This window comes from Manis javanica, chromosome 2 (assembly GCF_040802235.1).
Source record: "Manis javanica isolate MJ-LG chromosome 2, MJ_LKY, whole genome shotgun sequence".
Lineage (NCBI taxonomy): Eukaryota > Metazoa > Chordata > Mammalia > Pholidota > Manidae > Manis > Manis javanica.
This window is the reverse complement of record NC_133157.1, coordinates 46,959,765-47,027,743: the sequence shown is the minus strand read 5'-3', so window position 1 is coordinate 47,027,743 and position 67,979 is coordinate 46,959,765. Positions and strand designations below refer to the sequence as shown.

Below are 67,979 nucleotides of genomic sequence, written 5' to 3'. Positions count from 1 at the left end.
TATGTTGGTATTATTATGAAGTATTTATATAAACTTTTATTTGAATATGTAGTATGGATATTTACTATTTATATAAGTAAATACAGTACATTAAAAGTCCTTCTGCAAATTAGTTGTAAAGTTAAATGAAATGTCAATAGCTTTTAAATTTAACAGTACCTTAAAATTTTTTGTCATTCTTAACCCTGCATTGAAAAAAACGAGTAGTTTTGTACTTTCTTTTTCTATGAATAAAGTACACATTTATGTAGAATCTAAGAAGGTATACCGGTTATCTGTATCATCAAATTTCATGGGGGGTTCAATTAGGAAAAAGAAATATCTAAAAAGGCTCTGTGGGAAGGGGAAAGAGGCAATAATGCAAAAGAAAAACGATTGAGAAATGTGGCTCTACCCCATTTGGAAAATGCAAAATGGAAAGCAAAAACAGAAGTAGAAAGCAAGGGAAACACACAGAAATTGAAAACTTAGCATGTTCCCTATTTAAGACACACACGAAGGAAGGTCCGCAGAGAACCTAGAGCCCAGCTCACAGTCGCCCCCTCAGCCAGGCCAGCAGCATCTGCAAGATCCCCATGGCCCTGCCCTTTCCCTTCCCGCTGGCCCTGCTGGTGCTCAGCTGCAACTCCATCTGCTCCCTGGCGTGTGACCTGCCTGAGACCCACAGCCTGGGTGACAGGAGGGCCTTGGCGCTCCTGGAACAGATGAGGAGAATCTCCCTTTTGTCCTGCCTGCGGGACAGAAAGGACTTCGGATTCCCCCAGGAGGTGTTTGATGGCAACCAGCTGCAGAAGGCTCAAGCCATCTCTGTGGTCCACGAGATGATCCAGCAGACCTTCCGCCTCTTCAGCACGGAGAGCGCCTCTGCTGCCTGGGATAAGACCCTCCTACACAAATTCTGCAATGGACTTTATCAGCAGCTGAGTGACCTGAGAGCCTGTGTGATGCCCGAGGTGGGGGCGGAAGAGGCTCCGCGGACCGATGAGGACGACTCCATCCTGGCTGTGAGGAGATACTTCGAAAGAATCACTCTCTACCTGCAAGAGAAGAAATACAGCCCTTGTGCCTGGGAGGTTGTCAGAGCAGAAATCATGAGATCCTTCCCTTGATCAACTTGCAAGAAAGATTGAGGAGTAGAGGAGGAGACCTGGCTCAACATGGAAATGGTTCTCACTGACCAGTAATACCCCACTTCGCTGCATTCTGCCCTGACAAAGACGCTTATTTCTGCTGTAATCATGACATGATTCGAATCCATTTGTCAAATGTTTTCAGGACTGTTAAGTAACGTGTTCAACTCTGTAGGTGCTAGTAGTTGCTTACAGATGACCATGCTGATCTATTTATTTAAATATTTATTTATCTATTTATAATAATTATCTATTTTTATATTATATGTACCTTTACATTGTGCTTAAGAGAAAATACATCCTTTATAGTAAATCAATTTTATTATTTTCTTTGTTCATTAAATTTGTTCTATGCAAACTCTGGTATTTGTTTATTATTTTTTCAGAAAACCCACCAAGTCTGATGGTAACCTGATATAAGAATGGATTGTACAATTCATTTTTTCATTATTATGTTCTTTTAGTTGTAAGTAAAAATAGACTTTCTCTAGGTCAGGTTGTATGTTACCCTCAGGGGATGTTAATGTATCCAATCCAATCCTGCTTTCTTGTGTCTTTGTTTTTCTGTAGGGAAACGAATCTAAAAACAATAATTACACTTAAGTAATATGAGTTACGTTAAATGATATAATGAGAAGGGGAAAAATGGAATATTCTCAGTGGAAACTGGAGCAAGGCATGTCAGGAAATAAAAACAAAAGCAGTAGATATCCTGTACATTTGACTTGTAGATATCCAAGTGCAAATAACCTTTAGAAAATGGGTATTTGAAACTGAAGTTCATAAGCAATTCCATGAACTGAAAGTCTAAGAACAGAAGTGGTCACATGGGAAGAGAGTGTAGGATATGAAAAGGACTTGAAATTGGTTCCTTAGGACCTTGGACTGGTAGAGGGCGGAAAGAGCCACAAAGGAAACAGAGGTGGTATGGCCCTAAGTTAACAGGATAAGAGAGAATTACAATAAGAGCCTATTTAAGAAACTAAAATTGCTTTGAAGAGTTGCATCATTGCAAAGTGTGGATTGAAACTGTCCATTCCATGGGCGAAGTGAGCCCTGGTGACTTGGTGGGAGCTGGTTTGGTAGAACAAATCATCTGAAACCATATTAGAGTAGCAGGAAGGGTGAATAAGAGACGTTCAGTGACTTAATATATAGAAAACAGTTTTGAGAAGTTTGCCTTTCAACACGCAGTAGAGAAATAGCATAGGAATTGGAAAAGAACATGAATTTTTTTTCTTCAGAGTGTTTCAGATTTAGAAATACACTTTACTTGGATAGATCCATGCATTTGATGTATTGGCAAATGATGTTAATATGTTTAATAGTTTCTTTTACATCATGACATAGTAGCTTATTCATTTTACATCATGACATATTTAATTATAATGATAATTCATCTTTATTTTGATGGATACTATGTTGAGTCTCAGAAAGCAGCTCTGTGGATGGAAACCATCCACTACATGGGGAAATAGGTGGAACTGACCTTAGTGAGAGCTGGTTTGATGGACTTAATAAGCAGAAACCATACTGGAATAGGTGGAAGGTGATCAGAGAGGAGAACTCCCATTGTTATTTTTCCACCTGGGAAAAATTTCACTTTGCTTCTTTCATTTTCATCACAGTTAGATTTGTATTTGTTTTCCTTTTGCCTCAGTGCATCTATGTGCAATGACAGTGTTCTAAGAAAGTTGAATGGAGAAATTAAAAAATGATGCATTGAAAATTATGGAATATAATGGTACAGGCCCATTACTTTTCCATTTTTACTTCCCTATTTTAGTAGTAACCTCAAGATGACATAAAACATAATTCAGAAGCAGCAAGACAACACTTGCCCAGAAAAATATTAAAGTAAAACAAATACATAACATTTTAAAGACTCGGAAACTAGTAAAGCAAAGAAAACTAGTCTCTTGCATCATATGCTGATCTCACTGCCCTACATTTCCATTGTGACACAGAGAGTGATGAGCCAGGGGGCTTCCCAGAAGGGTGCTGACTGAGTTATCGCAGGACGGTTACTGATTACTTGAATAAAGCTTCTAATGGGAGTTAAGTCTTCACTGAAATTATTGAAAGTATTTTTGTATTTCCCTTGGATTTCTATGTCACCCCATGAGTTATTTTAAAGTGTTATTTAATTTCTAAATGGGGAATTTTCAGATATCTTTCTGGTATTGATCTCTAATTTTTTTCCATTAAAAATATTCTACTATTTCGGTTCTTTTAATGATATATAGCACGTGATCTATATTCATGGCTGTCCCAAAGATACCTGAAAATAGTATATATGTGAGCTTTAGATAGAGTGTTGTAAAAATGTCAGTTGGTTTAAGCTGGCTTTTATTGTTTCTCAATTATTTTATATCTTTATTGATTTTGATTCTGCTCATTCAATCATTTACTGAAAGGGAATGCTGATATCTCCAGCTGTAATTGTGAATTTGTGTATTTATTCTTTCAGTCTTGTTAGTTTTTGTCCATGTATTTTGATTCTCTGTTACTGGATACATATAAATTAGAATTATCTTTATAATAAACCAATCATTTCATAGATATTATAGCTCTGTCTTTATGCCCAGTAATATTTCTTTTTCTCAAGTATGAGATGTCTAATATCAATAAAGTCATCATCAGCTTTCTAATAAGTAGTGTGTCTGTGGTATAATTTTTTCCATCTTTTAATTTTAATAATTGCTTAAAAATTTTTTTATATATAAAGTATATATATATATAGTTTTTATATTTAAAGTAGGTTTCTTACAGATTGCAGAAAGATGGGTCTTGTTTTTGTTTATTGGTGGTTTTTGTTTTTATTTATTTTTTGTCTACGCTTCTTTTTGTCTCTCTTCTTAGCTGGAAAGTTTAGACCATCTGCACTTAGTCTAATTATGGATATGTGTATGTGAAAGTTTCCATGTTGCTATTTTGTTGTTTGTTCCTGTGGCTCTTTGTTCCCTTTCTTAATTTCCTACTTTGTCTTGGATGAGTTGTCATTTTTTAGATTCCGTTTTATCTCCATTATTGGCTTATTAGCTATTCCTTTTTGTTTATATTTTAACTGTTTTACCATACACTGTTTCAAATCATCACTGCCTTTTGTATAGCTTTCCATATATTGTAAGAATCTTAAACTAGTATGCTTCATTTGTCACCCTCCCATCCTTGGCTATGTATGTTGGGTGATTGTGTCACACCTATTATTACTACACGTGCTTTAAACTGCTAGGTACATTTTTATTGTTTTTGTGCTAAACAGTCCAGTAGTTTTTATTATTCATGTAGCTCTAAGTTTCCATCTGGTATTATTTTCTCCTTTGCTTGAAGAATGTCTTTTCACAATTCTTATAGTACAAATCTAATCAGGATGATGCACTCAGCTTCTGTTTCCCTGAAAAAGCATTTTGCCTATAATTTGAAGAATATAGCTGTTGGATACAAAATTCCAGGTTAATTTTTTCCCCTCAGTTTTTAAACATGCCATTTAATTAACACTTAGTTTGTGCAATTTCTGATGAGATGTTCAAAAGTATTCTATCTTTCTTTGTATATCATCTGCTTTTGGCATATCACTACCTTAATGGTTTTATCACTTGTTCGTAGCAATTTTATACTGATGTGCTTTACTCTGATTTTGTGTGTGTGTATGCTATTTGGGGTTCACTGAGCTTCTTGTATCCATAGGTTTATTGTTTTAACCTAACTGGGAAAATCAGCTGCCACTATGTCTTCAAATATCTTGGTTGACGCTTCTCACTCCTCTCCTTTGGCACTTCAAGGATCTGCGAGACATTCCATTCCACGCCACCTCTTAGAGTCTGCTGATGTGCCTCTAAGGTTACTGATCTTTACAGCCATACTTGAACTTTCATTTCCGTTATTATATTTTTCATCTCTAGAAGTTCATATTGGTTTTATTTATGTCTTCCATTTCTTTCCTTCACTATACCTCCAGGAAGAAAGTCATATTAATTGTTGAGCTCAAGGAGATGTTTTGTCTCAGCATCACAACCTGTTTTTAGTTGTTTATGGTAATAGGACATGTTCAAGCTGTCTTAATACATCAAGACTGAAACCTGTACTGTACTAACCCTTTCCAAAATCTAATCTATATTAGTTGTTATTCTTTCAGGATTTTATTTTCATCTATCATGTGATATGAGAGCTTACACTGGTTTCTGCTTCATTTCCCAGGTAATCATAGTAGAATCATTTTATTGAAAGTTAATACCACCATTGGGACATCAGATACATCTTTTATCCTAAATCTGTTCCTGACAATACACTTTTAAGAATTAAGTGTTTTCGTAATCTGGTTACCTAATTTTCTCCTTGTTACATTGCATTTCTGTTATTATAAAACACATCTTATTTTTGTGTAGAGATTGACACGCCAAGACTTCTCTGTTACTTCCTTTTTATATGACTAAATTAATATTTTATCTACTGTAGGGCAATGATTTCAGAAGAATCAAAAGCTCTTAGGGCTTGATAAATACTCAATTTGCAATGAATATAATAGCCAGGGATACTGCATTCATAAGATGAAAAAAATGAAACTGAATCAGAAAATTTCTCTTTCCCAGTGTTTAAAGTAAAGAACACAATTAGGTGAAAACCAATAAAAGACATAAAATCATCAATAGAAGACAAAGAGCAAAAAAGTTGGTAATTCTGGGATTAAGATGTATAAGAACTTCAGAAGATGAAGCTTAAATAATTATTAATAATGTGGTATCATTGATATGCATTGTATGCAGATTCTGCCAGGATGTAGATGTTTGATCCTGAGTAATTCACTTAACTTCTCTGCACCTCAATTTTCCCAAATGTCAAGTAAGGTTAGAAATATTCCTAGAATTGTTGTGAGTATTAAACAAACTAGAACATTTAAAAGGACTTGGCAGAGTATATACTCCATTGAGGACTAAACAGATGGTAACTATTTTTATGGACCTATAGAAGAATAGTGAACACTCCTGTCCCTCTGCATAACTGAGAGAAAAATGCTGACAGTCTAAAAAACATATCTAGAAAGTGTCCTGAAGACTCAAAATTATACACACTTGATATCAAGGAAAAGTAGTCTGACTTTTATATTCAATTAGAAATTGAAGGCTTGCAAATTATCTGATGCAGAGATTAGTTTCCTAAACTGAAGTTGAAAAAAATAAACATATTTTAGTAATATGTAGTATATAATGTATGATAGTATGTATTATAGTATACAACATCTTAAATATACACACATACACATGACATTCATTTTCTGATTCTGATACCTGGTACATTTCCCGCTTCCTCCCTGTTGCCTGAATCCCTTTCTCTCACTCCCATCCCACAGTTATTTTCTTCTTGCCCACTGCAGAAATCACCAGCGTGCTTTCCTCATTAACCTGTAACTGCCCATTCATACAGCTGTTTCCTTTTCCATTATAGTTTCTGGCTGTCAGTTTCCCCTTTAGAGTACAAAGCCACTACTCGAAAGCAGAAGTTGAGTGAAAGTTCTAGGTTTTGAAAAACTCTCATAGGAGAGGCCTTTTTTCCCCTTCCCTGTGAATATTTATGGAAACGAAAGAATGTCCCTGTTGCAATGATGTAACAATAGCTGTATCTAAAAGAGAATAGGAAGCAGGATCCATTTTGCTCTGTGGACTATTAAAATAGTAATAAAGGAGAAGTGCCACCTACTGGCCAAGATGGACAAAGACAAGGACCAAGTGTGGATGGAGACCTGGCTTCTCCAGCAGGTCTGTCGCCTAACAGAAGATTTTCCTCCAGAGCTAAAAAAAAGGGCTCTTCCTTGGAAAGAACTGACTCTAATAGTGTAAGAAACCCATTTCCTTAGCTTCTATATGTTTTTTAAAAATATACTTTTTAAAAAGAGCAGTTAGATTTACAACAACGTTGAGCAGAAGGTAAAGAGACTTCCCATATATGCCCAGCTTCTATACATGCAATTATCCCTATTATCAACATTCCCCACCACATTGAACATTTGCTACAATTGCTTCCAAGGGTGTGAAAATTAGTTCTTAATGTTGTGAACACGTCTTAACTGTTACAATGGTTTGAGGTGCTCAATCCTTGTCTAACAAAACCTTATTCCTTAGTATTAATTTTCTCTCATTGGGTTTTCTGGTGTATCACACAAGAAACACTGACATTAAATTCATAGAAGATAGACACAAAATGGATGCAGGACCAGTGCTACACACCTAATGATTGGAAGACTGCCTCTCCACGGTTTCCTGGATCTCAGAGTCTTGCTGTGAGAGGTCACTTCTGCATTCTTACAGCTGCCATTGGTTGTCTTGTGGATGCTGCTTATGTTTGAGCCTCAGTGCGATGTGGGCTTTGGGAATAAAACACAAATAGATTATATTTTATGATTTAATTCCACTGAAATTATGCATCACATCAGTAATTATGTCTAATGCTAAGCAGAAAAAAAATGTTGACTGTTATCTTGGTGAATATCTAGCAGCTAGTGAAGTTAAAAATTCCTCTCTCATCTGAGGCAAACTAAAATTCAGTCCACTAAAAATAAGTGTTAAAATAATGTTTTCAATTGCCTTTAGCAGTTTTAATTCTTTTAAGTACTTCATTACATTGAAATTATTGCTATGTATTTTTAGAAATTTAAAATTTATATATGTAAATTTATGTGCTAAAATTTAAATAAGTAGATATTATAAAGCGGTCATCAAATTTAGGTATGAGTGTCAAAAACTTTAAAATTTAAGTTTTAGCTTAAGATTTTAGTCATTCTTAACCCTATCAAATAAAGAGAGTAACTTTACATTGTCTTCTTTATGTATAAAGCACAGGTATAAATACAGTACCTAAACACACACACACATACACACACACACACACACACACACACACACACACACAGTATATATGTGTATTAAGTTTTCTCAGGGGTTCAATTAGGAAAACATCTAAAAAGACTCTCGAGGCAGGGGGCAATAATGAAAAAATATGGTTGGGACACACTGCATGTAGAAAGTACATAAAGGAAAGCAAAAACAGAAGTAGAAAGCAAGGGACACATACAGAAATTGAAAACTTAGCATGTTCCCTATTTAAGACACACACGAAGGAAGGTCCGCAGAGAACCTAGAGCCCAGCTCACAGTCGCCCCCTCAGCCAGGCCAGCAGCATCTGCAAGATCCCCATGGCCCTGCCCTTTCCCTTCCCGCTGGCCCTGCTGGTGCTCAGCTGCAACTCCATCTGCTCCCTGGCGTGTGACCTGCCTGAGACCCACAGCCTGGGTGACAGGAGGGCCTTGGCGCTCCTGGAACAGATGAGGAGAATCTCCCTTTTGTCCTGCCTGCGGGACAGAAAGGACTTCGGATTCCCCCAGGAGGTGTTTGATGGCAACCAGCTGCAGAAGGCTCAAGCCATCTCTGTGGTCCACGAGATGATCCAGCAGACCTTCCGCCTCTTCAGCACGGAGAGCGCCTCTGCTGCCTGGGATAAGACCCTCCTACACAAATTCTGCAATGGACTTTATCAGCAGCTGAGTGACCTGAGAGCCTGTGTGATGCCCGAGGTGGGGGCGGAAGAGGCTCCGCGGACCGATGAGGACGACTCCATCCTGGCTGTGAGGAGATACTTCGAAAGAATCACTCTCTACCTGCAAGAGAAGAAATACAGCCCTTGTGCCTGGGAGGTTGTCAGAGCAGAAATCATGAGATCCTTCCCTTGATCAAGGAACTTGCAAGAAAGATTGAGGAGTAACTGGCTCAACATGGAAATGGTTCTCACTAATAATACCCCACTTTGCCACGTTCTGCCCTGACAAAGACGCTCAATTGTGATTTACTCATGACACAACTCGAATCAATTTGTCAAATGTTTTCAAGACTATTAAGTAACATGATGTTCAACTCCATTGGCACTACTGCAGGGCTTACAGATGACCATGCTGATGCCTATTTATCTATTTAAATATTTATTTCACTATTTATGTTTTAAGTTATTTTTGTTCATTTAATATCATGTACAACTTTACATTGTGGTAATATAATAAAATAGTTTCTTTATACTTAATCAATTTATTGGATTTTTTTGTTAACTTGACTTTTACTATAGAAAGAGTCTTGTACTTGTTCATTCTTTAAAAAGATACACCAAGTCTGGTTGTGTAAATGATTAAAAATGAATGGCACAATTCAGTCACCCATTATGTTATATTCAAATTATAAGTAACAATTGACTTCTTCAGAGCCAGTTTTGTGTTGTCTCAGGATATAGAGGAAATGTAATACAGTTCCTGCTCTCTTGTATCATTGACTTTTGTAAGGAAACAAATCTAAAAACAATAATCTTAATACTTAATGTTATTATGAAGATGGAAAAATAAATGAATTCTCTTACCAGAAACTAGAAAGAAAAATGTTAGGAAATAAAATTTAAAGCAGTAGATATCCTCTACAGTTGACTGGCAGAAACCTAAGCACAATGGCCATTGTCAGTTGGATATTTGAGTTTTTAATTTACAAGAAATGCCAGTGCTAGAGGTCCATATCTGGCAACTGAAAGCCAGAAATGGAGGTGGTCATGTGCAGAGACGGTGTAGAGTAAGAAACAGTCTTTAACTTGATTCTGAGGATCTTCAACCTTGAAAGGGATGGGAGAGAAGAACCATAGAGAAAAGAGGTGGAATGGCCATCTATTAGAAGGACCGCAACAGAGAATGGTGGTAAGAGTATACTTACTTAAAAAAGTAAATGTGCTTAGAAGAACATCAGTGGATTAATGGAAGATGTGTGTTGAAACTGTCCACTACATCAGGAAAACACATGGCATTGGTGACCTTAATGAGAATTGGTTTGGTGGAATTAATCTAGGAAATAATGTGGGTTAGTTTTTCTGTGTTTTCCCATGTATGGTGTATATTTTTTTCTGGATGATCTCATGGGATTGATGTACTGGCAAATCATATTAATGTATTTAATGCTGTATTTATTTTTTAAGTATATTTTTGTTATTGAAGTATAGTTTATATACAGTATTATATTGGTTTCAAGTACACAACACAGTGATTCAACAATTATACACATTATTAAACCCTTATCCCATTAGTGCAGTTGCTGTCAACACAGAAAGATGTTACAGAATCATTGACTATGTTCTCCATGCTGTACTTCTTTCCCTGTAACCACCTTTTGTGATTGAGTCTTTTGTGCCTCTTTACACCCCTCATCCTTCCCACCCATCCATCCCAACCCCTACCCTATGGTAACCACCAGTCACTTCTCAGTGTCTGTGAGTCTATTGCTATTTTGTTCATTTTGTTTCTAGATTCCACATGTAAATCAAATCATATGGTATTTGTCTTTCTCCATCTGGCTTATTTCACTTAGCATAATACCCCCTAGGGCCATCCATGTTGTCACAAATGGCAGGATTTCTTTACTTTTACAGCTGAATAATATTCCACTGTGTATCTCTATCACATCTTCTTTATCCATTCATTTACTGATGGAGACTTTGGTTGCTTCCATATCTTGGATATTGTAAATAATGCAGCAATAAACAAAGGGGTGCATATATCTTTTTCTGCATGGACATGTGTGAAATATTGAGCAACTCAGTTAATATTTCCAATCCTCAGTTTTCCCATAAATAAGACAGGAAATATTTATTCAAATATTGTTTTCAAAAACATTTATAAAGTGACTATTAAATGAATTCAGGCACTTTAAGGCACTTAGCATTGCATCATCTATAGAGTAAGAACTTAAAATATGGTAGGCATTTCCCTATTTTTCTTCAGATAGTTATATATGAGAGTATTATTTGTTTCTCTATAAAATTCTTAGTAACTGTGTCCCATGTCCCACCTTTCAGTAACTGACCTCTGCAGCCTAAAAAAGCAGAGTTCTGCCATGGATTCTAGAGAAGGCTGAAAAATTGTCATTCCTCCTTTCAAATAAGTGTTTTATTTATATTTAGTGATGAGTAGTAGCTTGTATTGATATCTGGAAGAAGGCAATAGATACCTAGATGGCAGTGCAGAAGAACAGGATATTTATTTAATATTCTGGTACCTGGCCCATTCCCTTCCTCCCTTTCAGCATTCCAGGATACATTCCCATATCATAACAGTTTCCCACCTCTCTGAGATAGAAATCCCCACAGCATCCTTGTCATTCACTCTTTTTTATCTCAGCTCATTCACCAGCTGCTTTCTGTTCTGTTGTGGTTTCTGCCTAAAGGTTTCCCTAAAGAGCAGAACATTGTAAGTAGAAAGCAAAATTAAATAAGTGTCCGGGTTTTGCAGAAATGTCTGCAAGACAGGCTTTCCTTGATTTCTGTGGAATGTGATGTAACAGTATCTGTAGCTAAGAGGAAAGGGAAAGCCAGATCCCATCTATGGGCTGGAAGCTTCTCTCAGGGAAAACAACCCCCAGGTGGCTAAATACAACAAGCACAGCCACCAAGACAGGGCAGGCTTCTGATGTATGCGGAAACCCTACCACTTCCTGGGGATGTCCTTTTATGCTACAAAGGCTATTTGGCAACAAGAGATTCTAATGCTGCATAAGCCTGTTGGCTTGCCCTTTGTCTATTAGGAAGATAAAAAGTCTCCACTTCTCCCTTGCTGTAGGGAGGGCATGGATTCTCTGGGATCGGGCAGTTAAAGGAACAGAGAAAGATGTGCTTCCTGCCTAGCACCTACTATGCAGACCAGAGCCGCTCTATGAATCATCCCTTCTGCATAACACAGGACAGGCAGAGATGCCAATGAGATTATACAACTCAGTGATAGTCAGGAGAATGTCACGTTTAAGAATACAAGAAACAACTCTCAATGGTACAATTTTAGTTTCACAGATTTACTCCTAATATCAAAATTCAGCTATTATTAAATAGAAAAATAAATCACACTGTCACTTTGAATAACAATCTTGACCTCTCTTTTACTCATAAACTCTGCCTAAGTAGCAAAACAGGAAAGTCTGATATAAGCTAGGGAATGGGAATGAATAATATCATCATTACCTGGGAGCTAGTGATGTTGGGAATAATTTGAGAGGAAGTTTGGTAACTAGCACAATATTTTCAGTGAGGTAGTTCATCAGGAAGTGTATGTGAATTGCTAAGGCAGCAGGGAGGGCCTGCAACTGCAGAGGGGTCCCAATCTTTTCCTTAGTTTATATGCTAAGCATTTAGATTTGCTGCTCTCTGACTAGGGGTGGGCCAGGGCCTTAGTTAAATTTCAACAGAATCTTGTCCTTTGCTGTCTTGCTTGATGGAAAAACTGAGCAGACGGACAATGCATGGAAGCATTTGGTTTTTCTCAGTTTAAGGCATTGGTTTAGGAGATGGTGGAGGCCTGGGAAGTCCAAAATCTGCAGAGTAGGCCTGCAGACAAGAAACCTTAGGAAGGTTTCAGTTCCAGTACAAAAGCAGTCTGCAGATGGCATTCCTTCTTACTCCTGAAAGTTCAGTCTTTTCCTAGAAAGGCCTTCAACTGATTGGATGAGGCCCACCCACATTATGGAGGATACTCTACTCTGTCTACTGATTTAAATGTTAGATGCCTATAATCTCATGTAAAACTTACCTTTACAGAAACATGGAGGATAATGTTTGACCAAATATCTGGATACTGGGGCCTAGCCAAGTTGACACATAAAATTAACTGTCACACTGCTCTTCCCTAGTTGAATATCCTAACATTTTTTCAAATAATATTCCTCTTCCATTGTTTGATAGCTGCTTATCTATTTTACTGAATTTTCCTTGTTTCATTTGTTTTTGGGTGAGGATATCCTGAGATGAGGATTCATTCGGTCACCTTGCCAGGAAAATCTCTGTAGCTATGTCCTGTTTTATATGAAGAAGTTAGAAATGTGTATGTATTAAAAGATAACCAACATTCCTTTTGTAAGTTAGCTATTATTTATGAGCTTGCAATATGACCCTGGGCCACCTCTCGCTCTCTTTCTGTTTTAAACATCTAAACTTACTATCAATTCTCCATTCCATCAAAATTTTATTATCGTTTATGGTATGAGATGAGATTTTACAGTGTTTTCTTCCTAGATTGTTAACTAATCATCCTAGAACCACTTAATGAAAACCTTTTTCCCACCACATTAATATTAGATATATCTTTTATTTTAAATCCAATTACTACAGCTAATAAAATTTCAGAGATTATGTGCTCTAATAACCTGGTTGCCTAATTTCCCCCTTCATCACACTGTTTTTAGTATTGCTCTTATAATCTAACTGCATTTGCTAGAAGGGACGGATGTGCCAAGAATTCTATTCATTAACATTATTTGCATTCTTTCTGATTAAATTTTTATTTCATCTCCAATGTACAACATCAATGTCATGAAAATCACAGGCTCTTGCGGATGCATAAATAACTACATTGCAATGAATCAAATCGTCTGGGACAATTCCTTCATAAAATGGAAGAGTGAAACGAGATCAAGGAATTTCTCTTCCACAACATTTAAGGGTAAGAACAGGTGAAAACCAGCCAAAAAGTACAATAGCATGCACCAATAAAAAGAAGATAAGGAAGCAAGACATGTGTTTCATTTTGGGATAAAAGTATGTTTTTAAACTTTAGAGTTCTAAAACAGGAAAGTTTGTCAACAGCCTCCAGTATGATTCTGGAGGATTCACTAACTTCCCTGAACCTCGATTTTCTCAAATGTAAAATAAGGTGGGAATATTCCTAGAGTTGTGAGGGTTAAACTAACCATTTTTAAACACTTGGGGTATTTTCCGCAGAGTCAGGGCTTAAGTATGGGAACTATTCCCTTACCTTTTCAGATAGATCTATAGAACTCTCCCACCTCTCTCTCAGTAATCAATTGCAAAAACGTGCCAGTCTACAAAATGGGATTCTGGGAAGTGTCTGGAGAAGACTGAATATAGTCACTCTTCACATGGAAGATACGTTTGATTTGAATATTCAATTAGGAAATGGAGGCTTGAATAAATATCTGGAAGAGAAGTTAGTCATATAAAGAACATACATCTGTCCTATTAATTTGCTCATTTGAATACCTGGCACACTTTGCCCTTCCCTCCTCCTTTTTCTGAATCACATCTTTTTATTCATATATTGCAATCCTTTCTTTACTCGTCCGGGTGTAAGTTCTCCTCATTCAGTCCTCATGCACCAGCACCACGCAGCCATAAAGCTGTTTCCTGTTCCTTTGCGGTTTCTGGCCGCCAATTTCCCTCTAAGAGTACTGAGCCACCAAGTAAAAGCAAAAATGAATGTAAACCTTAGGTTTTCTGAAACTCCTATGTAAGCGACTTTTCTTCTTAAGAGTATTTTTGGATTGAGGGAATGCCCTTGCTACAATGACGTACTTGTAGCTCAAAGGAGTTAGAAAGCAGAACCCATTTTATCCTGAGGACTATGAAAATATCTACCGAGGTAGAGTGACACCTACTGGCCAAGAAGGACAAAGGCTGGAGAGCAGGCTTCCTTCTGTTCTATGCGGAAGTCTGTCTCCTTCCATTGGCTTGTCGTTCAGAGGTAAAAACAGGTTCTTTCCTGGAAAGAACTGACCCCAATACTTACCTAAACCCACTTCCTTGGTAAGCATTTGTATCTTAGAGAGGGAAAATAAGCTTCAGGAAGAACGTGCCCTCCTTGGAACATGGGCAAACTATGCGGAGAGAGAGTCAGAATGTGCTTCTTGCCTCCAGCTTGCTCAGCTAGCCAGAGCCTCCTGAATCATCACGCCCTCTACATACTGTAGGACACTTGGAGGCTTAGAGCCTGCCGTTCTGGGGATGGAGATGCACGGGAAATCGGAGAAAATAGCTCCCATTTGGAGGTGCTCTTAAAAGTATGTTGTCAGGTTTTCAAATTCATTCCCACTGTCAAACATGTTGCTTGACGTCATAATTAGGAGAAAATTCTCAGTTACTTTGAATAATCAAATGACTCCACTAGAATCTCTTCCACTTGGACTCAAGTTTAAGGAAGAGCACACACATAAATAAAGGAATTTCAGAGAATACAAACGTAGCCAACTGACAGCCTGAGAAGTACCTATGTAGGTAGGAAGGAGAGCTATTAAAGTAATCCCATATTGTAACGGAAGAAGTTACCTAGTAAGTGTGAGTGAATTGCTTGGGTAGCACGGATGGGCTTCAGTTTACCCCGGATCTGTCAAATCTTAGGTTACAAACTCCATCTTTACACTGCTTCTGTCCAAATGCTGGGTTGGGCTGTTTTAATTTGAATAATGTGAAACAATTTCATTCGTTTCTTCCTCCATCACTTTTGGGGGACCACAAGGACATTTTCTAGATTCACCTGGTCGGGTCATTGAGATTTCCTGATGCCTTTCAAATATTATGACTCTCTCCATTCTTCGGTGGCTGTCTTGTTTAAGTTTTTATTTTTGCTTTGGTTTTTCTTTTTAACTGTAACTTTACCTATTTCTGTTGTTCTTTATATTTCGGAGTATAAAAGTTCTCTGTTTCGGTTCCGTATCACCTTGAACTGGAAATCCCTAGAGCCATACCCTGTTTCAATCCCAGAGGTGCTAACTAGTTAAACAGTCGATAGTTTGGGGACCATAGGGCTGAGGGCCTGGTGAGGTGGGTGGGCGCTGCGCCGCCTGCAGACTCTACACCGCGAAGCGCCTCGGGTCCACCTGAGACGCGGTGAGGGAGAGGCGCTGCGGGTGCTCCGGGAAGGGCTGCGGTGATCACGGGGCGGCACCCGCGGGAGGCAGCCGGAAGCATTCCAGGGTCAGGAGCCAGAGCGTGAACGTGGCCACGTCTTGACCCTCTCCGTCAACTGTTTCCTGCGCTGCAGCGGTCAAGGCTCCCCTGAAGTCCCGCCCCGCAGAGAAACAGAAAATACAGGGAAGCCTCCCGCACGCCTACACCCAGCGAGCTCATCTGTGCCTGCTCAGGCCTTTCACGTTCTGACTCCTTTAGGAGGAGGCGCACCAGGCGCAAGATCCTCAGTTGCTCAAAAAACTCAGTGCACATCTGGAAACATGAAGTTGAAGGGCAGCAGCCGCCTGAGAACCCTGAGATCTCTGTTGCAAGAACGGAGATGTTTAAAGCGTTCGCTGGAACTGCGGCAGGAACTCAGATCAACAATAGGAATGGGCACCCTTGAGCCAATTGTTTCTCCAGATCAGAGGGTGAGAAGATATGAGGATTGAAGAGGATACTGGGAGCACAGAGTTCTCCCACAGAGACGTGGTCAACAGCAGCATCCCCAGTGTGGGCAACACGGATACCACAGCAGCCTGCAGAGTTCTGGAAGGGCGGAGGGTGACCCCAGTGCCAGCTATGAGCTTTTGTTTCAACTGGCACAAAAAAGTCTACTTCCTTATAGCTATTTAAAAGAGATTTTGTCTACCTTTTCTTCCAACTTAAAGTCTGTTCAGTTGATTCATATCACACCCCTGCTGCCCTAAACAATAGACCACCTTTGGCATTAGTAGTGGAACTCAAGAGTCTTTTATCACCTCACCCTCCCTGCTCCACTGATTTCATGTCTTGCCTCTCCGTGGTTCATACATCCCATGCCCATTTCTGTCCTTCATTTCTTTTAACAGGCCCTTTCAGACAAGGGCCTTTCACTCTTTCAAATCTCCTTAAAGTTTTGACCTTGGATCTTTGGTAATCTTTGGAATAATTAATCTCTCCGGGTTTATGTCTCTCTCCACACGGTCGTATAAATGAGAATAATCCAAATAAGGTAACTGAGAAAACTGAGTTAATACTTTCAGATTGTAGACAAATAGCTGGTCCATAGTTAACATACAATAAATTTTGCTGTTATCATTTCAAAATATCATCATTATCCAGATTGAGAAGAATCTTTTAGAAAATAATCCAATTCCCTTTCTCTTAATTTTAGATTTCACAAGGCAATCTTTTCATTGCCTGGGTGGGCTTACTAACTAGATAGAATGTTCGGCAAGGCTAACATCCACTATCCTACCAGAGCACATTAATGTTTCAGCAACTGGGGCTCTGGTTGCCAGTGTCTTGTGAGCTGGTCTGTGTGAATCCTCCCATCCTCCTTGGAGCTCATCACATGTGGGTTAAATGAAAGAGAGTGGAGTGCTGGTTTTGCACAGCTGAAGGCAGTCCCTTGACGCAAGAGTTGGTCTTCTTTCAGTCTTTGGCAGAAGCAGCCATGTTACTGATTTTGTGTGATTTAATATTGACCTTCATTCTTCCCTTCTGTCATAACCATAGACCCCAATTTTGCTGTAATAATTTTTGCTAACTTACACTTTGTCATTTTGTCAGCAGAAAAATCACTTCTCTTCTTTTACTTTCATGACATTCAGAACTACACTTGTTTCCCTTTTGCCCACAAACAATTGTCAAGTTTTGCTTTCTAGGAAAGTTGAAATGAGAAACAAAAAAATCTGAAGTCTCAAAATGATAGAGAAAAATGTAATGGCCTCTTTGCATTTCTCTGACTTCTGTTGGTATTAACCTCAGGATGAAATAGAAAGTAAGCTGGAGGAGGGAGACAGACTATGCCCACTAAACCACTAGGTAAAAAATGTTATTAAATTTTCTTGTTGTTATTTAAATTTAAAATGAAATATCATGATTAAGTAAAGGAAAGAAAGCTGTTTCTCCCTGACATAATAACCTGGCCTCACTGCCTGGTATTCTGAGCCTGAGACAGAGATGACACACTAAGAAGCCCAATAGAAATATGCAGACTGAATGAAGAACTGATGGCCACTATTTCTGTAATAGAAGTTTCTACTGAAAGACATTATTATTGAATCCCTTGTGCCCAGCTCAGAAATTCTGAGCAGCAAGTTTTCAATAGTTTAAAAGAGTTGAACAATAAAAGCTGTACTGGCAAAGTAAAAATTATTTTCCTAATAAGGGTTAAGTGATTACAATTGGATAAGTCCTTCACCTGTGTGGACAAAACTAACTTGCTATCAGCATCTGTGGGCTATTGGCACTTTTGATATCTGTGGACATGGGTCAGGAAAGGAGGAGGTCATCCCTGAGAACCAGAGTCCTTCACACAAAAATCAGGGGCAAGGGTAACAGTAAGGCGGGGAGGTAATTGCTTTGCAAACAAAGGAACAAGCCTCTCAACAGTAGGAGAGTCTCAAGTCCTCAGGATGTGGTGAGCCTGCTCTCAGGAAGTGAGTCCAGGAGAGTCTGGGTTGAGGATCCTCTCATGCCAAAGGAAAATATTACTAGATGTGATGCAGTGAGATGGTGCTGGGAAATAAAATTATCTTGGAATTAGAATCTCCACACTTACACGTACCAGAAAAGAACCAGGATTCCTGCTGCAGGTACTGGCACAGACCGAGGAGCACTACAGGCCAGTTACAACATGGTAGAAAGAAGAGGTAACATCGGTATTAGTCCTGACCTTGTGGCCCCAGTGAAGTATAACCACATGGACCTGCAAGAATATAGTCTAGAAGGGAGAGAAACATGGGAGAAACTCGCTCACTAATAATCATGAGCCACTGCTGGGTAAATACAACACAGTTCGTGGTTCTAAAGAGCATATTTATCACACATGGTCTGGTAAGTACCTAAGAAAATATGAAACTCATAGGGCTGAAGGAACCTGTCTCCTTATGTGAAGTAATGAGGGTAAAAACTTAGTTTGGAATCCAGGCCAAATTTTGTTCCTAACAGAGAAGAACAATGTTTACATATTAAAAAATGTACGTGAGTACATGTATGTATATGGGTATTTACATATCTACATTCCCTTCAGTCTTTTGGACAAAGATGTTCCTCATTTGTTAAGTATCCATCTTGACTGGCCCATCTGAAGTTTCCTGGGAAAATTAAACTAATATTGCAAAATTAAGAGTTTAGACTGATGACATCTTCTTAGACTATAAGGAGAATACATAAATGAAAACAAAAAAAAGGAAGTACAAGTGTAGAGAAATGTTTGGAAAATGAAAATTGTTGTGTTCCCTATTTAAAAGCCATGCTTGACAGAATGTCCTCAGAAAACCTAGGGTCCCAGGCTCACCCAGACGCCCAGCTGAGGCAGGCCAGCAGCACCCTCGCCTCCCCCATGGCCCTCCTGCTCCCTCTACTGACGGCTCTGGTGGTATCCAGCTATGGCCCCGGCGGATCTCTGGGCTGTGACCTGCCTCAGGACCACGTGCTGGTTAGCAGGAAAAACTTCGTGCTTCTGGGCCGGATGAGGAGAATCTCCCCTTTCCTCTGTCTGAGGGACAGAAAAGACTTCAGGTTCCCCCAGGAGATGGTGGGTGGCAGCCAGTTCCAGGAGGCCCAGGCCATCTCTGTCCTCCACGAGATGCTCCAGCAGATCTTCAGCCTCTTCCACACAGAGCGCTCCTCTGCTGCCTGGAACACCACCCTCCTGGACCGACTCTGCACTGGACTCCATCAGCAGCTGGAAGACCTGGACACCTGTTTGGTGCAGGCGATGGGAGAGGAGAAATCTGCCCTGGGAACTGAGGGCCCTGCACTGGCTGTGAAGAGGTATTTCCGGGAAATCCACCTCTACCTGAAAGAGAAGAAATACAGTGACTGTGCCTGGGAAATTGTCAGAGGGGAAATCATGAGATCCTTCTCTTCATCCAGAAAGTTGCAAGTAAGGATGGGACTTAAGGATGGAGACGTGGGATCTGCTTAAAATGATTCTGACTAATATGCCTATCAACCTTCCATGGATGTCATTGGGCATTTCAAAAGACTCTTATTTCTTCTTTACTAACCAAATTTATTGAATGTAATTCAGTAAATATTTTGTCAGTAGTATTAAGCATGCATATTCAGCTTCAGAGTCAGTACCTAAGAGATGACTGATGATTGCCGTGGTGCTCGCTTATTTATGTTTTATTTATTTAATCTTCCCATTCCTTCTTCCATCATATTTATAATAATTAGAAATTCTATGTATAGTGTTCATCTTTACAATGCAAAATTTATAAAACATGTTCATCTTCCCGTTATTAACTTTGCATTTTATTTATTAAATACTTATCAAAGAAAATGTCTTGAATTTGTTTATTCTAAAATCAAAATCCAAACCATTGTTTTGTAAATGATATTGAAGAATGTTTAGTAAACTTTATTCACTCATTTATTCCATCAGATTATATGTATACCTTGAGTATTTAAAAGACAAATGTGTAGTTGTGGCCAAGAAACAGAGATAAAGAAAGAAAATACAGTTCCTGCCATGTTGAAACTCAGTCTTACAAGGAAGGAGAGAAAAAAACTACTAATGTTTATCTTATTTCCACTATATTAAACACTACAAAAAGAAGTAAAGGCAAGTGATGTTCTCATACAAGAAGCTTTAGATATAAATGATGTTGGAAAGGAAAAATAATATTAGATATCCCTTCTAAAGTGTCTGGGAGACATGAAAGTGAAGGAAATCCTATTGGCAGTTGAGAACATGGGTTGAGAATTTATAATAATGCCATTGGGGAGGTAATAATTTGGTATTCCTTATCCCAAAAGGATCTCATGCACATCCAGGGAAGAGGCAAGAGAACTGATGTAGTCACTACAAACAGAGTGGACAATGAGCAGAGGACCTACACCTAGTCCCACAGATGCTCAACACTTATTGATGGGGCAGAGGAGAGTCTGCAAAGGCCTTGAGCAGAGTGGCCAGTGCCATTAGATGGCCACCTTGGAATGAATGGGGGAGACACTATTGAAAGGAAGAACATGTTTAAAAGACAGAGTGGTGCTTGCAGGGCAGGTGCGGAACTGTCCCATTGGACCTGAAAACAGACACCATTGATGACCTTAGCAGGATTTGGTTAGTAGAATCAATGAGGCAGAAATCAGATGGCAGTAGGTTGAAGAAGAAACACAAGAACAAGAATTGGTATGCTGGGAATAGAAAATTTTCTTTGTGTAACCTTATTTGTTAAGTGGAGGAGTGAAATAAGGTACTTGGAAGAGAATGTGGGTTAACAGTCCCTGTATGTTAAGAACACATTAACATGTCTTCTTTGGTAAAGTGTCAGTACAAATGTATGCAAAAAATATTTGACAGAAAAAAATTTAAATAACTCCTATTTGTCGGTCCCAATTGTGTCTGAGTTGTGATGTGACTCAGGTCACAGTCCAGACAAGAGGTACATCTTAATGTTTTTACAGCAAAAAATGAGTATTTCCTATCTGGTATTCCTGGAGGATATGACGTCAGCTTCCTTGACATGCTGGGGGATTTGACTAACTCCAGTGAGCCCACACCATGCTGTCTTCCCTGAAATGTCTCTGCAGCATGTGCATGTGGAAAACCAGGATGTTTGGGATGAGACCTTCTTGGAGAGATTCCACACTGGATCTAGTAGCTGGAACAACTGGAGATCTATTTGGGAAGAGATATTTAGAAGCAAACTTGCTAAAAGTGAGGATTCAAGACTGGCTGTGCAGTTACTTTCAAGGAATATGCCTCTTCTTAAAGGAAGGATACAGACCCTGGGTTTAAGAAATTGTCACAGTGGAAATCAGCAGGTGCTTTCTCTTCATTAACAAACTTGTAGAAAAATTAAGAAAAAAAGAACTAGGCTCACACAACAGTGACAAAATAATTCTTATGAAGTCCAGGTATTCGTACATTTTAGAAGTTGCCTTATCAACTGAAAACTGAAGCCTGTAATCGGCAATGGTGATCTTAAAAGCAGAGAAATCTGAGTTATGCTCAGTGATCACCCTGACAGGTTTAAATTTGTTTTTACATGTTCATTTTGTGCATGGAATATATATTTTATAGAACAAGATACTCTCATTACAATATCTAGTAATTTTATATGCAAAAATACATGTAATTTCTCAAAATTATGTGTTCATGTGTTTAATTTTTATCTAAATCAGTGCAAACAAACTGCAGCAGAGGAGATGTTTTTTCATTATCCCACTGGAAACAGACAGATTCTGAGGTTGAATCTCAGTGACTTGCTCTGGTAATAAATTAAGATACCTTTTAATGCATTATTTTAATTTATAAATTTACATTATTAAAAGTTAAAATATAAAGTATAATGTAAAACCTCTTCCAGTCTTTCATCCTTCTTTAGTATCTCCTCCCCAAAGTGCACGTTATTATTGTGATTTATTTCTTATATATGCTTTATTTATTTAGACACAGGTTAGGTCAAATATAAAATTCGTTTCACATTTTCATCTCAAATACAGCATTTTATATCCACTGTTCTGCATCTTGTCTGTTTTTTAACTTCTTTTTTTTTCATTATTGGCAGAGCACCCTCATTTTCTTCTCCAGTGGGATAGCATTCCTTTGTGTGAATATACATTAAGTATCTCTTAATTAGAGGGATTTGAGTGGTTCCCTTTTTTTTGATATTATAAATAATGCTGCAAGGAACAATATTTTAAGTCCTTACACACATGCACAAGTATTCTTAGAGGATACACTTCAGGCCTAGAATAGATGGATCAAAGACTACATGCATCTATAACATTAAAAAATATCACCAGATTGCCTCCTCTGTGATTGTACCAATTTCCAGTGCTCTAGTAAATTACAAAAGCAGTTTCCCCTCAAAAGTCTCCACAACAGTGATTTAAATCAAACTTTGGGGTTTCATCTATCTGATAGGTTATAAATAGCATGCTATTTACTTTTAATTTGTTTTTCATCATTATGAGAAAGGTTGAACACCTTTTCATGTATTTTTTTTCCTCTGAAAAGTGCTTATTCATGCCCTTCAGTTGTGCCACCTATAATGACATTTTCAAATCTTGCAGTGCAAATTATTCCTAGTATTCCTCACTGTTTCTTTCAATTTTTGGCCATTGAAGTAATCATTGGAATGGATATTCTATGTTAACAAAAGTCATTTTACAGGGAAGATATATTTCATTATATCTACCTGGCCAATTTTTATGAAAATATACTCATCTGAAGAACCAGTTATGAAATAATAATGAAACTATTTCAACTCATAAAAATTTAAGATATATATATATACACAAAACCAAAACAACACTACTGTTTTATGGCAAAAAGAAATGATAATATCTGGAGAAGTTCTCTCTCCCATCCACCTACCCTATGCTTTTAAAGCCTGCAGTTGGCTCCTGCTCCACGTGGTTCCAGGATCCACTCCTCGTTTGCTCAGCTTTCCTGTGAGTTGGAACACAAAGGACAGACACTGTCTACTCGGACAATGGTCCAGGCACAGCTGCTGTATTCCTGGTTTTCCAGATAATCATGGATCCATTAGAAGTACATTTTAACCTGTAATCTAAGGTTTTCACTACCCAATGTGCCACCTTTTTGCTCTGCTTCCAGTCCCATGAAAGCTTCTAAGTATACCAGCTGTGGATGAAGTTCGTTGATTAAGTTTTCCACGTGGCTTTCTCCCCAGCTGTCCAAAGGCATACTTGTCCTGAACAGGTTGAGGATCTGCTGAAGCATCTCAAGAAGATGGTTATTGTGTGTCCTTTCTGGTACTAGTGAGGATTCAGGAAAGATACAGGAGGATCCTGGTATTGGTGGGGAAGCAGGAAGATTTTCCTGTGCGATAGGCACTGCTGAATTGATGGGGTTTTCAGTTTATTCAAGAGTTTTAAACTCTCTCTGTTCACTCTTTGTTGGAAGAGAACCAGTTTCAGTTCCAGGGAGAAGACAGTGGTAGAGGCCAGCAGCACCAAGACAATTTCAAAGAAAGGCTTGTTAATCATGGTGAAGGTTAAATATGCCACTTATCTCTGCTCAGTCTCAGTAGAGCTCTAGCTCCAGTGAATGTTCCCCTTTCATGCACTTCAGATTATTCAGATTATTATTTCAGAACAGGAAGGTGTTCTCTTTTTTTGATTTTGTTTTCTAATGCTGTCATTTTCCCAACTTTACACATTAGGTTTTTTTGATTCCCTTTTCCTAGTGTTCATGGGACATTTCCTCCACTTTCCCCATTGTGTTGGCTGTTTGTGGAAGTGACCAAAAGAACTTGTTTCATTGTATGTGTTCCTTGAGATAATTACAGACTAGTCATCCAATATGATTTTCTATTACTCTCATTATTACATATTAAGTACCAACACAATATGCTTTCTAAATATATAGCTAAGCTTCTTAAAAGTTGTCTTGAGTTATTTTTATTATTTTCTTTATTAAGGTATTATTGATATACACTCTTATGAAGGTTTCACATGAAAAAACAATGTGGTTACTACTTTCACCCATATTATCAAGTCCCCCCCATACTCCATTGCAGTCACTGTCCATCAGTGCAGTAAGATGCCACAGTCACTACTTGTCTTCTCTGTGCTACACTGTCTTCCCCATGATCTCCCCAGCACCATGTGTGCCAATCATAATACCCTTCAATCCTCTTCTCCCTTCCTCCCCAACTGCCCTCCCAGACCCCTTCCCTTTGGTAACTGCTTAGTCCCTTCTTGGAGTGTGTGAGTCTGCTGGTGTTTTGATCCTTCAGTTTTGCTTTGCTGTTATACTCTGCAAATGAGGAAAATAATTTGGTACTTGTCTTTCTCCACCTGGCTTATTTCACTGAGCATAATATCTTTCAGCTCTATCTATGTTGTTGCAAATGGTAGGAGTGGTTTCTTTTTTATGGGTGAATAGCATTCCATTGTGTATATGTACCACCTCTTCTTTATCCCCCCGTTACTGATGGGCACTTAGGTTGCTTCCATATCTTGGCTATTGTAAACAGTGCTGCAATAAACATAGGGGTGCACATGTCTTTTTGAATCTGAGAAGTTGTTTTCTTTGGGTAAATTCCTTAGAGTGGAATTCCTGGGTCAAATTGTATTTCTACTTTTAGTTTTTTGAGGAACCTCCATATTCTTTCCACAGTGAGTGAACTAAGTTTACATTCCCACCACCAGTGTAGAAGGATTCCCCTTTCTCAGCATCCTTGCCAGCATTTGTTGTTCTTAGGCTTTTCTATGCTGGCCATCCTAACTGATGTGAGGTGATATATCTCATTGTGGTTTTAATTTGCATTTCCCTGATAGTAATGTGGAGCACCTTTTCATGTGCCTATTGGCCATATGAATTTCTTCTTTGGAGAATTGTCTGTTCCTATCCTCCACCCATTTTTTTAATTGGGTTATTTGCTTTTTGGTTGTTGAGGTGTGTGAGTTCTTTATATATTTTGGATGCTAACCTCTTGTCAGATATGTCATTTACAAATACATTCTCCCATATTGTAGGATGACTTTTTGTTCTGTTGATGGTGTCCTTTGCTGTACAGAAGTTTTTTAATTTGATGTAATCCCATGTGTTCATTTTTGCTTTTGTTTCCCTTGCTTGAGGAGATGTGTTCAAGAAAAAGTTGCTCATATTTATATTCAGGAGATTCTTGCCTATGTTTTTTCTAAGAATTTACATTCAGGTCTTTGATCCATTTCGAGTTTACTTTTGTGTATGGGGTTAGACTATAATCTAGTTTCATTATCTTGCATGTAGCTGTCCAGTTTTGCCAACACCAGTCGTTGAAGAGGTTGTTATTTCCCCATTGTATATCCATGGCTCCTTTATCATATATTAATTGACCATATATGCTTGGGTTTATATCTGGGCTCTCTAGTCTGTTCCATTGGTCTATGGGTCTGTTCTTGTGCCAGTACCAATTTGTCTTGATTACTGTGGCTTTGTAAAGTCAGGGAGTGTAATCCCCGGAGCTTTATTCTTCCTTTTCAGGATTGCTTTGGCTATTCGGGGTCTTTTGTGGTTCCATATGAATTTTAGAACTATTTGCTCTAGTTTGCTCTGTTGGTATTTTGATAGGGATTGCAATGAGTCTGTAGATTGCTTTAGGCAGGATGGTTATTTTGACAATATTAATTCTTCCTATCCATGAGCACAGGATGTGTTTTCATTTATTGGTATCTAATTTCTGTCATGAGTGTCTTGTAGTTTTCAGAGTATAGGTCTTTCACTCCCTTGGTTACATATATTCCTAGCTATTTTATTCTTTTTGATGCAATTTTGAATGGAATTGTTTTCCTGATTTCTCTTTCTGTTAGTTTGTCATTAGTGTATAGGAATGCAACAGATTTCTGGCAACTTTGCTAAATTCAGATATTAGATCTAATAGTTTTGGAGTGGATTCTTTAGGGATTTTTATGTACAATATCATGTCATCTGCAAACAGTGACAGTTTAACTTATTCTTTACAAATCTGGATGACTTTTATTTCTTTGTTTTCTCTGATTGCCATGGCAAGGACTTCCAGAACTATGTTGAATAAAAGTGTAGAGAGTGGGCATCCTTGTCTTGTTCCTAATCTTAAAGGAAAGGCTTTTAGCTTCTCGCTGTTGAGTATCATGTTGGCTGTGGGTTTGTCATATATGGCCTTTATTATGTTGAGGTACTTGCCCTCTATACCCATTTTTTGAGAGTTTTTATCATGAAACGAAGTTGAATTTTGTTGAATGCTTTTTCAGCGTCTATGGAAATGATCATGTGGTTTTTGTCCTTCTTTTTGTTGATGTGGTGGATGATGTTGATGGATTTTCTAATATTGTACCATCCTTGCATCCCTGGAATAAATCCTACTTGATCATGATGAATGATCTTTTTGATGTATTTTTGAATTCGGTTTGCTAATATTTTGTTGAGTATTTTTGTATCTATGTTCATCAGGGATATTGGTCTGTAATTTTCTTTTTTTGTGGTGTCTTTGCCTGGTTTTTGTATTAGAGTGATGCTGGCCTCGTAGAATGAGTTTGGAAGTATTCCCTCTTCTACATTTTGGAAAACTTTAAGGAGGATGGGTATTACATCTTCATTAAATGTTCAGCAGTGAAGCCATCTGGTTCAGGTGTTTTGTTCTTAGGTAGTTTTTTGATTACCAATTCAATTTCATTGCTGGTAATTGGTCTGTTCAGATTTTCTATTTCTTCCTGGGTCAGCCTTGGAAGGTTGTATTTTTCTAGAAAGTTGTCCATTTCTTCTAAGTTATCCAGTTTGTCAGCATATAATTTTTCATAGTATTCTCTCATAATTCTTTGTATTTTTGTGGTGTCAGTAGTGATTTTTCCTTTCTGATTTCTGATTCTGTTTATGTGTGTAGACTCTCTTTTTTTCTTGATAAGTCTAGCTAGGGGTTTATCTATTTTGTTTATTTTCTTGAAGAACCAGCTCCTGCTTTCATTGATTCTTTCTGTTGTTTTATTCTTCTCGGTTTTATTTATCTCTGTGGTAATCTTTATTATGTCCCTTCTTCTACTGACTTTGTGCCATATTTATTATTCTTTTTCTATTTTCATTAATTGTGATTTTTAGACTGTTCATATGGGATTGTTCTTTCCTGAGGTAGGCCTGTATTGCAATATGCTTTCCTCTTAGCATGGCCTTTGCTGCATCCCACAGATTTCTGCATTGTTGAATTATTGTTGTCATTTGTCTGCACATATTGCTTGGTCTCTGTTTTTATTTGTTCATTGATCCATTGGTTATTTAGGAGCATATCCTCCATGTGTTTGTGTGCTTTTTTTGTTTTCTTTGTGTAATTTATATCTAGTTTCATATCTTTGTGGTCTGAGAAGCTGGTTGGGACAATTTCAATCTTTTTGAATCTACTGAGGCTCTTTTTGTGGCCCAGTGTATGATCTATTCTTGAAAATGTTCCATGTGAGCTTGAGAAGAATGTGTATCCTTCCGCTTTTGGATGTAGAGTTCTGTAGATGTCTGTTAGGTCTAGCTGTTCTAATGTGTTGTTCAATGCCTTTGTCTCCTTACTTATTTTCTGCCTGGTTGATCTGTTCTTTGGAGTGAGTGGAATGTTGAAGTCTCCTAGAATGAAAGCATTGCATTCTGTCTCCCCTTTTAATTCTGTTAGTATTTGTTTCACATATGTAGGTGTTCCTGTGTTGGGTGCATAGATATTTATAATGGTTATATCCTCTTGTTGGATTGACCCCTTTATCATTATGTAATGTCCTTGTCTCTTGTGACTTTCTTTATTTTGAAGTCTATTTTGTCTGATACAAGTATTGCAACTCCTGCTTTTTTCTCCCTATTATTTGCATGAAATATCTTTTTCTATCCCTTCACTTTTAGTCTGTGTATGTCTGTGGATTTAAAGTGAGTCTCTTGTAGGCAGTGTATAGATGGGTCTTGCTTTTTTATCTATTCAGTTACTCTATGTCTTTTGATTGGGGCATTGAGACCATTTAAAGTGATTTTCAATAGGTATATACATATTGCCATTGCAGGCTTTAGATCTGTGGTTGCCAAAGGTTCAAGGGTAACTTCCTTAGTATCTAAGAGTCTAACTTAACTCACTTAGTATGCTATTACAAACACAACCTAAAGGTTCTCTTTTTTTTCTTTTTCTTCTTCCTCCATTCTTTACATATTAGGTATCATATTCTGTACTCTTTGTCTATCCCTTGATTGACTTTTTGGGTTGTTGATTTAATTTTGCATTTGCTTAGTAATTAATTGTTCTTTCTTTACTGTGGTTTTATTTTCTCTGGTGTAAGCTATTTAGCCTTAGGAACACTTCCATCCATAGCAGTCCCTCTAAAATACACTGTATAGATGGTTTGTGGGAGGTAAATTCCCTCAGCTTTTACTTATCTGGAAATTGTTTAATCCCTCCTTCAAATTTAAATAATAATCTTGCTGGGTAGAGTATCCTTGGTTCGAGGTCCTTCTGCATCATTGCATTAAATATATCATGCCATTCCCTTCTTGCTTGTAAGGTTTCTGTTGAGAAGTCTGATGATAGCCTGATGGGTTTTCCTTTGTATGTGATCTTTTCCCTCTCTCTGGCTGTTTTTAGTAGTCTGTCCTTATCCTTGATCTTTGCCATTTTAATTATTATATGTCTCGGTGTTGTCTTCTCTGGGTCCTTTGTATTGGTAGATCTGTGCACCTTCATGGCCTGAGAGACTATCTCCTTCCCCAGATTGGAGAAGTTTTCACCAATAACCTCCTCAAAGACACTTTCTATCCCTTTTGTCTCTCTTTTTCTTCTGGTACCCCTATAACATGAATATTGTTTTGTTTGGATTGGTCACACAGTTCTCTTAATATTCTTTCATTGCTAGAGATCCCTTTTTCTCTCTGTGCCTCTGCTTCTTTGTATTCTTCTCCAATTTCTACTTCATTTATCGCCTCCTCCACCGTATCTAATCTGCTTTTAAAATCTTCCATTGTATTCCGTAATGATTGGATTTCCAACCAGAATTCATTCCTGAGTTCTTGAATATTTTTCTGTACCTCCATGAGCAATGTTTATGATTTTTATTTCGAAATCTCTTTCAGGAAGACAGACAAGGTCAGTTTTAGTTGACCCTTTTTCAGGTGTTTGAGGGATTTTTGTTTGAACCAGTTTCCTTTAATGTTCCATATTTGTATGTGGCACCCTCTAGTAGTGCCCAGAAGCTCTACTCTCTGGAGCTGCTCAGCCCTTGGAGCAGTGTCAGGGGTTGCAGGGGAGTGGTGCTTGGTGCCTGGTGGGAGGAAAGAGCTGTTTCATGCTTCCTGGCCGTTATGCCCATTTCCATTGCCAGAAACAGTGTGTAAGCCTCTATGCTTTGCATTTGTAGTTGCCATAGGCAGGCCTTCCCTCTGGCTGGCCTGATGCCAGGGCCAGGGCTGCTGGTTTGCAAGCCAGGTGCGGGCTGGCCAGGAGGAAGGTGCAGCAGGCTGTGTATCATGGTGGTGGGCCTTGGAGCTGCGTACCCAGCCACGGGGATGGAGTGCCTGTAGTTCCTGAAAGTTCCCAACCTGCTGGGAAGAGTGAGCCTGGACAATTTTGTCTACCTGTCCTTTCTCCTGAGCAGTAAGCTCTGGGTAATCCTTTCCCCATTAGCATCCCTCTTGCTGTTAGGAAGTCTCTCAGACTACCCACCTTTCTTTTATCTCAGAGCAGCTGGGTGTGGATCCCTGTTTTCTTCAAGTGGCTGGAAACTCGGTCTCTCCAGGTATTCCACCTGTCTTAGCTTTCCAACCCCACTAATCACCAGAGCACCATGCAATGTAGGTTTGTGCTCCCAGAGCAGATCTCCAGGGCTAGGTGTTCAGCAGTCCCAGGCCTCCACTCCCTCCCTGCTCTGTTTCTCTTCCTCCCGCTGGTGAGCTGGGGTGGGGGAAGGGCTTGGGTCCTGCCAGATCATGGCTTTGGTATGTTACCCTGTTCTGTGAGGTCTGTTCTTTTCTCCAGATGTATGCAGTCTGGTGCAGCCTTCTTTCCTGTTGCTATTTCAGGATTAGTTGTATTAATTAGATTTTCATATTATATGTGGTTTTAGGAGGAGGCCTCTGTCTCACCTCTCATACTGTCATCTTTGATCCCGACTCTTGAGAGTGTTTTTTTAAAGTAGTCTTTCACAGAGTAATATTTATCAGTATCTATAAGACACTCAGGGGCAAAAATTAAAATTCACAAAGGCTACTAAATTTAAAAACTCAAGTGAAACTGTAAATTTATACAAATGCTTAAGGAAATTAATCTTAAAATGTGTGTCAGCAACCTTAAATTGTTTTATATCTTATTCAAGCAGTTGAATAAATTTCTTCTATGGAAATAAGGTGAAAGAGAAAATATTTAGCAAAGAAGGTCATTATACAATTAATGCCATTGCAGAATATTAAACACAGTCTATAGGTCCAACAATAGGGGAATGATTAAATAAATGTTGGTAAATCCAAGTAATAAAATGTTGTGTAACCATTGGAAATGATAAAATGATGTGTGAGAAGATATTGAGATGGTTGGTTAGTTTATATTCTCTAGGGTATCAATAATTATGGCAAATCAAAGTGACTATCTTTACATGAATAATGCTTCTTGAATTACAAACACACACTTCCATATTCTAAGTCCTCTAAATATGCTCCCAATCTGTCTTTCCAATCTCATCTCCCACTGTTGCTCTGAAGTGGGAGTAGTATGAGGGGACCTGAATTCCAGATAAAGTTAATTATATATTATTTCCTTAATATGGCTAACACTTGTGTGTTTGTTTTTATTGATGATGCTTTCTCTATCAGAAACATCCCCTGTGCCTTCCTCACATGCAGGATTTGTCTGTGCTAGCACTAAGGATGGGGCTGCCTCTTTAAGATTTTAATCTCTCCCAAATAGCTATAATTTCTCCTCTGGTTCCTTGCAGCACTGTGCACCTCATTTAAGATGACTTTCCTGTTTTGTCTTACATGAGGCTATTTATTTTACCCATCTTGCAACCTTCCAAAATTAAAACCTCTTAAGAGTGTGGAATAAACAGTCACCTCTTTCTACTGTCTATACAATTATAGTTGTATTGGAGTTTAATAAACAAGTGTTGACTTGGAGTCAATCAGTGCACTACACCACAAAGTAATGCAAGATGTTGCATCTTATCTTTGATCATCTATCCAAGCAGTTGGTGGGTGAAATACTAAGTGTTGAAAACAGACACTTTGTAAACATGTATGGTCTTATTATCTACCAGCTCAGTTCCATGTTGGTGTCACTTAGTCTGGTATTAATTGAATAAATTTAGTCAGCATGCTCCACACAGGGGTCTTTTCCTGTACAAAATTTCTACTGCATTCATCAAAAAGTTTCTAACATTTTGGGTGTTGTGGAATTTGAATTTTCAGATCCATGAGAGTCAAACAGAAATCTCTTACCTGAGTTAACAAGGTCAGTAGATGTTAAGTTGATGTCAATGAATGGGAATTGGGAAGAAAAAAACTTCACACCTAATTCAACAGAGTAATAACTCTGTTCAAAATTAGGTTATATCATGTTAAGCCTCTTGCCCTTCCACCTATTACCCTATGTTCCCATCTCCTCTTTCTTTCTTTTTATTAAGGTATCATTGATAAACACTCTTATGAAGGTTTCACAAGAAATAACAATGTGGTTATTATATTCACCCTTATTACTGAGTCCCCCCCATACCCCATTGTAGTTACTGTCCATCAGTGCAGTAAGATGCCACAGAATCCTTATTTGTCTTCTCTGAGCTTAACTGTCTTCCCCGTGACCCCCAACACCATGTGTACTAAACATAATACCTGTCAATTCCCTTCTCCCTCACTCCCCACCCACCCTTCCCCACCCCTTCCTTCCCTTTGGTAACCACTAGTCCCTTCTTGGAGTCTGTGAGTCTGCTGCTATTTTGTTCCTTTAGTTTTGCTTCATTGTTATACTCCACAGATGAGGGAAATCATTTGGTTTTTGTCTTTCTCTGCCTGACTGATTTCACTGAGCATAATACCCTCTAGCACCATTGATGTTGTTGCAAATGGTAGGATTTGTTTCTTTTTTATGGCTGAATAGTATTCCATTGTATATATGTACCACCTCTTCTTTATCCATTCAGTTACTGATGGACACTTAGGTTGCTTCCATATCTTGGCTATTGTAAAAAGTGCTGCAATAAACATAGAGGTGCATATGTCTTTTTGAATCTGAGTTGTTTTCTTTGGATAAATTCCTAAGAGTGGAATTCCCAGGTCAAATGGTATTTCTATTTTTAGTTTTTTGAGGAACCTCCACATTGCTTTCCACAGTGATTGAACTAGTTTACATTCCCACCACCAGTGTAGGAGGGTTCCCCTTTCTCAGCATCTTTGCCAGCATTTGCTGTGTCTAGTCTTTTCTATGTTGGCCATCCTAACTGGTGTGAGGTGATATCTCATTGTGGTTTTAATTTGCATTTCCCTGATAATTAGTGATGCAGAGCATCTATTGACCATCTGAATGTCTTCTTTGGAGAGGTGTCTGTTCATACCCTCTGCCCATTTTTTTAATTGGGTTATTTGCTTTTTGGTTGTTGAGGCATTTGAGTTCTTTATATGTTTTGGATGTTAACCCCTTGTCTTTCCTGTGGCCTCCCCACACATCATTTACAAATATATTCTCCCATACTGTAGGAAGCCTTTTTGTTCTGCTGGTGTCCTTTCCTGCACTGAAGCTTTTTAGCTTGATGTAGTCTCATTTGTTTATTTTTATTTTTGTTTCCCTTGCCCAAGGAGCTGCATTCAGCAAAGTTGCTCATGTTTATATTCAAGAGATTTTTGCCTATGTTGTCTTCTAAGAGTTTTATAGTTTTATGACTTATATTCAGGTCTTTGATCCATTTTGAGTTTAATTTTGTGTATGGTGTTAGACAATAATTGTTTTATTCTCTTGTATGTAGCTGTCCAGTTTTGCCAACACCAGTTGTTGAAGAGGCTGTCATTTCCCCATTGTATGTCCATGGCTCCTTTATCATATATTAATTGACCATATATGCTTGGGTTTATATCTGGGCCCTCTAGTCTGTTCCATTTGTCTGTGGGTCTGTTCTTGTGCCAGTACCAAATTGTCTTGATTGCTGTGGCTTTGTAGTAGAGCTTGAAGTTGGGGAGTGTAATCCCCCCCAGCTTTATTCTTCCTTCTCAGGATTGCTTTGGCTATTCAGGGTCTTTTGTGGTTCCATATGAATTTTAGAACTATTTGCTCTAGTTTGTTGAAGAATGCTATTGGTATTTTGATAGGGATTGCATTGAATCTGTATACTGCTTTAGGTAGGATAACCATTTTGACAATATTAATTCCTCCTATCCATAAGCACACACACCCATCCTCTCTTTCTTATCTCCCTTCTTCCTGTGTCCCAACCATAGAAAAGACCTATGGAAATTCATAATATACAAAAGAAATAATACCTGTTTTTATGAGACTCTGCTTAATCTGTCTGGACAACAGATTTTTGACCTGGCTTCAATGCAAATCTATAAATCTTAGAGAGCTTCAGAAAAACACTATAAGGATAAAAGAGAATAACCTCTAAAGTGCAATCCAGACTTTCACATCATTTTCATCCAATCGACAATAATATGTGAAATTGTGTTAATTTCCAAAAACGTGGGGATTTTCCAGATATCTTTCTGTTATTGATTTCTAATTTGAATCTGTTGTGGTCAAAGAATATAGTTTAAAATTCAATGAGACTTATTTTATAGCTCAGAATATGGTTTATCTTGGTGACTTTGTTCTGTATGAACTCAAGAATTATATTCTGCTTTTGTTAGTTGGACTATTCTATAAATTTTAATTAGGTCATGTTGGTTGATCGGGTTGTTGACATTTTCTACTTCTCTCTGGTTTTCTACCTATTCTAGCAATCATCAAATGAGAAGCACTGAAATCTCCAACTTTAATTTTGGATTTGTCTATATTCCTATTTAGTTCTTTCAATTTTTTGCTTTTTATTTCTAAAAATTCTGTTAATAGGTACATCACATGTAGGATATTATATTCTCTTGATGAATTGACCTCTTTATTTTGAAGTTTCTCTCTTTATCTTGGTAATGTTCCTTATTCTGAAATCAACTTTGTATTATATACTCATGCTTTCTTTTGATTAGTGTTTGCATGGTGTAACTTGTTGTATCCTTTTACTTTTAGACTATATATGATTTTGTTTTCTAAATTGAAAGTGAATTTCTTGTATATAGCATATAGTTGGACCTTGCTTTTTAATCCAGTCTGACAATCTTTATTTTTTATTGGATTAGGCCATTTGCATTTAATGTATCAATATGGCTGGGTTTACACCTACCATTATTTGTTTTCTAATTGCCCATATGTTCTTTTTCCTTTTTTTTTCTTTTGGATTTATTTTTGAAAAAATGATTCCTATTTACATCCACTATTGGCTTATTAGCTATGCCACTTTGTTTTATTTTTATAGTAGTTTCTCTAGGATTTAATATATATTTAGCATATTATAGTTTACTTTTAAATACTATTACATATCACATAAAGTATAAAGTATATTATGACAATATACTCTTATCTCCTTCCTCTCACCTTTTGTACTATTGTCATGTACTTTCATATTTAAAACCCCACACACATTGATATTATACTTGTCATAAATAGTCAATTTTATTTTAAAGAGATTTTTTAACATGAGAAAATTTTTCTTCTATATTTACTGACATTCAGTATTTAACCAATCATATTGCCATTGTCATATATTTACTTAGATAGTGCCACTTCTGGTACTCTTCATTCCTTTTTTGTAGATCTAAATTTATATCTGGTATTGTTTTCTTTCTTCTTGAATAAATTTAATATTTCTTGTACAGTAATGAATTATCCTGGCTTTTGCTTGTCTGAAAAAGTATTTTGCCTTCATTTTTGAAATATATTTTGCTGGATGAAGAATGCTAAGTTGACATATTTTTTTTCTTTAAGTACTGTAAAGATGTTGCCCCACTCTCTTTTGGCTTATATATTTCTGAAGAGAAGACTGCTGTGATTCATCATTTTATTCCCCTGTATATAGTGTATCTTCTTTCTCTCTTGACTGCTTTTAAGATTTTTCTATCATTTCAGCAATCTGATTATCATGTACCTTGGTGTGATTTTCTTCTTCTATTTTCTACTAAGGTTTTCGAGCATTCTGAATGTGTAGTTTTATACTTTTTATCAAATTTGGAAGAGTTTTAGACCTTATTTTTTCCCAACATTCTTCATCTCCTTCTGAGACTCTATATGTATGCCAGATCATTCGGTATTATCACACTGGCCACTGATGCTGTTTCTTAGTCTTCTCTTTTATTTTTGATAGTTTCTATGGCTATGTCTTCAAGTTCATTGATATTTATTCTGCAATATCTTATCTGAATATCAATCCCATCTAACATATCTATCACTTTAGTTATTGTATTTTCAATATCTAGAAGTTCAACTTGTTAATTTTTAGCACCTTTCATTTTCCTTACCATGTTCTTTTCTCTTACCCTTTTGAGCTTATGGAGTATAACAGGTGTTTTAGCTTCTTTGCTAATTCTGTCATTTGTGCCATTTGTGGATCGTGTTTTGTTATTATTTTCACTCCTTATGGACCCTATTTTCTCCCTTGCATGCCTCATAGCTTTTGACTGGATTTTGAACATGGTAGCTTTTACTTTACAGTAGACTGGATTGGTCAAGTACTTTATACGTGGTTGGGATTTGTTTTAGGACATAATTAAGTTACCTGGAATCTGTTAGGCATTGTTTGGGGCTTGCTTTTAAGCTTTGTTATTATAGATGGAGCAGACTTTATAGTCTAGGGAAATGTCACCCCACTACTAAGGGAATGTCCTCATAAGGAATCTACTCAATGATCTCTGTATTAGGAAGTCTTTGCACTTTGTCTGGTGGAAACATGAAATATTACCAGCCCTGTGGCTTTTCCTTTCTGGGCATTCTTTTCCCAGTCTTAGCAACCTAAGTGACATAGGTATTAGGTATTCTTAAAAACAGTTGTGTGTTTGTGTGTCTGTGTGCTTGTACATGTGCATGTACATGTAGAGAATCATGTATAATATTCAGAGCCCACAAAAGGGCAAAGCCTAGAGCATGTGTCTCTCTTGTCTAAATCTAAGGACAGTATGAAGGAAAACCACTACAAATTAACAGTACTTCAGATAAAAACAATGGAAAAGTGTTATGATGGCTTTAAAAAGTGCTAAGTCTTAAGTATCACTGATTATGACAATATCTTTGGAAAATATTGGAATAAACAACTAACAATGGCAGCCACCTTGAGCTGGAATGGGCTTTGCCAGTGACTTTTAAATTCACTGCATAAATAAATGTTTTTATTTATTCACCTTTCTCCACAAACTACTCATTTACTAACTATCAATATAAAAAATGTAATGCTGTAATTAAATCCTGATTACCTCTGTGAAAAATACACCAAAATAGTAAGGGAGTCATTTTAGATTCAACCAAAGGATGGCAGTATAACATCAGTTACTTAGAGCTTGGCATTATCGTGCACTGCTGGCAAGAGTGCTCATGACATCTAGTGGTCTAATAATGTGTGGTCAGCAACATATTATTACTTTTCTAAAATGAATTGTTCCTATAATACATAGCATTACTAATCCATCTAATTCATATTAAGATACTTGCTGGGTAGTATTATTAAATATTTCCCTTTTTTGCCTTAACTACTCTTATGGATATTTGTTGCTTTCTGGCCATTCACTGCCACCACCTCTCCCTTTTCTGAAGGCTGTGGGTACACCTATCCTGAATTCTCTGCCTGTGCTTCAATCTTGTGCTTCTGGCCAGACACCCTCATGTGATACATCCAGCCCTAGTCCAAGCTACTCAATGCCTTACTTTCCTTGGCCACGGTAATTATTTCAGGCATGGTTATTTGTCTTAATGATATCAATACACTTCTACTCCCATTTCTTGAACAGAGACTTGTAAATATTTTACCATATTAATTTATCTGTTATAGAATGCTGAAATTAGAAGTGATCTTAAATTACATGTAATCTCTGCTTCCTCTTCCCTTCCTGAAAAATTCAGTCCTAAAGCCAACAGGTAGGCAGAAAATAGTAAGCATTGTGCTGGAAGGGGCAGGGACTATGGTGGTCCAGAATGGGATGCCAGAGTTCAAGGAGGATGAACAGGTGTTCATATGGAGAGAGAGCCTGGCATGGGCAGTTACAGCCTGAGAAGAGTGAGCAGTTTCCACGGGGGGACAGCTTTTGTGAGGAGTCATACATAGCCTGAGGGTTAAGGAGGGCAAAATTTCCTGTGAGCAAAGTTTCAAAGTACTGCCCTACAAAATAGTCAACAATTTTATTATTTATTTCTTTATAAAAACTGCACATATTTAAGGTATACCTCATGATGTTTTATATACATGTACACTGTGAAATGATTACTACAGTCCAGCTAATTAATATGTCCATTATCTCATACACCTAAACACCAGTTTTAAAGAGTAAAAGAGTGGAAAAGCCTGGCAGCCACAGCATTAGTCAAGGGACCAAAGTGAACCTCACAGTAATGGGACATATTGAAATCATGCACCACTTCATAAGATGCAACTCAAAACACACAACATCCCTTCTATGCTATTCCTGCCAATGTAAATAACTTGAATGCAATCATGAGGAAACAATCACTTAAATCCAAATTGAAGAGCATTTTACAAAACAACTGTTCTATAATATAGTTCAAGGTAGTGAAGGTCAAAGAAAGACCAAGGAACTAACTGTTCTAGATTAAAAGAGACTAAAAGGACTTCTGGTTTCTAGTTCTTCACACAAGGAACTTGAAAGTCGTCACTCACCCTAACAAGCAAAGAGCCGAACAGACTGAAAAATAAACTCTTTTTGGATCCATAAGACAGGGAAAGGCACAGAGCAAACCAACGTTCCCCAGTTGGAGACAGGAGAACACACAGAGTAACAGTCGACCAGAGCAGACTCACAAGCAGAAACTGCCCTGGAAAAATGGTGCTGGGGTGGGACAACCTGAACCGCAGCTGGTGAATTGCTGGAGGATCAGTGAGACTAAAGGGCATGCCAGCTAAATACATAGCATGATTCTGAACAGTGTCCATTTGCTATTAAAGCAATTATTAGTACAACTATATAAACCTAAATATGAAGGCTGACTATTAGATAGTACTAGTGCAACAATGCTCATTTCTCAGTTTTGATGATGGTATTGTGGTTCTGTTGGAGAAATGTTTGCAGGAAATACACATTAAAATATCTAAGAGTATTAGAGCATCAGATTTGTAATTTACTTTGAAATGGTTCCAAAATCAAGGTTCCCTATCTTTTATTGGCAACTTTTTTTTTATTTCAAGGAAAAAAAGTGTGTGTGTGTGTGTGTGTGCGCGTGTGTGTGAATGTGCATTTTTTAATTAAATAACTCATTTTTGAGATGTGATAACTGAGGACTCATAGGGCAAAGTAACTTTCTTTCTATATACAATCCTCACCTATACTATTCTTCCCCTCTTCATAGTTAAAGCAAAAAATGGCAAAAATATAGGGGGAAAAAGGTGACTGTTGCCTGTTATAGGATGATGCTAAAGCCCACAGATTCTAAAGTGTGACGTTAAATCCCAACTCTTACCATTTGCTTGCTGTGAGATCTTGGGCAAGCTATTAACATCTCTGTGTCTCAGTTACATCAATATAAAGACAAGGGTCCTAATGGCATCTCATGAAGCTGTTGTGAACTCCAATTAGACTAATTCAGTTAATGTGCTTATCCCAGTATATGGCACACAATTCATGCTCAATAAATGATACTATTGCTACTTTTATTAGGCATGACAGTATTAATAGATTACAGCACTCTTTTCCACTGACCTTGGATAAGTCCTTTAATCAATCAGAGCTGAAAATAAGCTGAAGCCTATCTTTCATCAATGGCTTTTTTAGTAAATTGTTGATTGATCCAAAGAAAGGACCAAGCAGGTGCATGTTCTAGAAGCATTTACATAACATATACAGGTCTTCATGATATTAATTCACTCAACAAATTTTTACTGATTGTTTATTATCTTCCTGTTACTGGGTAGGCCTGTTCAGGAAGCCAGAGTTAAAGATCCCTATAATAGGGTTCAATTGGCTTTGGTCAGGAGAGAAGGAGAAAACAGTAAAGTATAAGCAAACTACAGTATAATATAAAATAAAAGTAGATCAGAGTAAAATCAGTTGGGAGCATCTTTTCTTTCTATTTTCTCATTGTCTGGCTGAAGAACTTCTGTATATAGAATGAGAAGAGCAAAGTGCTGAAGATCAACCCCTGAGGAATAACAGTATTTAAGAAGTGAGTAGAAGAGGAGACAACAACAGGAAATAATGTCTAGATCAGTAGAAGAAAAGCCAACTTTCAAGAAAGACGGATGGTTTAATGGTGTCCAATGGTACTAAGTGGATAAGCAAAGTACTTGAAAGCACATGCTAGATAGAGTTAGTGACATGGAAGTCATACTGACTTTGACAAATAGAACTTTCAATAGAACAGTCTGAGTGGAAGCCAGATTTCAATGGTTTTTAAGAAGAAACAGGAGAAAAAGATGTAGGCAATGCCAACAAAAATTTGATTACCACGTGGAGGAGAAAAATGAAGTGGAGGCAAGAATGGGATGTTCAGTCTTGGAAGGTTTTGTTAGTTTTTTAGTTTGACTTGTTTTTAAGGTGAGAAAAACTACCTGTTGCCTGGAATAAGTCAGTAGAGAGAGACAGGGGAGAACAGATGGCAGTCTTGGTCTTTCCCAGGAAGAAAGGAGAAACTGAATAGGCATCAATGACCTGAAGGGCAGGCTCGGAAGAGATCCAGAATTTCATTTCATTCTAACGGTTTCCATTTTTTTTATTGATATAGTAGGAGGCTAGAGTGCTTTAAGGACCATTGTGGAGATCAATATTTGCCTTGGCATATTCTGCTTCTTCTGCCTTGAAAGCCCCTCTTATCTCCAATCCCTCTTCTCCTGGCTGACAGGCTCTCCTGCATGCTTTTATAGCCCTGTTCAGAGCTTTCATCATAGTCTATTTTTATAAGATTTGTGACTAACTGAACAATTCTTCTCTCTACTCAGAGAACACTAAGTTTGTGTTTTGCTCAATTGAAATCACAAAGTCTAGCACACTATATTCCTGAGGGACAATATAGTCCTTCTAAACCCTTCTGATCATATTTTACAATTGACTTCCTATTTTCCTAGTTTAATTTTTTTATTTAAAATTGTTTTCATTGGAATAAAATTGATATATTGGTTTCAGACTTACAATACAGTGACTCAATAATTATATACATTACTAGATGCTTGCACAGTAAGTGTAGTTCCCCTTGTCACCATACCAAGATACTACAATATTACATTCTCTATGTTGTACTTCCATTCCTATGACTGACTTATTTTACATTTTGCATCTCTTTAGTCCCTTCACCTATTTCACTCATTTCCCATCCCCTCTAGTTTTAATATTAATACTTACTTAGATAACAATGTTACTTGTATATCTAACCATATGGTAATATCCAAATAATAGCCACCACTTAATATATACTATATATGAAACACTGAAACACTGCTTGAAAAGCTTAAGGTATTTGGTATTTATCATTTCCTTCTTTTCTCTCCTTCCAACCCTCAGCAGGATTATTGGTAAATAATACTGTAAGGCAATGGAGACTCTGTTAGTATTATAATACATCAAAGTTAATGAAGTGGTGCGGATATCAAAATAGAGATTTTTCCTGTATATGATTCATTCTGAAAAAATTAAAATTACTACACTGATGGACAGTGACTTCAGTAGGGTATGGGAGGGACTTGATAATATGGGTGAATGTAGTAACCACAATGTTTTTCATGTGAAACCTTCATAAGAGTGTATGTCAATGATACCTTAATAAAAAAAAATCCTAGGCTCTTTAAGGATGAATAGTAAAAGGTATACCAAAGCTCTTCATTGATACAGGCAAGTTTGGTTATCATGTTCTTGAGGACATTTTATCATGGCCAGAAGTGAACCAGGAAACTAGGCAGGGAAGGGAACAGAGGTTAAGAGAGAGGGACAGTGGAGAGGAGATGAGTGAGTTGGGACCCTGGATAACCATTCAAGATGGTCTCTATGGACTGAAAACCTCAATGGGAAAAGTTAAGAAACGGTTTGCATATCCTCTGAACTTCAAGTGTGTTTGTTCACTGTTCATTAATAGTAAGTCTATTTTCTTTTTTGGTAGTAGATAACACCCCAATGATTGTCCAAAATTATTTATTTAACCAACACTTGTAACTATTACTATGTGCAAGGTATTGTTCTAGGCAAACAACAAATATTAATTCATTTAATCCACACAACTACTCTATGAAGTATTATTATCCTCATTGTACAAATAAGGAAAACTACTTGTAACAATGTAAACAAATAAGGAAGACACAGCTATATTAAATCCAAATATTATGCAGTAGTAAGAGAATACATTATTTCTAATCTTATATGCTTGAGAGGTAGGCCTTATAATTTGCACTTTAAAAATGACAGATCACACCTATGATTTAGAGAAGTTGAATAACACTTCTGATCACAAGGACTTATACTTGTGGTCATGAGGTTACAGTAACAAGGTTAAGAATCACCCTTCTGCTATAAACCAGAAAACCTGACACAATATAGGCAAAAATTATTTTTAGTTACTGGATAACAGGCAGTGGAAGACTGTGATCCCTGAGAGATGGGAGCAAATGAGGTTTTGTGACTGCAGGACATTTTTAGACTAGGCTGCAGGGAGGAGAAACCTCCCTGGACAATTTCTCTGAGTTGAAGAAACACAGATCAGAGTTTGGGGAGGCCAAAGCAGCCTTTAAATCTAGTGGGCAAGGGTACCAGGGCAAAGTACCCAAAAGGAGGGAGCTAGCTATTCAGAGAAAGAGTTTCAGAAACTTTTATAGTGATTCTCTTGAGCCTTTGCTGAATACTAATCTGTGCACACATCAGGTGAAGCCCTGTAAAGCCCAACAAGTATAACCTCCAGAGGAAGAAAATCATTAAAATAGAGCTTGAAGCCAAAGAGCCCGTTAGGATTGGAAATCATTCAAGTCTGAGCAGCCACATAGAAGAAACCCTGTTGAATTAATAGCATTCAGTACAGACCCCCAAAAGAGACACTCTTAAAGATTATAGTAGACCTGTCTTAAAAGAGCTTAAGAACAAGACTGAGAAAAACCCAAACTAATCCACAACTGACATGACTGCCTGCCAGAACAAAATCCAAAGCTCTTTAAAGAAATATAACAAAATCCAGCACAGGAGAACATAAAATCACAATGTCTAGCATTAAAAAAACTGCTACACATATGAGGAAATAGGAAAATGTGACCCATTCTAAGTAGAAAAATGAGTTAACAGGAACAGACCAAGAGAAAATGGAATCAGCAGACATAGATATTAAAACAGCTATTATGGATATGTCCAAACAGTCAGGGACAGAGAGGAAAATGAGCATAAACATAATTTGAAGAGAAGTGGAAAACACAACAAAACAAAATGAACTAAAGAGAAATTCAAGATTTGAAGAATGTAATATCTGAAAATGTCACCAGATGGAATTAACGACCAACCAAAGACACAAGGAAGATGGTTAGGTCATAAGTAGAACTAAAATCCTCCTCTATATGACTCTAACGTATTATCATTTTTCCTTAGTACTTCTCATTTTACAGTTTCCTATAAAAACCACAACTAATAATAACAAAGGCAGCAATATCATCAAGAGGAGGGAGTGAGTAGAGAGAAAAATGCAAACATGTCACAAGGAAAAGAACAAAGAACAATTTTAGAATCAAGCACAGACTCAAATTCTGGCTCTTTAATTTATCTAGGCGAACTTGTACAAATCTCTGGAAACTCTGAATTCATTGCCTCTTCTTTAAAATTGGGGTAGGAAGGCCCAATACATAGCAATGTATCACAATTACTGAGATACCATAGGAGAAGATATTTATCATTCTGCTTGGCACATAACTTTTTCAACAGCTGGTAGAGGCGAACCCTGAAATTCTCACCTGGGCTCAAGAAACTGAATAAATGGAGGGCTTGAACCAGGCTCAGGAAAAGTTGTGGTGTGTGTTTGTGTGTGTGTATGTGCATGTGTAAGGAGTGGTCCTGGGTGCCAAGAAAGCTTTTGCCCCAAGCTTCTAGCCATTTTAAATCTAATGCACCAGATGATGTGAGTGAACATATTTCTCTCAGAATTGTATACAAATATTAGTAGATACTACTCTCTCTTGACCTAAAAAAGTTAATGAGGATTCTAGATGGAAATCATAGAAAAGCATCTGCCAATATACATTTTTTAGGAAATGTGCCAGTCAACTTCACATCGTCACAAATGTTGTTTCCTTTGCAAGAAAATGATGTACTTGAGTCTGTGTTTTACACTGAGATAGTACTGGCTCTGAAATCTAGCATACTAGATGGACAGTACTCGGAGAGTTAGTTAACTGTAGCAAATCTCCGTTTTAGAAAACAAGCATGTTAATAATAGCCTTGCAGTCATTACAAGGACTAAATAAGGTAACATATAAATTGCCTGTAGTATTAGTAATTTAACATTTGTTTCCTGTTATTCATATTTATTTGATATTATGAAGTCCTTCTCATGTGGGAACTAACCTACAATTCCATACCACTGGCCTCTGATGTCCACTCTCCAGTTTAGACAGGTCACTTCTTCCTTTCCTGAAGAAACACGGGAGGGATTAAGAGAGATAAACACCGAGAAGTCACTGCGACCTCACCAGGCTTATCACCTCTGGGACTCATTAATCTCTGAACTTTGAGAAGTCGGTTGGCTTTACTCTTTGGTAAAGCCAAGGGAAAAATGAACCACAGTACCATAAAATATTAAAGAGTTGGAAACTTTGCCCTTTGCCTTCTTAATCTGGCTTAAGTTTTCAAAGCTCTAAAGCAATTATCAAGTGACGGAGTTGTCTAAAATCAATACTGCTTCCTTGCGTAACCACCAGAAAGCAGATATGAAGACTGGTGCCTGACCTGGTCTACAGATTGATGAGTCTGCTGAGTAAGAGTCTGACCACCTGGTCACACATCGCTCTTGGCGTCAGCGATCGGAACTGGGAGGAGGACGGGTGCGGAGGCCATGGCCATAAGTGGCTCCAGGAAATGCTCAGACTGGTGTGGGTGTCATCAAAAGACCAGTGAGATGGAGAGTGTCTAAATATCCACAGTCCACCAGGCCTGGAACCCCAGTTCATCTGAATTCCAGGTAAAATTACTTTTGTGGGTTAAAATAAGAATTATTGTCTTAAATAAACAAGGAACTCTTCTGAATATAGTATACTTATTAATAAAAATTTAGGAACAAATACATATGACTGCTTATAAACAAAAAGCTAGAACAAAGTATTGCTGCTTTAAAAAAACCTTAATAAAGGTGCAGCAGTAAATCTGTGAAGTTCTTTATAAAGACTAAACATCTATGCCTAGCACACAAAGGAGGAAGATGGAACAGACTTAAATTCAATTTCAATCTTTCTGAGCTTAATTATACTTATTAACATTGGATCGATTTATCTTCATGATCAACTTCCTGAGTGCCTTTGTTCGACCCCAACTCTCAGGGTCAAAATTCACTCTGACTAACCTAGGACGGCTGGAAACCCAATCTGTGCTTTATGTTCATTGGGTCACATGAATGCAAGATGAGGGAAGTCATTTTAAAGACATAAGACTGGAAACTGCTGCCCAGAGTCCACCCTTGAAATTCAAGAGAAGATAGCTTGGAGACGGTAATACATACACAATAGGTAGCAATTGGGGCATGGGTGGAGCCAGCTCGGATGCTGACAGTGTCTGTGATAAGCATCTTGTGTGATGACAGTTCTCTTCTTTGGGGCAGGAATAAAGGTTTTTTAAAAGTCTTTAGACACAGAAACAAATGTCCTCTGTGTCACTGTGACTGTGCCGCAGATACAGTCCGGTCATACAAATGAAACCATTCATTAGCCTTGGGAATATAAACTGAGCCTGTTCCTATTCATCTCACCCATCCTGAAGGTCATTACAAGATTAAGATCACCCTGAAATGAAGTGACTCCCTGGCTGGTGGTCTGGTGATATTTTCAAGATGGTTTAGTTACATCAGTTTCTGAGGCCCTCAGAACTTTTTTTTTTTTTTTTAACCATCAGCACGCATATTTATGTACAAAGCAGAAAAATAGCATTTTTTAAGAAAACACCATATATCACAGAAGTGGGAAAATGGACACCATGAAATGTTACCAGTCAACTGTTATTTGGGATTGAGTGCTAAATATGAAGTATTACAGTACTACAAGAATTTGCTGGAATTTCAGAGGCCAAGGAGACACATTTGTATTCATCATGTAGATTTTTAAAAAATATGTAATTTTGAATAATAGCTCATGCCCACATCCTTTATGTTTTCATATTACCATCTGAGAGTGTAAGGACAATTTTTTTTAAGGAATAAGCCTGAACACTAGAGAGCTTAATTTTAGATTTTAACAAAATTGAACTTTTCCATCTTTAATTCATGTCTTTTCAGCCATAATTAGGAAATCACATGCTGATATGAAAAGAAAAAGTGTATATATGTATTGTGGGGAAGGAGGGTAAGTGGAAGCCAAGGGCATTAAAAGATGGTAAAAAGTATTTTGTAATTTATTGAGATACAAATACAGGCACAACCATTTTTTTAAATAAGAAAAAGCAGTGATAAATTTTCTGAGTCTAAAAATTTTCCATTAGACTTTGTATTAGACTGATTTGTTTTTAAATTACCAAAATGTAAATAACTAAGACCAATGGTTCTCTGACTCAGTGGAACAAAGGTTCTGCAAGTTGAAGCTAGATGATATACTGCTAAAACCAAATAATAGCCAGCATTTCCCAATTCATATACAAATAAGTTAATGGATAGAGCTTTCTAAATTGTAAGCATTTTTCTTGATAAGTCAGTTTTAAACCACTGGTGTGGCAATGATTTATCTTGACTTTTCAAGGTGGTATCTGATTTGCTCATAATATATAATTAAACTAGTCACAGCAATAATTCACGGTGTTCTTTTAAAAACACCATGACTCCTAGAGTTCTCTTTCAAAGATGTTAGAAAACAATAGACTAAAGCCATTGATCTTTTCGCAGATAAGCAAATTTAAGCTTAAAGAAAAAAAGAGAAAGGAGTTCAGGGTGTTTCTGGGCCTCAAACAAAACTGAGGACACTGGATGTGGTCTGTGGAAAAGGAGGCACTGCTTGTAAGGCCATGTGGCTATCTCTGGCAGTCTTTTCAAATGATGAGGTTTCAGCCTCTGCTACACAGTTAGAGACTTCTATAAGACACTACTGTCATTAATTACTCTTTATGTTCTTCAGAAAGAAACTTGATTTTAAAGCATTGTTCCTCCTTTAAAATCTCAAACAGTGAGGGTTTGAGATGACTATAAACTTTATTTATGTAAACAATGAAAATCGTAATTTTCACAAATATTTACTGAGGGTCTATCAATGCTAACAGTGAAATCTAGATACTTATTTGATTCTTTAGAGATAACGTTTTGTGTGTTACATTACACTCTTTTTCTAAGTGACCACTCCTCTTGGCCTTTCTGAGAGAAAGAATATATTGTTAGCTTTTAGATTAAAAAACATTTTTTCCACCTCCTAAGAAGAGCTGGTGAATAAACCCACACACCAAAACACATTACAAGGAGTTACAAATATTAGCTAAAGGCAAGAGAAATGCCAGGCAAGACTTTACATATCAGCACACTGCTTTATTACTATTTTTTAAAGTCCATTAATATTTTAAAAAATTAAAGAAGGCCAAAATAAAAGAATGCTTAAACTCTGATTCTGGTTACAACCATAAAAGGATGTTTGCAGGAGCACACGAAGAAAATCATAAAATGAGATTAAATTAGAAACTGGGTCTATTTATGCTATATAACATTATTTACTGAGATATCTGGTATTACATAACTTTGGAATTGAATCAAAGTTGAAATATCTTGGAAATTTCACAAGATATTAGATTTGATTCCTTTAATCTAGAAAGACCTTTTTTCTCATGACTTCTCTAACTTCACTCAGCAAATCACTGAATACCAAATTCATTTGTAGGGTAATTGTCAAAAGAACATGGCCTAAACTGGAACATGAACTGAAGAGGCCTAGCCTCATGTTCTCCAGAGTTTATACAAAATTCTTGGAATCAGTAGGATAAGGGATGGTAAAAGAGAGGGCAAAACACCTGAAATTGGGAATTTATGTGAGTTTTATTACAAATGGATGGGGAAGGAGAGAGAGAAGAAATCTCTCAGGTTAAGTCTTTCTGGAATATCAGCATACTTATATCTTACAAGTGTATGAGACAGTCCTGTAAATAAATGGTTTGAAGGACAGAATACATTATAAAAGAGAAGAGAAAAGGGAAAGAGAAGAATTGGAGTTATGATGTTTTCTAATCAATAAAATTATTTTACTGTTTGTGGAAGTTTGGTTAGGGTATTTGATAGTAGGAAAATATTTCTAAGTTTCTAAGTATATATATATATATGATATTTGGTGAGTGTAGGCAGACACTGCTTACACTACTAATGAAGAGGACCTCTGTCCACAATTCCAATGACCTGAGGCAGCTGTGCTTTATCGCAGGCCAGGAGTGATTAGCATGGTCCAAGGACTGCCTATGGTAGAATCCTATGATGTAGTCTGGCACTAAAGGAGAGCTGGGCCTATCAAGTTCTCACTCTTGGGAATTAGAATTGGGACACATGGAGAGTCAGCTACAGTTAACAGTGGGAAGTGAAGCTCAAGGTTGTGATGCAGAGACAGAGTCCATAAAAGTGAGTGGTGGTACTCCTAAGAGCCCTGTCCAAGGCCATGAGAAAAAGAAAAATAAGTAATACAAAAGTGAACTGAAGAAGATGGAGTAGACTCATAAGGGAGTAGGGACGCAATGAGCAGTAGATACACAGGCAATGACAGGTGGAGAGAAGAGCAATCCCTTAGAGCTGCTTTGGTTCTTAACATCTTCTAGTTCCAATCATTAATTCTTACACTGGACTCCTTCTCTTGGAGGCAACCTGCTCCAGACACTGATCCATGAAATCAACAGAGCCTCACCATATCAGCTTATATATATAAAGCACTCCCAGAAAGAAGGACTCTTGGAAGTACTTTGTACATCAAACAACAATTGATAATCTTCATGACAGATATTTATCAAATGCATTATATGTACAAGGTTTGGTACCAGGTACTGTGAAGACACACAAAGCAGACAGACATGTCTCCTGCACAGGAGGATCTGACTAAACTTAAAATTGCCTCTTCCTTGGAGTGGTTTTTCTCTACCATTTCTAACCTAAATTAGTTTCCCTTGTTCTACTTAAACACACACAGAAAACACTTCCTTATCATAATCAAACTTTCAATGGCTTATCTCTTTTCTTAGGCTGCAAGCCATTGGAGGATGCTGACTATGTTCCCAGTACCTGATACAGGGCTAATAAACACTGAATGGTGAGTAAGTAACTGAAAAATGTATAGGCCATGATAGATAGTTGGGTAAAGGACTTCCATAATTCTCTAAAAACTGATAGAGCTTTTATATTCAGTGAAGATAATGGCGCAAACAAGTGTCATGTAATTCAAAATAATTTTAAGTACTATATAATTATTTTGAATGTATTAATTCCAGGGAGTTTTCATCTAAAGACTCTAATAATTTTAATTAAATTCTTCTTTTGATACTAAGCCTTAATCTCCTCAAGATAACCTCCATTCTCCCTCTGCCTCTCTCTCTCCCTCCACAATCCAGTAATAGACATGACCTAATTTTTTAAGACTAGTCTCCAAAGTCCAGTATATGGGTCCCTTACACATTTTTAGAAACCAGGAAAGGTTTGCAAGTGGAAAGGCAGGACAGAAAACATGGACAGATAGCATTCTTGGTGACAAAATTCCATGAGTGCTCTCCTATAAATTCTTTTAATGGCCAGGTAATTAATTTGGAATCAGCAAGTAAAATCACTCATTTTTCTGCAAAGTTAAGCAATTAGATGGAACATATTTCCAAAGTATGCAAACTACGAAGGTGGCCTGCTTCCCAGTAAGTACATCATCTTCCTGTAATGCCATCCCAGTTTTGTTTCCTCATGCATGTCTGATGATTCTCTTTGGTAGTTATTTTTGGACTTCTGGATTTTTGAATCCCAAATTTAGCGAATTATCTTTGCTGACATTTTTCTAATTTGCATTTCTCATGGCATTACGTAGGCATTGTAAGGCAAATCTCCCAGTTATTTTCTGACTTAAGTTGAGACTTTGAAAGTTCTCTGGACTATTTAAGAAAAATTATCTGCTTTTGATGCATATATACAGATTATGTGTCTATTCTGTTAATGGTAACTGCTACAGTTTGGCACTGAGGACCCTCTTACCTCCAAAGGAATACACACACCTATCCTTAAATACTTGCTCAGATTGGTTAATCAACTTATAAATGGACTTTCTTGAATCATTTATCAACTGGGCTTTGCTTTCAAAGACAAGATGTGAAGTCTTTACACTGGGAAATATTAGTAATTCATGACAGCAACTAAATATATGTAAAGCATAGAGTTCATTCATCCTTACTTAAAATTTAAATTTTCTTCATCCAAGAACAATACACGAACTTCTCAACTTGAAACATGCACTGAAGAAAACTTAGGAAACATCTAATAACCTGATCCATACTCTTGCTTTTCCCAGCTTACAAATGAGGTAACAGATTAAATGATCTGCCCAAATTTGTGCAGAGTTAGAAAACACTAGAGCCTAATATTTTTGCGTTCATTCGGAAGTTCTTCTGACTACATCATTCTGTCTCACAAAGGAAAAAGATATTCCAATTTTTAAAAATCCACAAAAACCTGAACTTGATAAATAGATCAATTAATACATGATTCTTTGATTTATAGAAATGTTTTATCACTGTAGGAACCCTATACATGTTGAAAACTCCTCTTCTGCATAATTAGACCTAGTCTCTGGCCTCAAGGAGCTCATATATCACTTGTAATTTGACAGGAATCCTAGAGAAGAATGTATATTTAAAAGTAAAGGATTTGGGTCAGTATCAAGTCAATCTGAAAAGAAAACAAACATCTTGGAGTATGTAATGTGAACTAGTGGAAAAAGTTGATGGAAGTTAAAAACTTCAATTCTGCCAAATCACATCAGCAGCCCATGGTGCTCCTGTGTGGCATTATATGGGCTGTTTATGTAAGAAACCTCAGAGTATAATGCACAATTACAAAACACTGCTCTAGTTTTCTATAAGCACAGATACAGTGGGAAAGCAGGCTGCTTTCAAGACCATGCTCAAGTTCCATATTGGGAATTGCGTAAGATTTTTAAAAACCTGCCCTCTGACAGTGTTTTCAACTGTTCTCAAAGTGTCAAATTGCATCAAATTAAGGTGCTTGTTCAAAATGAAGATTCTTGGGTCTCTCTCAAGACCTATCAGAATGTCCAGAGGATGGCTGGGATCTGCATTTTTAAACAAGCTCTCTGGATGACTGATAATAAACACTTCAGTTTGAAAATCACTGACTTAGAGAGTTACTGGAAGCTGTAGAGTATTAATTTCTTGCCTCTCACATTTTGATGTTTCAGTGTTCTAAGTTTCGTTTTCTCCCCCTGATGATAGGTTGGACTAATAATAAAAGGTTCAGGTGGTTATCAAGTTACAGTAAAACACATTAACGTATGGAGGGTTGATCACAGTAAGTTCGGTGTCCACATCTATGCTTACATCAACTGTACTGAGGTCACGTGGCAGTAGATGTCTGTCAGGTGACGCAGGTAAGGATACATGGAACTCTGAAAAGGGTGAAAAAAGCCCCAAAAGCTCTTGAAACAGTTTAAAACAAAGGTGTGGGTCAAAAAAGCATTAAATAATAGCAGTTCTTATGATAAACTATGTGTGCTGGCCTGCTGATTCTGCACCAATTTTTTTTCAGTTTTTAGTATTTTTTTTAGTTTTTATTGAGTTAGAGAATGAATAAGGCAACGCATGCAGACCTCAATTTTCATCTACAGCTATTGTGCAGATCCTTAAAGATCTTTGTGGGAGGTATCAGCTGGTGCAATGACCCTCTAGGGCTGGTGCTCTGTGCATTTATTTCTGGCTGTTAACTTCAAGAACTGAAAAAACAAAACAAAGGGATGAATACAGAAACCGTCAAGATTTATCTGTAGATAAATATATCTGTATTGTCTGACAGCAGCCAAAAAAAGAATACATCTGTAGATATTTCAGATTAGAAAAGCAGCATAATGTTGCTTGAGGTACCTAATTATCATTTTGGGTTTTAAATGATGTCTCTAGACTAATCATCATCAAGTATAAAGAAAACATAAAACTTGTAGACTAAAATTGCCATACCTTCATGCTACACAATTTTGTTAAATTAACAGCTCAGATTAACATACTCTTAACAAGCATGACATACAGGTATAATGAACTTACTGGATGTTATAATAACATGAGTAACAATAAATAACAAGAGTCAATAAATAATGAGGTAGCGATTGTTATTTTATACCTTGGAAAAGCATCAAAATTAAGATTTTGTTTATTAAAAGCAAAACTTTTTACCAAAACTTCAGTGCCTAAAAACATGAACATAAATAGTATTTATTAAATATTCTTACTCTGTAAGGTGATTCTGTAAAAGTTTCTTTTAAAAGAGTTCTACAGACAATGAGTAACTCTAGAAATAAAGGACAGGAGGAGTCAGACCAACCAGGAGAAGAGAAGAATTTGAGATACTGGAAGATTAACTCCTTGGCCTCTCAAGATCCCTGTGTCTTACCACAGACTCCACATTTATTAATTCTGGCATAGCACTTCCACACATTTCACATCAGACATCCTGTTTCTAACTAAAGAAAAGTGAACTTTTTCTCTTGGTAATAGAATAATTAAAATTTGTTGGGTGTCTACTCCTTCCTATGTGCATCAGATATTTTATAGACACTAACTTTTTAGACATGAAGTCAGAATCATCTGGCTAAAATATCTTATTTCTTTGTCTCAAGAATCACGTAGAGTTAGTATTATTATCCTCATTTTACAGTTGAGAAAACTGTGGTTCAAAGATTATAAGACTTATCAAAGAACACACAGATAGGCAACATCCATGGAAATTCCAACATAGGCTTTGTTTTGAAGCCCTTGCTTTTCTCACTGTGATACACTGACTTCCATGAATCTGTGGGCCGAAAGATAAATACATAGTGACTGCTTTAAGGAGTTTGGTGTACAGGCCCAAAACTAAACATCTGTTTATTTCTTTATTGTTTCTTGTGAGCCAGGGTTTCACCAAAACAGAAAAATGGGAAAAATATAATTACTTGACATTGTTCTTGCATAAAAGTCAAGTGGCATTTCAAAAGAATATGTTGAGCTCCTACTCTGTGTCAGGCTCTGGAGATACAGTGGTTGAAAAGACAAACAAGGTCCCTAACCCGTAAGGAGCTTACATTACATCTAACAGAGGACATAGAGACACTGAACAAATCAACAAGTATGTTTCAGGTAGTGGCCAATGTTTTGGATAAATAAAGCAGGGCAAAGGGGCAAAGACAACGGGGTAAGTGACAGCTATTTTAGATAGTGTGGTTAAGGAAGTCTTCTCTGAGGAGGTGATACCCTCAATCTGAGACCCAAATGATGAGAAAGGGGAGGGGGGCGTATAAGAGGCAGGGACATCCAGAAAGGTGAGTGTGGCTGAAATGGAGCAACTCAGAGCATATAGTAGGAGAGAGGCCAGGGAAGTAAACAGGGCCACATCATGGAAACCCACATCCAAGGGAGGGCACACATCTGTAGCAATATATGGAGGAGTAGCATGCAGTGGCCATGGCTGCTGTCAGACAAGAAAGATGGCAATATGTTGGCATAGCAGGTTCTTAGTTCAACAGCTATGCCAGCATCTTGCCTCCTCTCCAGTTCCAAGTTACAGGAGCAATGCCATGAGTCTTCGGTGTTTTACTTTTCCAAAATCTTCCCTTCCACCTGAAGGAGGGAAAACACTCTCATTAATTGAAAATGCAAGCTTGTTTCTGAACATTACAACAGTTTTCTTAGAGTGTCCCACTCTGAAGATATAGTTAAGCACAGGAAGGTTGTGGCTAGTTGCTTTGTTTCATGGTCTTTGATCTAAAATGAACCCTGAGAATGTTTCCTGACTGCCTGTGAAACGACAGGGGAAAAATTCTGACAAAAACTTTAAGTCAGTAAAGTCTCAAGTTGATGGTAATTAATTATACCATCCCAGTGACTCTTAGTACAGTTTTGTTTTTACTCTAATAACTCTATTGGTCAATTTCTGCCACTCAGATGTACTTAAACAACAACAATCAAACATGTATAGTTCATGCTCTTAAAAATAGTGCTTTTTTTTTTGAGAGGGCATCTCTCATATTTATTGATCAAATGGTTGTTAACAACAATAAAATTCTGTATAGGGGACTCAATGCACAATCATTAATCAACCCCAAGCCTAATTCTCAACAGTATCCAATCTTCTGAAGCATAATGAACAAGTTCTTACATGGTGAACAAATTCTTACATAGTGAATAAGTTCTTACATGATGAACAGTGCAAGGGCAGTCATCACAGAAACTTTCAGTTTTGATCATGCATTATGAACTATAAACAATCAGGTCAAATATGAATATTCGTTTGATTTTTATACTTGATTTATATGTGAATCCCACATTTCTCCCTTATTATTATTATTATTATTATTTTAAATAAAATGCTGAAGTGGTAGGTAGATGCAAGATAAAGGTAGAAAACATAGTTTGGTGCTGTAAGAGGCAAATGTAGATGATCAGGTGTGTGCCTATGGACTAAGTATTAATCCAAGCTAGACAAGGGCAACAAAACATCCACGGATGCAGAAGATTTCTCTCAAAACAGGGGGGGTGAGGTTCTAAGCCTCACCTCTGTTGATCCCCAATTTCTCACCTGATGGCCCCCCTGCGACTGTGCCTGTCTTAGGTTGTTCCTCCCTTGAGGAATCTTACCTGTCTCTCTTCTGGGGCCATACAGGGAAATGTGAAGTTGGTAAGTGAGAGAGAAGCAATATTGTTTGAAAAGGTTAGCTTTTTACTTTTTTGCAGATTTATGCCCTGTGGCTTCTATGCCCAACATTTATCTTGAGGTATCTTTACCACTTGGAAGAATTATGATACTCGGTAATTTTGATATGAGGCACGAATTCCACTTAAGGGTTGTAATTAGGAAGGAAGAAGAAAAGCTATAGAAGTAGCAGATGGAAGAAAACATGGGAAGACTGATTATTTCTTTGACATATCGTCTTGTAGAGTAACATAAGCATGTATAGGTTTTAAACTACTAATTAAATTGCATACACACATTAACATAATAGGAATACAGCTACAAAACCAAAGCAGACCTACAAGTACCAGCCAGCTCCAGTGAAACCAAGAAAACCAGTTAGGCACCTTAGGCATTTGTGAAAACTTATCAATGATATGATGGATATTGTCTAACTGAATTTGAATAGTTTGAGAAAAATCAGACAAATTAAAACAATACATTCCTGGAAACTGTTCACATCTCATATGTTCTTTTAACAGGAGATAGTCTATAGTCACAAGATCTTGGAGCGCTGCAACTTGTACTTCTCCTAATTCTTGGTTGAGTTCCGACAGTATAGATCCAGTCAAATTTATTGTTTTACTGTATGCACAGGCCAGCTTAGATATCTCCTTCTTCATTCCAGTGGCAAGTCCAGGAACCGGTGGGATGAATGCAGCTACAACTGCAACAGCGCCAGGATCTTTGTTGAAGTTTTTTGATGATCATCTTCTGGAATGACTCTTCCAGAGAATGTTGATGTTGGAAGTTCTTCTTCATATCGTATCTTAATTCATTTTCTGGGTAGCCAAATTAGGCTCTGATCCTCTGTATAAACACAAACAAACCCTTTGCCCACACTTTGATATGCCCTTTATACCATTGTGGAGAACTTATTGGAGATCACCACACAGGAACTGCTTTTTAAAAATAGTGCTCTTTTGAGCCAATAATTCCCAGGTACGTATTATTCCACATGTATGTTTGCAAAGGACTCCACTAAATTTTATGTCCAAGGATGCTCACTGCAACACTGTTTTTAACAACCAAAGAACTGGAAACAATCTGTATGTCTATCTCTAAGGTTGATACTGGCTAAATTATGACTATAAATTATGATATAGTCTTACGATAAGGTATTCTGTCATCCTTTCAGAAGATTAAGGCATAAGAATAGTGACACTGTATATAAAAACTTCTGTATAGTGAGAAAGTATGCATATACACACATATTCTGGAGTATACATACACATTTTTCTTGAAAAATACCTGAGTGATTCATCATTTTAAATGGCAGTTAATTGTTTTAAAAATAATTAGATGACAGGAGTATAATTTTTTCTTCTTCCTATGTGTTTCTAATAAAAATATATATACCCGAAAAAAGAACCTAAGATATATCTATAAAGATAAAACATTTAGTTACACAGCATTATCCAGTACAGAGAAGAAAGCAGCATTCACTTAAACATGACTGCACTGGCCAGAAACAAAAGTTTCGCATTTCCTAAGCCTAGAACTAGGTATATACATACAGTTATTCTTACATATATGCAGTATGTGGTGTATATTTCTTTTGGGAAGTTAGGAGGTTATGTGGGTTCTATTGCACAAAACCATGTATAAACTTGTCCCGGGCAAGGCAACAGGTAAAAAGAACTGACTTCCTAGAATACACTTCAAGTTGGTATCATGATCTATTCATGGAATGGTATTCAGGAATTCTTGGTTCATCAAATACAGGACATTGGATCAAAATTAATGGTAAATACAATATGGATTTGGTGACAAAATTACCTAACATCAATTAACCAAGAAGATTTAATTGAATTAAATTTATCCTAAAAGTTCACTCTTTTTCTTGTATTCCTAAAATTCATAATTGAGAGGCAGATGTAGGTTGCATCATTTTAGAAAGCACACACCACATTTTTGAAAACAGTAATTTGTGGCTTTTTCAGTTTCAGTTTGAACATGCAAAAGAAACTTGAATGCTAGCAATTATCTGATATACCAGTCAGATCTGGCAGATATAGTAGATACCTGAGAAGTCACATGTAATATTTTATATGAGAATCACTGAAAGGGAAAAGATTGGATAATACAGTAATTCCTGTACTATGTTCCTCTTCTTCTTTACTTGTATATTTAAAAAAAAGATGAAACTTACTTCGCAACTTATCAAATAATTTCTCAATTCATAATTTAAACTCTAGAAAAAGACCACATCCTTCCCCTGTTAAAGAAGTTGTTACTGTTGAATTTGGGTCTTTTCATTTTCTCCACTGTACCCAGTGAATCATGGTTTCCATCAGGTCACTTATAAAGTGTACCTCCTCACCATATATATGCCTCAGACAAATTTCTTGCAAAAATACAGACTAATCATGGATTATATTATAACTGGAAAACAGAAAAAATATTATAGGTATCTACTAGAGTCTTTAGCAGTTAAGGTTAAACTTTGAAAAACACTGTCAATAAAATGCCCTGGAGAGAATGAAGGCCTATTTGTAAATTTTTTTCTTAAAGAAGAGTTTTAAAAATATTTTTCACATCTCAAACCTTTACTAATATAATTTACAAAATAAAGTTCAAGTCTAGAATTTTTCAAGTATTTTAACTAACTTTAAGTTCATTATAAGTGAATAATCTGATTTCATTTTGTGAATGATTGAATCAAAAATCATTTTGGCAGCAAATCCAACATGTCCCAGGCATGACAGGGACAGGAGGTAGTGAGTTATACCAGCCCTGATTAGTGCACAGATATAAGGAAGAGAACAACTCAATCACAGCAACTAAAAACGTGGTGTAACTAATACTCAAAGTGTCTTTACAGAACTAGAATACAATCTACTCAACCCTCATTTAAAAAATATTTCTCTAAAAAAGGCTGGAGGTAAGGGGCTGATTATGTTAAAGAGTTAGAATGTCTTATTTTTTAAGTACAGTATTACGGAAGAATTTGTGGTCCAATCAAGAACATAACTGTGGGGAAAAAATAACATTCATTGAATATGTTGGTATTGCTTATGGGAACAGACAATTTGAAAGGATGTGCTTAAATCTACTCCCTAACTGATAGAAGCCAGATGTGTGTCTGCCCTGCATCTAGGGCTTGCAAGGAAGAAAAGAATAAAGTTATATACATATATAATTTTATATACATATTTACTTATGTTACAAATGAAATATAAAACTACATATAAAGATAAATATATATAACTAAATACATTTAAATAAAAATTATGTATTTTTACTTAGGAATATTAATAAAGCACAACCAGATATCTATATCAAACATCAGAAATAACCCCCAAGCTGCAACACCAAAGAGGAACTGGCCAAAAGGGGCTAGGTTTTTGTGTCTTGCTGTCCACATGAAAACCCCATCTTTCCTGCTGTAAGACCTCATAGACCCCCTGCCAGTCCAATCATCCCTACTCCCAAATATATTGTAGTGTCTACCAGGTTTGTTCTCCTTCAAAGAGACCCAATTCCCCAAATTACACTTTTCTACCCATTCTAACTCCCTTTACCTCTTCGCATATCTTCTCTATTGGGGAATGAAAAATAGGAAGTACATCCCTTCATTATAGGAATTTAAGACAAACTGCAAATAGTTAACATGCCTAATTCTTCAAGGGAACCTACTTTTAGGAGATGAGTACTAGGCAAAGTAGTTTTTAGTCAGAATATATGGAATATATTTTTAATAGAGGGGGTTTTTATCTTACAACCTCTTGCCTAAAATAGGCCAAGATTAAATCATTAATTTTTTTCCCAAATTCACATAAACCCAGTAAGAAAGGAAAAGTGGGAGAGGAGGGAAGAAACAACTCTCTTTTTTGAGAGAAGTATGTACTTTTACATTTTTTTCCCTTATTTAACCCTAAGAAAAGTGGTTGCATAGTGAAGTTTTCCTTGCGCAATTTCTTGCTAACATTTGCCTGGTAGGCACCACAATATATTCGCTGGGGGTAGACTGGACAGGTAGAGAGGACTATGAGGTCTTCCAGCAGGAAGGACAGGGGTTTGTAGAGAGAGGAGGCATAAAAACCTACTTTCTTTTCCAGTTCCTCTAGTGTTGCAGCCTAGGTGTTGTTTCTGATGCTCAATATAGATACTCAGTTGTGCTTTTATTACCATTCCTGAGTTAAAAATATATAATTTTTATTTAGATATATTTATTTTTATAGTTTTATTATATTTAATTTATTTATAAGTAAATCCATGTAATTATATACATAAAACTTTACTTTTATAAATATTTTTTATATTTTTATGTTTATTTTATGACATTCATTTTTAAATATTACCCCCTATTTATAAGTGTTTAAGCTGAGGCTAAATTTAATTATGTCAAGTAAACAGTCCAAAACAGAAAGGTCTAAACTAATAATTCTGTTAGCTTAACATTTGTTGGGCCAAGCATTGTGCTGAACACAGGGTCTCTGATGAAGTGGGTTTCCCAAGTTGGGCAACGGGGTAGGAGTAAACCCTTAAATACATTATATATTTCCATTGAACTTCGTAAGTCTTATGATGATCAAGTTATGAACAAAGTATAATAAGAGAAAATATAGCATTGTGATGGATTACAATTATGGCCTCAATTCTTCCTGTACCCTCATCCAGACCATGTAACATTGCAGTACCCATTCTGATTCTGGAGTCAGTTGTGTAATTCTCTTAGTCAACTTGTGATATTAGCAAGATGGGATGCAAACAAAGCTTAAAAAGCATTTGTGAGACTGGGCTTGCCTGCTCTCACTTGAGCTCTAACCATCACTATGAGAACACACAGGCTACTCTACTGAAAAATAAGACATATATAACAGCAAAATCTTCCTGGTCATCCCAGCCAAGGCCAGCCTAGATCAGCCAGCAGCCAGCCAAGCCTGAACCCTGAGCAAGCCCAACCAAGCCTAACAGAGCTGCTTAGCTAACCATCCAATGTGCAAGCACATAAACATTGCTGAACTCCTCTGGAGTTCTTTGGTTGTCCCTGATGCAGATTATTGTAGAAAGATAACTGATAATAAGCATCATGATTAAGACTATGTGCTCTGGATTTAGACTGAATGGATCAAATTATACTTAGAGTATCACAGACCATGTTTGTTCAAGCCATCTGATTCACTAAAGGCAAAACAAAGGCAATTGATGCCAGAGTTCATTGTGGTACTATGCTGGTAAAAATTACAGGATTTCAGTGAATATTTATGAATGAGTAAACTTTGTTGGAGCTCTGTTTTGCTAGACTGTGGGCAACTTGAGGGTAGGAGGCAAGCCTCATTTAACTCTATATCCCCAGGATATGGATGAAATGTAATGAAAGACTTTTAGCAGAAAGGTCTAGCAGTATTTGTTGAATGAGACAATAGTAAGGATTTGGGTTATTTTTACCAAGATCAATGGGAAGCAACATGACAAGACTTTATGTGTGTGTGTTCTAAGTCTCAACACTTATTTTTCCTTTATGTTTAGGACCTGTGTTTTCACAAGGTCACTCTGGCTGCTCTTCAGTGGTGAACAGAGGGGGCCAGAACAGACGCAGAGCCCAGCTAGGAGCTGCCATGGTGTTCTGGGCAGAGATGGTGCCAGTTTGGATTAGAAGGAAAAAAGTACACAGAGTCAAGATACTACTTAAGAGGCAGAACAGAGAAAACTTGCTTGAAGACTTTAGAGCCTAAGGAAATGGAAAAACCAAGGGAAAAAAACAGTTTTCTGATGAACACTTCTGGATGGGTAGAGATGACTTTTACTGAGACAGAGAACTCTGGAAAAGGACAAATATTTGAAAAATGTAGACTCCTGATTACAGAGATCTTGAGTTAATCCTAGTCTAAAGCCACCACCTGAAACTTCAATTTAAAGAATCTGTGGCATCAGTTTACTTGAAGATTAATGTTCCTTGAACACTAAATTGTGCTCAGTTGTACTGGAAAAGTTCATTTGCCTTATGTAGCCAAAGTGATCTGATCAAAGGCTGTGTGGATCTTTGTTAGAGGGCAAAATACAGCCCCACCATGAAAACTTCTTCAACTATATTAAACCTTTAAAGGAAACTAAGCTATAGGAGGAAAACACTGTATATGCCACATTTAAAAATCAGTTTCAGAGACTAAGGATGAATACTTTCCTGCCTAACAAATTTTAAATGGACCTAAAAATTGAACTATATTTAGGAACATTCCTTACATACAAAGTATGAACTCTTACTTTGCTCCCTTACCCTCATCTTAATCTCCATATTTCTATAATTTCATTTAACGCAATTATTTTTTAAAAATCCAATTGCTTAAGTTCATGACCCTCTATTCTTTTCAAGATTGCTATAGCCACTACACTGTATCTATCAGTGTAAAATCATTGGCTTGGATTGATAACTGGCATCTTTTCCTAAAGATTTTAGTCCTTAAGTCCTTAAAATATGTCACTTATTAAATTGTTTATTCTACATTAGGGTCATTACTTTGAGTATGAGTCATTCTACTTTTCTGGATTTCATGGCCACAGACTGCCACGCCAATCCTAGCTAGTCACCTAAAAAATGTTTTGTTTCCCTTAAAGGGGCCAAGGTTGTGAGAAACTGGGGATAGAGCTGTGCAAACCTATCAACAATTCTGTAAAGAGACCCACAGCACTCTGATGGTGGAGTAAGTAATATTTTCATGTGTGAAAATGTAGAGAATGTGGGGCCACTGGGAGTCACCGGAGGAGCTGAGTGACTTATCAGTAATATAAATGGTGCTTCCCAAAGCCCAGCCAAGCACAAAGGGACCCCTTTAATCACAGGGGCCATTACCCTTAAAGATCTGGTAATAAATCCTTATAATGGTTGACTTTCCCATTAAATTCATATTCTAGATCCTTCCTCCAAAGCCTTAACTAAAGGGAGAGTGAGTTTAGAATATACTGTGACAAATTTGTAATATATTTCCTACTCCAAACTGAAGAGTTATTGAGGAAAATTATCTCCATTTTATACATGAGGAAACTAAACTTCAGAAAAGTTAAGTGGTTATAATCACACTGCTAGTAAATGTCAGCATCAGGATTCAGCATGTATTCCCCCAGAGTCTGAACTCTGTGCCCCCATACTAACGTCAACATTACCAGCCTTATTTTCTCTTCACCAACAAGGCTTTCCCTTTGGGGTTAGTTTCACCTCTTCGCCATACATCCCTAGATCCACTATGTTCAGACTATTTCTCCTGCCCCTGAAATGTTCCTCTAAATGATCATTCTGCTTCAAGATTCCAAAAGGAACCATTCTGAACTCAAAGGAACAATACACCATATTGATTCACAGCAGAACTATAAATGACTTCATTTTCTTATTTGTCAGTAACTTTGGAATTCTGTCTAAACATATTAATTAAATTTCAAAACATTTTATTATCAGGCTAAATGGTTATGTGAGTCAACTACAACCAAAGTCAGACATAAAGCAGACATTGCAGAGGAATCTTTCAAGTAATCCAAAAATCCAAAATGGGCTAAATATTTGCATCACCTGTAAGTGGCATTTCCTTAGAATGCTGTCTCCACACTTTGCAAGTGTTGTTCCCTAAGTCTATCACACCCTCCTCCGTGCTCCTTGATTGAGTTGGCAAAACAGAATTCATCTTCAAGACTTCTCACGTAGTGAGAAGCTGCTGCTGCTGATAAATGCCCTATTCTAACAAAGGAACAGACTAAGGAATGCTAAATTATATTTACAAGAGGTTGTGTGAGTGTTTTTAAGATTTTCCTTTGCAAGTAATTTTGGTGGTGCTGTTGAGGGCACAGTGGCAAACTGGGCCCAATCTCTGTACTCTTTTGCCAAGACTTTTGTCCTCGAGCCACTAATGATGACAGTGCAGGTTTCAGATTCAGAGATGACAAGGCTCCAAGAAAAGCCAGATTCTAGAAGGGGGCTTTAAAAAGATGTATGTCCTCACCACATCAAGGAGATTGGAGTGAAGATCACAGTACATAGGCTACAGGTCGCCTGGGGTAGGGGGTGGAGAGGGGGACGGTCTGTAGATAGGTGAGCGTGACAATGATGGCTGCCATCTGTTGCTGCTCTATGTAAGCACTATGTTAGGCTTTTATATGTGTTATTGGACTGTCCCCAATCATCCAGGAGCCCTATAAAGTAATCACCATCATTCCCATTTTATTCTCTTTATAGAGAATGTGCAGAATTGATGCTTTATAGTGAAAATCTGATCCATGGAAAGGATTTCTGCTTTGTTTAAAAACAAAATAATACCATGTTTTTCCTTTGCACTCTTTCCAAGTTGCACCACCCTCTCCCTAAATGTATCTCTAAAGTCCAGTCTAGGGCTAAAATTTTTTCATTTTAATACCCAACAAGGAAAGATAAATATTAAAAGGACAAACAAGAACGAGAGTAAATGTGTGTATTTTTTAGACATTTCCTCTCAATAATTCAAGGTGCTTTGGAAATACTTCTTAAAGTGCATAAATCATTTTCCTAGTAAATGCCCAAAAGAATCTCAAACTCAAGGAACAGAAGAGAGGAAATGAGACTGAAAGAAAACCTAGAGAACCAAAGACACAAGCTCAACTTCAGGGAAGAGTAGGCAAGTCCCAACAGCAAGGAACTTGGTAGTATGCTGACGGGGCTGCTCTCTGGGTCACAGTAGCAACATCATACTCAAATTGTCGTCACTGGCCTTTTAACATTTCTAACCAGCACTTGGTAATATGATATAACCACAAGTAAAAGTGCTTATCCCCCCAGATGGTGAGGAACCCCTGCCCTTGGTATTTATGTTCTTCACAGAACTGGGTATATTACTACAAATATGTTCACTTTTTATTAAAGTGAAGATCCATTTACATATTCCTAATTATGTTTCTGCTTATATTGACAGGAATTTTCTTTTACTAAGCCCTAAATCTTGATTACTGATGTCAGCTTGAGAATGTTCACTCTGAAATGCAAGCACAAAATAAAAATAATTTCATTTTGTGATGATAGACATTAATGGATTTAATTAGTACATAGCATTCTAAGGCAAATAAACACATTACCTTTCTAAGAAATACAGAAAGAATATTTTTCTTATTCATTCTTTAGACATAACTTGTGTTGGACTTTCAGCAAGAAAAAAATACTTAAAAAGGAATGGAGAATATTTTAACAAGGTAATTTCAACTTTGGTTCTATCAAGTTTGATATCCAGAAGAAAATGCAAATTGTTTCATTTACTATACTTGCTATTGCAAAGTGTTTGCTATTTCAAGAGCAATGACTTTTTAAAGACCTGAAACAAAAAATTGGCTGAATTGTACTTGGAAGAAGCAAATAGTCCATAAGGCACTTTTCAAACACAACAGGATGGTTAGAATAAAACCAAGGACACATAGATTTCATAAGAATGTTGGTAAAAACAAAATGTAAACCAAAAAACCCCAACTCATTGCTCTTCATTCAAAACATTCAGTAACAAATAATGGAAATATCTTCACATAATACATTTAAACCTTCACAATATTTACTTATTAAAAGGGAGAATGCATATTTTTAGAAATATTATTCTCTTTAAATTATACCTAAAATGCCACCAAAAATTTACTCTGCAACTTATTTTACAAATATTATTCTCTTTAAATTATACTTAGAAATGCTACTAAAAATTTACTCTGTAACTTAATTCTCGAGCCATTTCAGAAACATTAAAAATACGACCACCTCCAATGAAAGTGTCTGTTTTCGCCAATAAACTTAAATGTTGAGAACTACATTTGTTTTTCATGTATGCAAAAACAATAAAAGTGCATGATGGGATATCAATGGATGAATCTCAGGAATATATAACTCTGTCTCCAATGACATAAGCAGATATTTACTTCTCACTAGAGTTTTATTACTCAGTTTATTTTTGACTTCCAAAACGTCTTAAGAGTAGCATAATTATGAGCAACTTAATCCCAGTATCCATGTCAGAAAAATCAGACTCCAGTCTTCTTCCAGATAAGCATCTTACTCCTGTTTTCCTCCAAAGTTCATGATTAGTGTGACCAGGGGGAGAAGGGAGAACTGCTGAGAATACAAGGGACCACCTGGGGTTGGAGCCTAGCCAGCTGTCCTCTATTCTGGGAATTCTAGTGCTTGTTAAGTCTCCAGGAGGACAGGGGTTCTCAGCTCTTGCTGTTCTCTAGAATCCTTTGAACTTTTAGAAACTACTGATGCCTGGACCCCTGCACATTATGCCTGCACAGTGAATAAATGAGAATCTCTACAGGTAGGGCCAGAACAGATAAGCTTATAAAAGCTCCCCATGATTATGTGTAGCCAGGGTTGGGAGCCACAGGTGTAAGGCTTTGAGATAGATGAATAGTTACATCATGGTCAGCTTATTATTGTGAACAAGCTGGTGAGCCAGTAATGTTGAATGGAGGAAAAAAATGAGGGGAGGCCTCCACATAAATAGGTAATGACTGTTGAAGTCTGTATCAGTAGACACAAGAGTCAATAATTAGAATATATGTCCCTCCTACCATTGCCCCAGATTGCACACCCTTATGAGTCAGTGCATATTATTTATAAAGCAAATATTATCTCAACACCCACGTTATATCCTACATTTGAGGCCCTGAAACATCATTTTTCTGGCAACAAATTTTCATTATGGAATAAAGAGGCTATATGTGTGTCTGTTCTCTTCTGGGTTTACGCCTTCAAATTAACTCTCCACTCTGGGAGGCTGAACCTAACAGAATATACAAACAGACTCCCCAGTCCTCTGACTTCCTTTTGGAGCCAGCACTGAGGAGCCCTGCTAGGAGATCTGAGGGAAGGAACAGAGAAACTGGGATATATATATTCCCTGGGCTCAATTCCTGCAGGGCTGCCATGGAGCCTGGTGCGAGAGTCACAGCTCCTCTCAAGGTTCCAGTAACCACCTGCCCCTCGCCTTCATGCATGTGGTGCAAACTGCCTCTGCTCTTAGCAGCCTTGGTCTTACTCTCTTCCTTCCTTTTTAGTTTCTTTATTGAACGCAACATGCATTACCCTAATTTGAGTAATTTGTTTACTGACAGGCTCCTGACACATATTTGTTCACCAAAGATGTTCACTTTTAGATCTTTAAAAAAATAATGAGAGATGTGTGCAAAGATTCAGGGGGGCCATTAACTCTTTTGAAGAGATATAGGACAGTCAAGATTTGATTCTGACTGAACAGATAGATGCCATCTGTGTCCCAGAAGCCTGCTACTGTGCTGAGGTGTTAGGCCCTTAACTACTGGATTGTCAGGAGTCCAGAAGGAGGAGTGGAGAGAGAGGACTCAGGATGGCTGGGTGGTCACCACTTTCATTAGTTTCCATTCAGTATGGGAATATTTCAGTATTTTAAAAACCATGCAGGTGCAAATAAAAAACTGGAAAAATTTATATCATCAATAATAAATTATAGTAGGTCTATGTCTTAAGAGAGTATTTACTACTATGTGAAGATAATTACAAACTACCTGGCAAACAGCAAAGCAGTTAGAAAGTAGCATGGGCTGTAAAAATCCCAATTTTATTTAAATATATATGTATACATATTTTTTTATCTTTAAGTAAAAAGACTGAGGAAATATATTAAAATGTTAATAATTTTTATCTCTTAGTGAAGTAATGATTCTAATTTTCTTCTCCCAAAGTGTATGTTTTCCAAAATTTCTGCAATGAAATTGATTTTTTATAGCAAAAATAAGTTTAAAAAATGGAGCACTGTAAAAAAAGTTGCTGCATTTTACACTGAATCTTAAAGACCTTTTAGTGATTATAATGAGCATTTTCACTTCACTTTATCTCAACAAAGATTTATTGCTTAACCATTATATTCCAGGGACTAAAGAACAAAGATGAACCCAATGCAGTTGAGCACTGATGAGCTAACAATTAAGTGGAGGTGGAAAGATAAACACACACACACACCATTATGATACAGGCAAGAACAGAAATATCTAAAGATTAAAAAGTACAGGGAAAGGTCAGATGAATTTTATCTGGAAGGTCATAGAAAGCCCCCCAGAGCAACTAATGACTGAGCGGGATTTTGAAGACTAAACAGAAGTTCAAAAACCAGATAACGCAAGGTGGAACTTTTCTAGGAGAGAAACGGTCCATGCAAATGATCTCGGGCATGAAAGAGCCAGGAACCAAACAGAATGAGCTCTGCTCTCTTTCTCCTAATATAAAAACTTGCAAGGATCTTGACTTTGAGGACAGGGAGTAAACATTTGTGAAAAACACACCACATGACGGTTTAGCTAGTTATTTCATTTTGTTTTGTTTTTTTAAACTGAGACCATATTATAAATAAGAAAACTGAGGCACAGGTAAATAAGGGCTACTTTAGACATACCTGGAATTACACCCTCATGAATGGCTAATTACTTTGTTTATATTATTTATATTTTTATGTTCATATGAATTTTTTCTTATGTTGTATTCTATGAGTTACTCTAATTACATGGAAAGGATTAAAATGAATTACTGGTGTCCAGGGTTTTGGGTTTATGATCAGCACACTTCCTCATCTCAAGTTAAATATTAACTCTTGGCTGATACCTGTCCATGGTGTGTGTGTGTGTGTGTGTATGGGGCAGGAAGGAATGGCACATGTTATAAATGTAAGTCATTTGGGGAGCAAATAATCAGGAAATAATATGTGACATATTGGAATAATCACCCAAAATGTGAAGTCTTTAATGAAAGCAAATCTTTAAGTTCAATGTAAGAATTAAATTATTTTAAATTACAGGATGCTCTGATGAACTCTGAATCTGGTAGAATGTATCTTAACTATAGATAAACACATAGTTACTGTTTTGAAAGTATTTATCTATGCTAAGAATTTTAGGCCACTTATTTTTATTAGAAGGGGTTAATTCTGGGATTATTAATCTTTTGCTACTTCTCAAATATGGGAAAAGTAATTCTTTAAGAATATGCCTGGATGGGCCAAAATCTATAAATGGTTAACCAGGCCAAGTGTCACTCTACCGCCTCCTGCATGGTGCTGAAATCAAATTAAACCCAGTCCATTTCTCACTGCAAAGGAATTTTATTTAGGCATGAATTATTTGGCCAAGACAATAAATTCAATTTTTCTTTAGCATGAACTAAATACTTTCTTAGATGTATGTTACCTTACTCCACTTATCCATTCTTTGAAACCCGGGCATCCTGATAAGAATCTTTTAGCAATTCTATTATAGATTAATTACAGCTCAATATTATACCACCTGACTTCAATGGGATATTCTTTATGAAAAAGCAAGCTGACTTGAGTTTCTTTAAAGCTTTAAAAAGTTAATTAATATTCACCAAGCACTTTGAAGATGAAATATAAGTGTCAAGAGTAGTAATTAT

At 37.1% G+C, this 67,979-nt stretch overlaps 4 protein-coding genes across 4 annotated transcripts; 3 read left to right on the top strand and 1 right to left on the bottom strand.

Moving 5' to 3' along the window:
- The first annotated feature begins 148 nt into the window (after window positions 1-148).
- Window positions 149-1,109, top strand: LOC118972759 (interferon alpha-4-like). The gene has a single exon (XM_037020431.2). The coding sequence runs from the start codon at window positions 576-578 to the stop codon at window positions 1,107-1,109; it is 534 nt and encodes a 177-aa protein (XP_036876326.1). The 5' UTR covers window positions 149-575.
- Window positions 1,110-8,126: 7,017 nt separating this feature from the next.
- Window positions 8,127-8,873, top strand: LOC108388276 (interferon alpha-4-like). The gene has a single exon (XM_037020432.2). The coding sequence runs from the start codon at window positions 8,320-8,322 to the stop codon at window positions 8,851-8,853; it is 534 nt and encodes a 177-aa protein (XP_036876327.1). The 5' UTR covers window positions 8,127-8,319; the 3' UTR covers window positions 8,854-8,873.
- Window positions 8,874-16,301: 7,428 nt separating this feature from the next.
- On the top strand, window positions 16,302-20,097 carry LOC108408539 (interferon omega-2-like). Its single transcript, XM_073228426.1, has one exon. It carries the CDS (start codon window positions 19,111-19,113, stop codon window positions 19,786-19,788), a length of 678 nt encoding a protein of 225 aa, XP_073084527.1. The 5' UTR covers window positions 16,302-19,110; the 3' UTR covers window positions 19,789-20,097.
- On the bottom strand, window positions 19,514-24,463 carry IFNE (interferon epsilon). The gene is given in 4 exon segments (XM_017678655.3): window positions 19,514-19,659; window positions 23,194-23,298; window positions 23,301-23,567; window positions 23,570-24,463. Coding segments are annotated over 3 exon segments (630 nt in total). The 5' UTR covers window positions 23,829-24,463; the 3' UTR covers window positions 19,514-19,659; window position 23,194.
- Between the last annotated feature and the right edge of the window lie 43,516 nt (window positions 24,464-67,979).

Coding starts and splice junctions, on each gene's coding strand:
- LOC118972759 (XM_037020431.2), top strand. CDS start 576: ATGGCCCTGCCCTTTCCCTTCCCGCTGGCCCTGCTGGTGCTCAGCTGC.
- LOC108408539 (XM_073228426.1), top strand. CDS start 19,111: ATGCTTGACAGAATGTCCTCAGAAAACCTAGGGTCCCAGGCTCACCCA.
- LOC108388276 (XM_037020432.2), top strand. CDS start 8,320: ATGGCCCTGCCCTTTCCCTTCCCGCTGGCCCTGCTGGTGCTCAGCTGC.